General features: G+C 35.5%; 1 pseudogene; it reads left to right on the forward strand.

Annotated features, from left to right (window-relative positions):
- The first annotated feature begins 19482 nt into the window (after positions 1–19482).
- On the forward strand, positions 19483–37944 carry LOC125939111 (glyceraldehyde-3-phosphate dehydrogenase-like; annotated as a pseudogene).
- Positions 37945–72089: the final 34145 nt, after the last annotated feature.

Genomic DNA, 72089 nt, shown 5'->3' on the forward strand with positions numbered 1-72089 from the left:
GAATCCCAAGCAGGCTCTGCAGTCTCAGCACAGAGCCTGATGCAGGGCTCAGTCCCACAAACCTTAAGATCCTGACTTGAGCCAAAATAAGGAGTCAGATGCTTAATTGACTAAGCCACCAAGATGCCCCTGCTATTCACAATCTTGTAAGGAGTCTCCAAAAGCATGTGTGCAGCAGTGTCTCTAGGGTATGTATATACTAAGCACTGGATCGAGGATCTGAACATTTTTAACTCTATTATATAATGTCAAGCCATTTTCAAAATAGTAGATCAATCGTTCATGAGAGTTTGGTTGTTTCATATCTAACTGAAAAGCAATATTAGCAGATACTTTTATTATTGCTAATATGTCTTTAATTTGTATTTTTCATCATCACTAATGAGGCTGAACACATATGTATACTTACTGGCCACTCCTTGTTCCATTTAATTGCTTGTTTTCTTCACACTTTACAGTAGTTCTTTATACATTCTGAATAACAATCCATTGTCAATGCCATTGTCAATGACGATGGCAAATGTTTTTCCAATGTGTGTTCCAAGTATGACTCTTCTTTTCATTCCCTTTAGAGAAGAATGGTTAATTAGTTATGTTATCATGTTCAGTGTAATAAAATTTATTCTTCTTTTCCTTTTATACTTTCTACTTTGTGTTTGTTACTTATATCCTTTCCTATGCCTACTAACCAAATACTTTTAAAGAACATAAAAGCTTTCTGTGTTCTAATTTCACCCATTTGCTTTTACATACTTCATCGATTTATTTGATCAGCACAAATATGTCCAGTATTTAGAATAGAATGTTTCTTGTATATACTTATGACATGAATATGTCACAAAACTAACAGGGTTCTCAAGGGAAATTGGTTCTGCTTGCTAACTGTTATCAGAAAAGATTTCTTAAAATCATTTGCTTAAAATGGACCCAAATAATTTTGGTTTTCTTTCAAAAAAATTAAATATTTCCCAAGGCCATAAAGATAATTTACACTATTTTCTTTTAGCACCTGGTCAGTTTGTCTTTTACACTGGAATTGATTGTTGTATATGGTATAAGGTAGGGAAATTAAATATATATGTATATATTTCCTCATGGAAAAATATCCATTACTCTTTAAAATGATAGTTCATAATATATCAGGATACCTATGCTTTTACTCAAAAATAATATCTAAATAAAGCACTTGAAGTGTTTGTATTCATTTTTTAAGTTCATTTAATGTGTGTGTGTGTGTGTGAGAGAGAGAGAGAGAGAGGGAGGGAGGGAGGGAGGGAGGGGCAGGGAGAGAAAGAGAGAGACAGAGACAAAGACAATCCCAAGCAGGCTCTGCACTACATGGGGCACAACCCTGCATGGGGCTTGAACCCATGAACCACGAGATCATGATCTGAGCCAAAATCAAGAGTCTAGTGCTCAACTGACTGAGCCATCTAGGTGCCCCAAGTTTATATTTATTTTTTATTGTAAATAAAACCTTTCAAACTTTTTTCAAATGAAACTACTGGAATAATTCTCACATAATACCATATATAATTTTTGTCTTTTTCATTTACATATATTTTGAACATTTTCCCACATTTCTACCTAATCTTTCTAAAGACTATCTAGAAATCTTTCATTGTCTTAGTGAAGTCACAAGATTTTTCAATGGAGTGAATGTTTGTGCTTCCTACATTCTCCAAATTCATATATTGAATTCCTAAACCCCATTGTGGCTGTGTTTAGAGATGGGGTTTCTAAGAAAGTAAATACCATTAAATGAGGTTGTAAGGGAGAGTTCTAATATGATAGGATTATGTATTTATTTATAAGTCATGAGAGGTTATTAGCTCTCTGCCATGTGAGGACACAGTGACAAGACAACCAAATACAAGGAAGAGCAAGCTCTCATCAGGACCTGAATTGGCTGGCATCTTAGTCTTGGACTTCCTAGCCTCTAGAATTGTGGGAAATTAATTTTTTATTGTTTAAGCCTCCAAGTCTATAGTATTTGTTGTAACAGTCTGATCAGACTAATCCACACTGTTTTAGGATTATTTTAAACGTAGATAATATATCATTATGCTGACATTGTCAATGTAGCATTAAGATCTCTGAGTTCCTTGGGCGCCTGAGTGGCTGTCGGTTAAGCATCCGACTTTGGCTCAGGTAATGATCTCATGGTCTGTGAGTTCTAGCCCCATGTCGGGCTCTGTGCTGACAGCTCAGAGCCTGGAGCCTGTTTCAGATTCTGTGTCTCCAACCCTCTCTGACCCCCCCCCCCATTCATGCTCTGTCTCTGTCTCAAATATAAATAAGCGTTAAAAAAAATTAGAAAAAAAAAAGATCTCTGAGTTCCTTAAATTTTTTTTCTTTCTCTTTTCTTTTCTTTTCTTTTCTTTTCTTTTCTTTTCTTTTCTTTTCTTTTCTTTCTGTTTGAGAGAGAGAGAGGGTCTGCATGTGCAAGTGCGGTAGTCATAGAGGGAGAGGGTAGGGAGAGAATCTCAAGGAGCCCCCCATGCTCAGTGTGGAGCCCCATGCAGGGCTCTATCTCAGGAACATGAGATCATGACCTAAAAGGAAATCAAGAGGCAGACACTCAACTGACTGAGCTACCCAGGTGACCCTGAATTACTTTGTTATGATAAATTCCTTGGAATAGATTTAGTAAATTGAAGGGCTAAATGTATTTGTAGCTTTTAGAAATATTTTGCTATATTGTTTTCCCAAATGATTATATCATTATACCACATATATCGGTAGTAATAGAGCATATCTGTTGCACATTAAATTCAGAAGCTTTGTTGTAACTCTGTTTTAATATGATAATGAGATAAATATGATGGTGCTTCAAGATCGCTTTGATTTTTAATTTAACATGCATATGCTTAATTTTCAGTTGCTCCTTAACTACATAGAGGCTAATTCTGTGACTCTTAGCAAAGGACTTTCCTTTGATTCACAGAGCTAATCCTGTGTATATACATTTGGGCAATCTTAAGGACATGATAATAATTTCCTTACAAATAAATAATACACTCTTAAATATACAAAAATAAATTCAAAGAAGTGAGTTTATCCCATAACTCAAATGCAATTAGCTCAGAAAAACACATCGACAAAAGACTATGTTCTAAAACACATATACACATGAAAAAATACTTCTAGCGCCTACATATAGCATTGTATACATATATGCATAAATATGAGTTAACTTATAAAACAAATATCTATAGAAAGTGATGGCTTTAGTGTACTATTTTACAAGAGAAACAAACTGAATGCCTTCCATGCAACCACACAATAATTAAAACTAAAAACTAGTTGGTTACTTTAATAGACATTTAGTTTCTTTTCATTATTTAAGAAAAGAGACATTTTCTGAAATATGGCTTTTAAGCTTTCAATTTGTAGGTTTTTGAATCAGGCCAGCATGAATCACAAAGACCCAATTACTACAAGGCAGTGGCTTTCCCGTTTCTTTAATATTTCCACTAACCTTATTTCTCCTGTGAGCAAAATAACTGCTGCTATTTGCTCAGAATTGGCAGCCGCGATCAGATTGGCTGTCAAAGATCCCTGTCTCTTGCACTAATTTCAAGCTCTATTGAACAGTGCTGCTGTGGCAGGACCAGTGTGCCACGTTTAATAGCCACCCTGGCACAACTTGGGGATAATCTTAAGGAAACTTGTGGATATTGCTAATTAAAGGAAAAATGCTAGTTTTTTTTTTTTTTTTTTTTTTTTTTTTCTCTTCCCCTCTCCGTCCTTTTTTTGGTTGGGTTTGATAAGCTATTTCACAGTGGTACAGTTCATTGATACAAATATTATCAATGGCCAGCAGGTAGTATTTAAAAAAAAAATACAGGTGGAATTTTATTCCACAAATAGAAAAAATAAGCTGACAGAGATCATGCACCACTAAGCTTGTGTAAGAGACAACAAATGTAGTTTCCCAGGCTATTTCCATAACCTTCCCTTAGAGGCCTCTGTTTCATGTGCCCATGTATTCTACTACAGAAAGACAATCTAAATGCAATCTCCACTTCACCTGGAACTCCCTCTTTAGTATCCTGTAATCATCTGATCTATGACCCTTACCTCCACTGCATAGTCTTTATGAGTTAACAAATGATCTTCTAGATACAAAATTCAAATGAAGACATTCCAATCACCTTTCCTTTAACTGTTTCCAAAATGTGCATTTTTTACTATGTTTTGCCTGAAATATATGTATACTTTGCCTATTATTACTTTTTGATCATTTTTTTAATGTTCATTTATTTATTTTGAGAGTGAGAAAGAGAAAGAGAGGGAGTAGCAGAGAGGGGGAGAGAGAATCTCAAGCAGGCTCAGCTCTGAGGCTGAGCTCTGACTTGGGACTAAATTTCACAAACAGGTGAGATCATGACCTGAACAGAGATTGAGTCTCTGAGCCACCCAGGTGCCCCTTGATCATCCTCCTCTAATTGTGACTTTTCCATCTCAGATTCTGTGGGTTCCACTTTCTCTGCCCACATGGTAAGTTAAGGATTTCCTAGGTTTCTTCCTTATAGCTTTCTCTTCTTGACAATTATTTTATCCCCCTAGCAGTCTCACTCCATCTTGTGACTTTAACCATCACCCCGATGCTGCTAACTCACACATGTGTCCTCCTATATTGTTCTTCTAGGAGCCTGAGTCAGATATTTACTTGCTGTTTAATCTCTCCACCTGATCATGAACAAACATCTCAAACTGTTTTAGAAATGTTTGGCGGTATATGTTGAACCTGAACAAAGACATACTCTCTGATCCAGAATTCTACAACTTGGTCTACAATCCACAAAAATGTATGCAAATGGGCATCAAAAGAGACATAGGAATGTTAAAAGTATCATTGTTTATAATTGCTCCAACCAAAACAAACAAACAATAGTAGAGTAGATACATCAGTTGGAGTAAATTATAAAATGGAATCCTGTACAGAATTGCAAAAAAAGGAACCACTGCTAGGCATAATAATAATATCAGATAATCTTGCAAACATAATCCTGAGTGACAAATGCCAGGATAAAAATGTGTATAATATATATTTTTATTTATAGACACTTCAAAAATAAAAAAAAAATCTTTGTTAGAAGACAAGATATTCTATTTGAGGAATATGGATTGCTGGGAGAAGTTACAAATGGCTTTTGGTGGGGGTGACCACATTCAATGTTCTGTCTTGATCTGGGTGCTGGTTACATGTATGGCCACTTGGTAAATTGATCAACCTATACATTTATGGACTGTGCCTTCTTCTGACCATCAGTTATGCTCCATAAATTATTTAATACCATCACTTTACAAATGATGATAAATTCCATAGTACCACAAGAATAACTTTATTTTATTTTATTATTTTTGTTTTTAAGTATTTATTTAGTTTTGAGAGAGACAGAGCATGAGCAGGGGAAGGGCAGAGAGAGAGAGGGAGACACAGAATTCGAAGCAGGCTCCAGGCTCTAAGCTGTCAGCACAGAACCTGATGCGGGACTCAAACTCATGAACTGTGAGATCATGATCTGTGCTGAAGTCGGATGCTTAGCCGACTAAGCCACCCAGGCACCCCAAAAATAACTTGAAAAATATATCTAATTATAATGTTATCCTACATAAAGTCCTTCAATGTTTTTCTATTGACTTTAGATTGAAAACCAAAATATCAGAGCATGGAATAAAAGACCCTCCTAGTCTAGCTTCTGCCAAGATCTAGCGTAAACTCTTACCATGTCTTGGCCATGTCAAACCAGTTTTCTTACATTATTTTATTTTTATCAATCTTTCTTTATTAAAGATTTATTTTTCACTTTTATGTTTAAAAACTCAGATATTTCTCCAATGTAGTCCACTTCGACTACAAGAGGTAAACATTTTCTCCATTGCATTTCTATGTCATTCTCTGTGTACCTTTTTTGTAGCTCCTAGCCCAGTAACTGTTTTCTTTAGCAATAATAGGAATTGCATAGGAGCTGGGCAATGGAGGGAGAAATCTTCATATATTAAGGAGTATCCATTAAAAATAAAGGAATGTAATATTTTGCAAGATTTTTATATACTACATTATGATCTATTTTAAAATTAGAAAAACAATAGAGTTAAGAAATTGGTGTAGGTATCAATTTAAGATTTTCAGAAACTGAATTATCTACGAGTAAATTAAGATTTTTATCTACAGTCTGAAGTGTAGTGTTACATTGAGTAACACAAACTAAAACAAAATGTCCTATGAAATGTACCCAAATGATTGCCCACACAGGCATAGAGCATTCTGATAAGCATGTATTCTGAACTATAGCTGGATCTGTCAACACCCGCAACTAAAATATAAATATAGGTTCACAAAATTATTCAACTGTATATTACAGTGTAATTAGTCTAAGTTTGCTTGTATGGAGTTATAAACAAAAGTACAAAATAAAGGGTGGCAGAAGAGGCCACCCCAAAATATGTCTCCAAGAAATAAGAATTATTTTGAGAAAGAGCAGGAAACAGAAGGCCTGAAAATAGTGGAAATTACCTTTTTGTAAATAAAATCTACATATATAAAGAAAATATTTTTAAGGGTATATCTCTATCTACACCAGAAACAGGATGACTCTAAATCACAAAAGAATCAGTGAAGAAGGCAGTGACTTAGTCCCTGTAACATAACTTACCCTTGTTTACCATCCTTTTCCTGGTCACCTCCCCACAATTGGCCTCTCTCACTCAGGCCTTTCTTTTGCTTTTTGTTGAAGATGGTATTCAAGCCTGAGTCCTAAGCTATCTTGGAGAGTTACTTATTTTCCCTTCGTAGCTCCCATGTGTACCTTAATTACATGTGTTAATAAACTTCTGGGTTTTTTTCCCCCTTAATCTGTCTTTTGTTAGAGGGTTCCCAGTTGAGAATTTAGTAGGGCATAGGGGAAATTATCTATTTTGTTCTTCCTCTACAAAAACTAATGAGAAATTTAAAAATTCTCTTCCCTAGAATTAAAGAAAAAATGTTCCGTTAAAATTATTATTTATATTACTATGTAGTAATTATTGGAACAACTTTTTTTTTTAATGAGATTCAGCCAAAATTAATTCTTTAACTGTAGAGTAAGTTAGACTGGTATATTAATTAATTTATATTTGCAAAATATGTTCAGATATTTAAAATTTTCATATAGGTGGGTCAAATCCTTGTTCTGCCACTTATCTGTATGTGTCTTTGAATATTATTTCACCTCATGGAAAAAAATGCATTATCTATAGAATTGGAAAACAAAGCCCATCTTGCAGGACTATTCTGCGATTTTGAGGTGAAATATTTAAAATGCATAGTAGTTTACACAATGGAAAAATCTGTAAATGTTACCTATTATGATTTTTACTACTATGAATGAAATTATGTACTTGAGTACAATATTTAATAAAGCTGCTAAATTTGCAACTCAGTTAAAATGATTTAGCCTCTGATAATTATCATTACTTGTATAGTAGCCTCCAGTCTTCCTTATTGACTAAGCTCTATCTTTTCTCAATTACTGCATTTTTTGTTTATAGTTTTATGTGTGTTTGTAACTTTGTCTAAAACTATGCATGACTTTTATAGTAAGGGAATTGGCTTGTCTTTTGTCCCTGGTTCCTGGAAAAAAAAAAAAAAACCCTTTGACCCCTTGGAATTTCCTCAATGGTTGGAGTGTCTTTGATTTCCATGGTGGGACCCCGGGGTCACACCTGAGTTTATGCTAATTAGCTGACTTATGGTTGGCTCCAAGACCTTTAATGTTAATGAGATGACTCATGATGGGGGACAGACCACACCAGAAATACCAGTCATGTGACTAGTCTATTGGAGCTTTGAGCTATGTGATATCAGCCTGTCCTCTTGGCAGTGGAGGGATGCTGGAGATGGAATACAGCCACTGAGATTTACTAACTCATGCCTACATAATAAAATTCCAATAAAACTCTGGTGACCAAAGGTCAGATGGGGTTCTTGGTTAGTGATAAACAAATGATGTGAAAGTGACAGGTTCTGAGGACATGGAAGCTTCTTATTTGCTCCCAGAGCTTTCTCTTTGGATCTCTTTTGGCTGATTGGTATTTGCCTCCTTTATAATAAAATCCTAAGTATAGCACTTACATGAGTTCTGTGAGTCATTCTAGCAAATTTTGAACCTAAGACATTAGTGGGAAATTGCACATTTGTAACATGTTGGTCAGAGCACAGGTGACCTTGGAATCCAGAGCTTGTGGCTGGTGTCTGATGTGAGAGTAGTCTTGTGGAAAGCTATGCTATTAACTTATGAAATCTAACCTAATTCTGAGAAGTTAGGGTCAGAATTGCATTTCAGTGGCAAACCAAAATGTGTGGGTAGGAGTTTACATAAATAAAATAAATGTTTTTATGCAATGTGATAAATACAATAGCACATACCTGGTCTAAAGGAAGCATCTGCAACTGACTCTGTAGTTTCCATTATAATTGTGAACTCAGTACTGCCAGCATTTCGACTTTTGAAGAGGAAGAGCAATGCTTTACTTTTGTGTGAAATCTCATGGCTATTAAAATGTCAAGTAATTAAAAATATAAGTGTTGGGCCAAAGAAATAAAATCTGGCTATATAAGTCTTGTACAATAAAGTGTATCCTCAGTCTAATAGTTTTACAGAATATGAAGTTTGGAATCAGATGAGAAGGGTTAGAGGAAAGGAAGCAAGTAACCAAGGAAGGAATAATAATAATTAAAAAAAAAACGTGAAAGAGGGGCACCTGGGTGGCTCATCCAGTTACATGTCAGACTCTTGATCTCAGTTCAGGTTGTGAACTTACAGTTCATGAGTTTGAGCCCCACGTGGGGCTCTGTGCTGATGGTGTAGAGCCTACTTACAATTCTTTCTCCCTCTCTCTCTCTGGCTCTACCCCACTCATGCACTCTCTCTCAAAATAAATAAACTTAAAACATTTTTTTAAAAAAAGGGAAATAAAGTATATTCACTTGATTGATTCACAATACCTAGCACTTGAAAAACTGAGAGATTATGTTTTAAAAACGTATTCCAGGACTTCCAGTTTTAGCTCTAACATATAGCAGGATATACATGTAAAAATGTCAAGAGCCTAGAAGTCATCAAACCTGTCCTTAATAGCCAGAAAAGACTGAGTAGACTGAAAATCAACTACTTTTTCTGAAGGCATCTGAGGTCTTGGGGAAAACTGTCACCTGTGAATCTCAAAAGATAGATGAATACATAGTCTCAGTCAAGATCTGCCTTTCTGGATCGGAAGCTGCTGGAGCCATGAAATGGTAGCAATACTCAGATGATAATGTTGGTGAATTACTAGAACCTGAGTATGGGGTTACCATGAGAGTAAGAAACTCCTGGGGCCATAGTCTTATGGGAGTTTACACTTTCATGTGTTTTACTTGCAGGAAGCCCACCAGCTTCACACAGGAAAGTTCTAAATCTAGCCATTGAAGAGGGAGAGTAATCATTGTGAAATATGCCCAGAACATTTTCTATAAAAGCCTACTCTCCAAGTGCAAAGAACCTTACTAAAGCCTTATCTCAACTTGAAGGTCGGTCTTCCCAGTCCACCCTCTTCTAACCTGTCTGTTTTACTTAAGGGGATAAAAAGCTATATCACTGGATCAACATTGTGAAGTTAACAGACCTGGGACATAGGACCACTAAAAGACTGAGATTAAATCATAAGATCATAGAAAGCTTATCCTCCCCCAAATTTTACCACCATACCAACAGGGCTATAGCATAATAAAAATTGGTTAAAACAGAAAGAGTAGCAAGACTCAGATCCTATTTAAGGAGGAGACAAAAACAAGGTCACTAGAGGATTGAAATCTCTGGAACTTACAATTACAGAAAACAATAGACATAGCCAAATTCATAAAATGATTAAGATGAAACCTATCACCCAGTATGATATGCCTTTCAATAAAATTTACAAAGCATACCAAAAAGCAAGAGGGAACACTCTGAAAAGGAAAACATCATAGCCAGACTCATATATGATACTAATATTGGAATTAACAGGGAAATTAAAATAACTATACTATGTTAAGTGCTGTCATGGAAAGAAGTAGTCAACATGCAAGAACAGATGGTTATAGTAAGCAAAGAGATGTAAATTCTAAGAAAGTATCAAAAAGAAATGCTTAATCAGAAACACTAATAAAAATGAAGAGTCAATGGACTCATCAGTTGACTAGCCGTGGTTTAGGAAATAATCAATGAATTTGAAGATATGGCAACATAAACTTCCCAAATTGAAATACAGAGAAAAATAATTAAAAGCTAAAAAGAAAATCCAAGAACTCTTGCAGAATTTCCAAATGTACATCAGACACATAATTGTAGTACCGATATGAGAAAAGCAAATGAAGCTGAATAAATATTTAAAATTAAAATGGCAGATAATTTTCCAAATTAACAATAGACAGCAAAAGACAGATCCAGGAGGTTTTGAGAGTACCAAATAGGTCAAATACTTTGCAAACAAAAATGACAATGAGGCATAACTTATTCAAAATTCAAAATATAGAAGCCAGAGAAAATCTTGAAAGAAGACTGGGGGGGACATTACAATACCTATGGAGGAACAAAGATAAGAATTATATCAGGCATTGATAGAATATAAATAAGAACATAGTGAAGTGAAATATTTAAAGAGCTAAAAGAAAAAAACACCAACCTAGAATTCTATATTCGGTGAAATTGTTCTTCAAAAGTAAAACAGAAGTAAAGACCTTCTCAGACAAACAAAAACTGAGGGAACTCATCACCATGAGACATGCCTACGAGAAATGTTACAATACAGCATTCAAAGAGAAGAAAATGATATAGGTCCGTAACTATGATTTACATAAAGAAGAGCATGGGAGAGGAATATGTGAAGGAAAAATAAAGTCTTTTACTTTTCATATTTTTTAATGTATTAAATATCACTACTTAAAGTAATTATAGTAACAGTGTATATATTTAGTGACCATAATATCTGGACAATTGATGTAATAGCCATATCCCAAGGGACAAGAGGGAGGCAGTATGGAAGACGTATTATAAATGCAGCCTATGTGTAAAATGGTATAGTGTTATTTGAACACTGACTTGAACTAGTTAAAAAAGATATGCTAGAAACTCTTGGGCAACCACTAAATTTTTCTTTAAAATATGACTGATTTTCTCAGAAAAGAAATATCTGAAATATTATGAAATGCCCAATTAAAACTAAAGGAGGTGAAGAAAGAAGGGAAACATAGAATAAATATAACGAAGAGAAACTGTTATAAAATGGTAGATATTAATCCAACTATATAAAAAATCACTTAAAATATGAATGGTCTAAATATACCAATTAAATGACAGATTGTCAGAGTGGAAAACAGAACAAGAGCCAACTATGTTGTCTACAAGGAAGTCATTTTAAGTATAAGGGCTGAGATAGGTTAAAAGTAAAGGGGTGGAAAAAGTATGTCATACTAACACTTATCAGAAGAAAGCTGGAGTAGGTATATTAATTGCAGAGAAAACAGACTTCAGAATAAGAAAAACAGGCATAAAAAAAGAATATAATGATAAAGGACTCAGTTCTCCAGGATCTCACAATCCTAACATGTTTGCATCAAAACAAAGTGTCAAAAGATGTGTGGCAAATACAGATAGCACCAGGAAGAGAAATAGACAGATCCCTCACTATGATTAGATACTTCAACACCACTCTTCTAGTAATTGATAGCTCAATGAGGCAGGAAATCAATACAGATGCACTTAACCTGAAAAATATATTCTCTATATTTAATTACTTGTACACGTACTTCCACCAGCATTTGTCCTGTAACTACATGAATTTAATAGAAAAGTTTAAGTAGAGTGAAAGATATTTTAACCTTGCAAAAGAGCTATTTTATTCTTGCTTTGATTACCAAGACAATAGTTTTTAAAGGGGGTAAGAGTCTGTGGAAGCTGTCCTAATGATAAGGCTGAAGGTTCTATGTCAAAAATAAGGTGGATTATTGTTAAAAATCTAGAAATAATCAGTTCTAGATAGTCTCAGTGACATTTAGGTTTTATAGACATAAACTTAATACTATTGAAAATACCACTATTTAAATTTGTATAAGAAAATAAATTCTTGTAATTTTGAAACACTAGAAATTTTAGCCATTTTTAATTCAATGAAACAACTTTTTTCTAAAACAATTTCTGGTTTTTAGAGATTCTGGGCACCTGGGTAGCTAAGTTGGCTAAGTATCTGACTCTTGATCTGATCAAGACCCATGTGGAGCCTACTTAGAAAAATTATTGTATTATATTGCACCGTAGTATTAAGGCAAGTAATACTGGCTGCCACATTTGGTGATTTTGTGATTTAACACAACAGAAACACAGGTTCCATTCTTATCATTTTATTTATTTATTTATTAAATATTTACTTTGAGAGTGACAGCGCGAATGGGGTAAGGGCAGAGAGAGAATTCCAAGCACAGAGTGAATCCAAGCTCTGTAGGTACAGAGCCCAATGTGGGGCTTGATGCCATGAACTATGAGATAGTGACCTGAGCCAAACTCGAGGCAGACGCTTCACTGACTGAGCCACCCAGGGACCCTGTGCTTCTTACTTTTCTTACCCTGCTTAGGAACTTTGCTTTCCACTGAAAGAATCCCATTTAATGTTTCTTGTAGGGCTCGGTTAGTGGTCATGAACTCCTTTAGTTTTTGTTTATCTGGGAAACTCCTTATCTCTCCTTCTATTCTAAATGATAGCTTTGCTGAATAGCATATTCTTGGTTGCAGGTTTTTTCTTTCAGCATTTTTGAATATATCATGTCACTTCCTTCTGGCCTGCAAAGTTTCTGTTCAGAAATCAGCTGATAGTCTTACGGGTTTTCCCTTATTTTTAAATGTTTTCTTTTTTCTTGCTGCTTTTATTTTTTATTAAAAAATTTTTAATATTTATTTATGAGAGAGAGAGAGAGAGGGAGAGAATGAACATGAATGGGGGAGGGGCAGAGAAAGAGGGAGACACAGAATCTGAAGCAAGCTCCAGGCTCTGAGCTGTCAGCACAGAGCTCGGCACACGTCTGGAACTCATGAACTGAGAGATCATGATCTGAGACAAAGTGGGACACTTAACCAACTGAGCAACCCAGGTGCCCCCTCTTGCTGCTTTAAAATTCTCTCTTTATCACTGCATTTGCCATTTTATTTATTTTTTTTCTATTTATTTAATTAATTAATTATATGAAATTTACTGTCAAATTGGTTTCCATACAACACCCAGTGCTCATCCCAAAAGGTGCCCTCCTCAATACCCATCCCCCACCCTCCCCTCCCTCCCACCCCCCATCAACCCTCAGTTTGTTCTCAGTTTTTAACAGTCTCTTATGCTTTGGCTCTCTCCCACTCTAACCTTGCATTTGCCATTTTAATTACTATGTGTCTTGGTGTGCATATCTAGGTTGATTTTGTTGGGGGCTCTTTGTGAATCCTCGATCTGGATTTCTGTTTCCTTCTCCAGATTGGGGATGTTTTTAGCTACTATTTCTTCAAATAAATGTTCTCTTTTCCTCTTTAATCCCTGTAACGCAAATGCAATCTCTATTGTTATGCTTGATAGTATCGCTGAGTTCCCCAAATATATTTTCATTCTTTATTAGTCTTTGTTTCTCTCTTGTTCAGGTTGATTGCTTTCCATTACTCTGTCCTCCAGATCACTGATCCATTTTTCTGCTACTTCTAGTCTACTACTTATTCCCTCTAGCATATTTTAAAATTTTAGCTGTTGAGTTCTTCATCTCTGACTAGTTCTGTTTTACGTTTTTGTTTTGTTCTTTTTTCCTGTTTGTTGAGTGTCTCACTGAGATCCTCCACTCTTTTCTCAAGTCCAGTGAGTATCTGTATGATCATTACTTTATATTCTGTCAGGCATACTGCTTATCTCCGTTTCATATAGCCTTCTTACTGTGATTTTGTTCTGTTCTTTCATTTGGGACATATTCCTCTCTTCATTTTGCTTAGGTCTCTGTGTCTATTTCTATGTGTTAGGAAAGTCAGCCACATCTCTTCCTCTTGTAAATAGCGGCCTTATGAAGAAGATGCACTATCCTGCCCTGTAGTGCAGTGCCCCCTGTTTACCAGAATGGGGTGCTTCAGGGGTGTCTCCTATGTGTGTTGCGTGCACCCTACTGTTGTGGCTGAGTTGCATTTGCCTTCAATCCAGCCATCTTCAATCGTTCTCTTTGCCTGTGGCAGGCAGGGTTTGGTCCCTGTGTTGTTAGTAAGGCAGTCTGGGGCCCCCTTGGACTTGACTTGTGTCAGATCAGGCATTTGCCAGAACTGTAGTTGTCCCAAATAGCAGGGTGCTCTCTCTGTGTTGTCCCCTGGGAGGTTTAATTGGTGGTTGGGACTTGAAGTCAGACCAGATGCCTTCCCTTAGACCACTACTGGAGCTGCAGTTAGACTAACGTGTGTGGTTGTCTTCCCCTCTCCCTGGGGCAAGAGTCATCTTGGAGTGGTGCTGTCCTTTGTTAAGGCCGCTTGCACACTGCCACACTTGGGGTGCTGCTTTGGATGCACTCCTGCTGAGGCCAGGTTGCAGAGGATGGCACGTGCCATGTTAGCAAGGTTTTCACGTGTCTGCTTTGGGAGGGGAGCTGCAGCAACCCTGGAAAACTCCTGCCACATCCTGAGGCTGGAGTGGGCAGGCCTGCAGAAGACTATGAGGGTGGGGTGCACTGTTGGGAAGCTAGATGGATAGTGTTTGCGCTGCACTTGTTCCTGCAGGTGTCCCTGTATTTAGGCTGGGGGTGGGGGAGGGAAATGGCATCTGCCAGCTCTTTTGTTCTTGGAGAAGTCTCCCTAAGATCCCTGCCCCATGCAATAGAGGCTCTGAGATTAGTAAATAACTCTCTCTTCTATACCCCAGGTATTTTTCATACTGAGACTTCTATGCTGTCTCTCTTTGTTGTGCTGTCTCTTCAAGCACAGATTCAGTTTCCTTCCACCCTCCCGGCTCCCCCAGAGTCAAGCCTGCTGGTTGTTGAAGTTCCAGATGTTAAGTCAAGACGATAAGCCCCTCTAGTTTTCAAAGCCAGTGTTGTGGGGATTTTTCTTCCCAATGCGGGTCCTCCATGGCTGTGGTGCCCTGTGTGGGGTCTGATTTTCTCACTTCTCCATGATCACATTGGCTCTCCCTTCCAGGGACAGTGTGACAGGTCGGCTTGATTTCCCACTGTGCCTCCACCCTTCCTACCATTTTTGATATGGCCTCTTCTCTAAGTTTAGCGATGGAGAGTGTTCTGCCAGTCTGTGTGTGATTTTCTGGATTATTTTCACCGACATGGGTGTTATCTAGTTATATCTATGAAACGAGGTGAGTTTAGGATCCTCCTACTTGGCCATCTTCTCTAGAAGTCCCTGTGATGACTTTTTAGATGCAACACCAAAGGCACTATCCATGAAAGAAAGAACTGATAACCTGGACTTCACTAAAATTGAAAATCTCTGTTCTTCCAAAGACAATGTCAGGAGAATAAAATGGCAAGTTACAGACTGAGAGAAAATATTTGTAAAACATATGTCTGGTAAAGGAGTTATTCAAAACATATTAAAAGCCTCTGAAAACTCAATAAAATCACAAACAATCCAATTTAAAAAATTGGCCAAAGACCTCAATAGACACTTCACTCAAGAAGACACAGATATGGCAAATAAGCATTTGTAAAGATGCAGCTAGTCATGTGTCTTCAAAGAAATGCAAATTAAAACAATGAGATACCACAATGTAACTATTAAAATGGCCCAAATCTGGGACATTGACAACACCAAATGCTGGCAAAGATGTGAAGCACCAAGAGTCCTCATCCATTGCTGGTGGGAACGCAAAATGGTACAGCCACTTTGGAAGACAGTTTGGTGGTTTCTTATAAAAGTACACATACTCTCATAATACAAACCAGAAATTGCACTCCTTGGTGTTTTCTCAGATGAGTTGAAAGTTTGTATCTACACATAAAACCTGCACCCAAATATTTGTAGCAACTTTATTAATGGTTGCCAAAACTTGGAAGCAACCAAGAATTCCGTTAGTAGTGAATGGATATTAAACTACATCCAAAGAATACAACATTTTTCAGCACTAAAAAGAAATGAGATATCAATCCTTGAAAGACATGGATGAAATTGAAATGCATATTTCTAAATGAAAGAAAGCAATCTGAAAAGACTTCATATTGTTTGATTCCAACTATATGATATTCTGGAAGAGATAACACCATGGAGACAGTGAAAAGATTAATGGTTTCCAGGATGAGGAAGACAGGATAGATAGGCAGAGCACAGAGGGTTTTTAGGACAGTGAGAGTACTCTGTATGATACTATAATGGTGGCTACATGTCATTATATATTTGTCCAAATCCTTAGAATGTACAGCACCCAGAGTGAACCCTAATGTGAACTAGGGACTCTGGGTGATAATGATGTGTCAATATAATTTCATCAACTGTAACAAATGTACCACTCTGGTGGAAAATGGTGATAATGAGGGAAGCTATGAGTGTGTAGGGACAGGGGTATATGGGAAATCTCTATACCTTTGTCTCAATTTTTCTGTGAACCTAAAACTGCTCTAAAAATTAATCTATTAGAGAAAAGTTTTTTCAGTCTTATGTTTAAAGTGACAGTGCTTAACTTGTGGGTTGATCCAGAGGCATTTGTAATTTAGATTAGTTTAAAGCTATTAAAAATTCTAGTCACTTATAAATAACCTAAGATTAGATTAAAAAATTGAATACATAATTTAAAGAAATAATTAATCTTGCAAAACTCACCTTAAAAATACTTAAATTTTATTATATAAATTTTGTTGTGTAGTGGATAATGTTTACAAGCGTTTTAAAAATGTAGTAAGCTAAATCAAAGACAGGAATAACTCTATGACTATTACCCCTAAAATTGATTTGAAAACCATAAACAGTGACCATTTCCAAAAGTAGAAGAATCTGTAAATATCAAATTATTTAATTTTTCCTTGGCAGGATTTTTTTAAAAAAATTATTTTTTCTTTGTATGTGGTTTACTTTACAAGTATTTCTAAACAAATATTTTTTGACTCAAAAGACATTTGTGAAGTGATTGATATGTACTGAGTTTGTAATCAAAAGTTAGGATTATGCTATGTTCTAAAATTTTGGGAAGTTTTTTATGTCGCTAGCTCATGTAATAGTTTCCTTCTTCTTGAAAACTAAAATCTGTTTTCACAATCTGTTTATCTCTAATTTAAGTACAAGATTTCTTGCAATTTTTTTTAATTATGACGGCAGTAGAATGAGATGAAAATGTGCCATATCACCACTTACTATAATATTCCCAGGGTATTTACATATAATTACCCAAATTATATTTAGATATTGAAATAAATGTTATTGAAGAAAAAGTGATGCTTTGATGTAATTGGTTTTAAATTTGTACAAACTCATATAATCTTTTTTACCCAGGTTAAATGACTGACAAACCTCTTTAAAAGAGCTGACCTTAAATGAGCTATCCATTATAAAAAATGTGATCATTATTTGAGCACTGCAGCAGGATAATAGATAATAATAAGGGACCAGAATTAGCTTGCTTCATCATAATTTGTATGCCTTCATGAGAATGGCCAACTTACTAGCAATGACATTTAATATAATTTGGTACATTTGATTATCACATTTACATTTAGTAAATAAATATGGATAGTTTTACTGTTGAACATAAAATTTTCATACAAATATTTAAGAATTATGTTCATATCTGCACTGAAGTTCATATTATAGAGCTAATACAAGAAAAAGGCAAAAGAAAAAAAAAGAAGTTTTATAGAGATTAGAATTGGCATGCCCTTCAACTGTTAGAGTTCATTTTTCCTTTAGTTAAAAAGAATCATTTGAATAAAATACATAAATATTAAAAAGGCAATTATGCTTTGTTACCAGGACGACAGAAATGAAGCACATGATAAAATAATGGGAATAATTTACAGCTCAGTGGGACAACCATAGAGACAATAATCTAATGGAAAAGGCACATTTATTTAAAAAGAAAATAAGATCTCTTATCTAAGCTCATCTTTAATTTCAGTATTAGCGCACCAGATGATAGTAAAGAACCCCACATTTCAAATCTTTCAAAGATGTTTTCAGTAATTCATGGGTGATTAGGAAGTAACATAACTACTTTAATGCAAAGAGATTTCCCTGAATAGACTAGCAATTCTATTCTATTTAGGAAGAAAATGCTTTTGCTTCCCCAGAAACCCTTAGGTGTTCTGGAACAAATGCTGGGTCCATACAAAATCCTTTAGACTGCAGGTAGGTCTGACCCCAATGTTAAAATTCCACAGCTATCTTTACCAGGGTGGAGTATGAATCCCCAATTATAATAACCTCCCCAATTAGAGCCTGAGAAGGTGGAAAACACTTTCAGCCTACATAAAAGGGTACATTTAAAATTAGCTTAATCTGCCATCTCTTCGGATGATAGCTGATAAATATTTTGAATAAGAATCTAGTAGTCTGGGAAATGTGATTCACTTGTAATTCAAGACCAGATGAGTATAACATAGAACTAACATCAAGAAAAGAATGTCAAAACCTGACTGGAACTAATAATGGTTCTCTCATTATGAATACTTTATCATTTTAGTCAACAATGTAAATCTAAATTGGACTCTGGTACTTTTGATAAACTTTGACCATAATTATATGAGAAAGACTACTATCTTCATATATCTTAAGTAGCCACGGCAGCCTAAAGGGAACTCGTGCCTTGGAGAATCCATTCAAATCTGAAAATGTGTTTGGGGGTGGGGGTGGGGTGGATTATGAAGAGGCCACTCAACATTCTTCTGTTCCTGAGATCATTGACTGCATTTTAATTGGAGGCTAATGGCTGCTTGTTTTTAAGAGATTATTAATCCATAAAGAAGGAAGTTAGCCAGAGGACAAATGCAGTTAGGGTTCACAAGTATGGACAGACCATTAGGGCTGGCACAAAGGGGGATGTTTATTTGAGTAATGATGCATATCAGATTGTTTTTTTTTTTTTTTTTTTTTTTTTTTTTGCCTATCCCCGGGTTCCTATAGAAAAAAAGAGCTGTAATAAAAATAGGTGAAATGAAGGAACTCTATCACCACATGTCAGTTTAAGAAAATAAGAGAAAAATTCAGTTCTATTTTGCAACCTACAACAACATAATTCTGTGGGGTTGGATTTATGGGGAGAACATGTTCCACATCAGCTCAGAATCTATCTATATAAAAGCACTATCTACAACATTAAAAACATGAGAGAAATTCACCTGAATGGCTAGATTGTTTCAGAGTCTGGAGATCAACCTCAGGAGTGACAGAGGATATCACAGTGGTGATGAAAGGTCACCCAGAAGTGGCAGATAAGACATGGCTGTGATAGAAGAAAATGTAAATTGTGACCTTTGGGGAGGCCATGCAAAACTCTGCTGACCTACCTGAACCTGAATGGAAGGACTTACATGGCACAGGTTTCAGAGACTCAGAGGAGGGGGTCATTCGATATCAGCCTAGTGTGGCCAGGAGTGAGAATAATGTAAGATAGTTTAGACTCTTGAAGAGTACCTCCCTTCTTGAATACTCTGGGGCTTTATGAATTTTGGATAAATTAGTCAAAATAGTTTCCACCACTGTATAAGTGCAAAACTTATCAAGAATAACCACTAAGGACTTTGTTGCACATTGTTACATTTGATCTTCATAACAACTCTTGTAAAATGGATATTAATGTCCTAGTTTCTCAGATGAATCTAAGAGGGTTTAGATAGTTTGTATAGAGAATATCCACTGCACAAATCTATAGCTGATTTCGATGTCTTTGTTTCATTACACCATGGAATCATAGAGAAGGCCAGAAGAAAGTCTTATCACTGTTTGCAAAAATCAATATTTATAATTCCACATGAATGCACAGGTAGTACATAAAGGGAAAGGCTATTTTTGCTTAAGAAATAATTGTATTCCCTCCTCTTCATGTTTTCTCATCAAAAACTTGAAATGTGAGAACAGTTAATACAATCTTGGTTGACCCTAAGATCCTTTAGGATTATTTTGTGATTTGACTTTCATGAACAAAGAGCCAGTGAAAAAATACAAAACAAACCGATGAATGTGTAATGGTGCTGACAAGCATCTTGCCTGGCTCCCTACCCTTAGGAGACTGTCATCCCATTTCATTGTCAGTTTATAAACATCATTGCTAAGTGGAAAGCAGAGATAATTCATTCAGTTCACTTAGGAAAACCTTGAACTTCAGGTCACCTAAACTAAATCTGTTTAAATCTCAGAAGTAATGAGGGAGCAAACATAAAATTATAGAAAATTCTAATGCTATTTTCATTGCAGGGAGTTCAGAATTACATTATGCAAGGGAATGTAATTAACTCTACTGAATTCTACCCTAAGTATCATGTTAGAAGTGTAGGATTTATTATTAGCATAAATGGAGCAAAAGCACAGGCCTGAAGTTAAATACCTAGACATTGCCATCAATGACCAATGGGAGAGGAACAATCTTGCAAAGGAATGACAAGTGGTTAAAAGTCAAAGGAAGTGATGAAAGCTGTAATTAAAACCATAAACTGTAAGTAAAAGAGCATGTAAACTACAGATCCATTTAGTCTATGGGTGAAAGAACTCAGAATAATTATCTCAAGCTAAAAGAAGAGCTCTTGCTTTCTTGTAAAGCTCAGACTACAGCAGATAAGGAAACTTCCCAACAGGAGCCAGGAAACCATTCTCTGTCAAGTCTGGCCTGATTCATTTGATTTCTAGTAAGAACTTAAACTTCCTAAATTTCATTTCCCTGCACATGTTGGATGAGACAAATCCTATATCCTTCACAGATATGTGGAAAAGACCCACAAAATAAAATAGTTGAAAACATATTTGGTAGAGAGGCAATATAGTACAACTACATTTTTAATGGAGTAACAAGGCATGGTGGAAAAATGACAAATCTATGGGAAAAGGGGGGGATGCGGAAACCTGTATTTCCAAATTTGTCAGAAAACTAATGTCCACCATGGTCGGTGTCTCAGTATCTCACCATCTATGAAAATATATATATTTTAAATGTTTATTTGTTTATTTTGAAAGACAGAGAGAGAAGGACAGAGAAAGGGAGAGAGAATCCCAAGCAGGCTCCACACTGTCAGTGCAGAGACTGATGCAGGGCTCAGACTCACAAACTGTGAGATCATGACCTGAGGCGAAATCAAGAGTAAGACAATTAACTGACTGAGCACCCAGGCCATCCCACTATTGAAATATTTTTAAACACAATTTTCTACCTTATTCTAGTCAGCTTTCCACTTTAATAATGCCACCAGTTTCATAAGGGAGAATCAAGTGTTTTAAATTATTAATTTCTTTCTGTTTCAAACAAGACCATTGCTACTGTCCTATTTTGAAAAGATAAAAGGAGAACTGCAAGGAAAGAGCTGCAGACTCTCAAAGGGAGTCAAAGCACAAAAGATTTTTAAATAATAATGAAATTAATACTTCTTGAATTTCTTTCTCAAACTTTCATGCCTAGATATTATAATTTACAAAGTAATCCATTTACTTCCTGATTTATTTGTAAATTCTTCCAAATCATTTTCAGGATGTATGGTTGCTTTGACAGTGATCTGAAAGTCACCGATGTTGCCTGCAGATGTATTTTGTTTGGCCTGGATGGTGAATCTTTTCATAAGACAAAAAGTACATTTCTGGTTCCCATGAATCCTGTGGGATTAGAATTAGGCCCTGTCCACATTTAAATTGCCTGCCTGGATTCTCAATGTACTTGAGTTTGAACCTATGGGTATAACTGGAGCCTGAAACCAAAACAGTCCTAAATCAGTATTAACTGAAAGGACCCCAAGTTATAAAGCCCATTAAATCCACATAATATGTTTGGAACAGATCCTTGCCCAATTTCTTAATCTTGAATGTGTCACAACTTCTATTTTATTCTCCAGTTTATTATTTCCAGTCGATGTAACAGGCATTGGGGTAATTTATCATCCTTTGCAAATTAGTCCTTCTAGGGAGTATAAATTTGAACATGGCTAACCGAGCTCTACCCACCCACCCACCCACACACCCACCCACTGGCATGGCCTCTCACACCCTAGGATCCTTCAGGTCTTAGCCTAATTTAAAAGTACCTCTATTTTAGGGTTATACCTTGGTTTTTTGTTTTTTGTTTGTTTGTTTTGTTGTTGTTGTTTTTACATTTTGGAATAACAGTGATTCAAATCTTTTTTTCTGTGACCTCGGGTTTATAGATTTTAAATCCGTGGTTGTAGTACTATTTTACTGCTAAAGCATCCTCTACATAGTTTTTATAGATTACTAAATAATGGGAATAAATTCCTCCTAAAAGTGATGGTCAAAGCTATTGAGATGTTTTGCCTCTTAGAATAACACTTCTTTTCTCTATCTGCAGTCCTCAGACTAATTCAAATGTTTAGGCCAATGAGTTTGTGCTTTTCCTGGCGTTGATTTATAAAAATCTTGGTCTTTAGAGAAATAGAAATCTGCTGGCATAGGCAAAGCATTTCATAACACATCAAGAGAGAGCTAGATTGTACCTTCTGGCAAAGATTATCATGAATGGAAAACACACATGCTCACACATAAACACACCTTCCCCAATCTAGGCAGAAACAGGAAGGAAAATAGGAGGGGACAAATTAGCACGTAAATATTGGTAGGTCCAGTGTTCTGATTTATTGACAATTCAGAATGCAGAGGAGGGATGAAAGATTTCCAGGCCTGAATAGCGTGAGAGTATTAGGATTTCCATATTCTGCAGTGTGGTAGATGTGTCATAGAATTCCACTAGAACTACGGAGCCATGGGGACAGGAATAAGAAATATCTTGGTAGCTACCCGTGTCGATTGAAGACCAAGCAGCAGATAGTGGACATCTCCCCAGATGCAGAAGAGGAACTAGCCCCTCCCACAAAAGTCTTGGTACTATGGAAGCTCCCTCCCAAAATATTTAGTCCAAACCTAGGAAGAAACAGGTTGCCTTGGCTAAGAATGAGTTTATGTACATCTGAGTTGTTACAAAGTTTCATATCTAGAATATGATTAATAAAGTAAAAATATTTATTATTATGTATGGTTAATCATATTCTAGATGTGAAAATCTCTGTTCCCCCCCACCAAAAAAAATCCAATTCAGATATGCACAGTAGAGTTAAGTAGTTATTTCTGCTTTCTAGTTACAGCTGTATCACTGACTTCCAACATACTATAGAAGCTAATTCACATATGAAAATAGTATTAAACAGGAATATAATACCATTTTCAATATTCTTCAAGTACTGGAGGTAAGGACTGGAAGCTAGCAGTAGGCAATATATAACAGGTTAATGAAGTTAGAATGATCTAAGACCTGTAGGTATTAAATGTAAAGTATAGTATTATTAGGTTTGAACATTTAACCAACACTAAATCTTGAGAGTGCATCTCTCACTATTATCATACACATGGAGTGAAAACATTTGGGTCCACTTATTCTTTGCATATGAGGTGCTTTGCTTCTTGACTTCCAAAATCTTTAAGCAATCTATTTCTTATAACATGAATCAAAGGTTTATTCAATGTCTTCTGAACCATCTGGGTGAGTTAAGGGTAAAAGAATCTAAAATGTACGTATTCATTTCATTTAAAATACACATGGGCTTATAAACCAATTGAAAATTACTTGGCATGAACGTAGAGGAACTTGGCAGAAAATATTTCCCTGAGCCCAACACTTTTGACTAAGTCCAAACGCAATAAAAAAAAAATGTGCACATCTTTGGTCCTGAATTGGCAAAATAGGAAAATAATAATTAAAAGAAAATGCACTGAAATAAATTTGAAATAGGTATCTTTTCAAATGAAATGTAGCTTATTGGATAGGCTTATGTGTCTTTTTTCTATAATAGTGCATCTTAACCTTTCAGGAATAATCTACTGGCATCTGACCATATCTGAATGACTTTCATATGCCTTTGTGAATCAAGTATTTCTTCCTATCATCATTCTATGATTGGGCTGTTGAACCTTAAAGTGGTGCTAGGTGCACTTTTTCTTCCTATGTGCATACATGTGTAAGTGTGCATGAACATATACATTCGTGCACACATATAGACACAAGTGTATATACATGCCTAAAAATGAAAATAGTACTTCTCTCTGATAAATAAAAATGACTCTCTGTATTTGTCCTTTTGAATATTATGATTGCATATATATATATATATATATATATATATATATACACACATATACGCAGTATGCTTCTAGTCTGCTGACAGAGCAGCTAACACAATTTCTAAAAATGTTTCCTTTCAACAAGGGTTGCCAGATAAAATGCAGGATGCACAACTAAATTTGAATTTCAGATAAACAGAAAATAATTTCTTTACATGTAAGTATGTCTCATGCAATATTTGGGGCATGCTTATATACAAAAAAAATTCATTCTTTATCTGAAATTCAAATTTAACTAAAAGGTCCCATCTTTCTTTCTAAATGTGAAAATTCTACTCCCAACACCGCTTAATGAATATAGGCAGGAAAGAACATACTTCAATGAGTAGGTAGTTCCCAAGCTCCTACTGTGTGGTCCCACTGGCTTCAGGGCTACAGGAACGCAAGGATCTCTCCAGGTGACTACATTCCAGTCAGGGGAACATAAGACAAACGTCAAGAATCGAGTGTAGGTTAACTGCTAAATTATGTCAACTATCTATAAGTGATCTGTTTGCAGGTGAACAAATTAATGGGATTTACTGAACTTAAAGAAGTGTTCACGATTGAGAAGCTAGCTCTTTGAAGGAAATGAAGGTACATTTCAGAGAAGAGGAACAAAGTTGAAAGCCTAGAGGAGAGAGGAGCATTGCAGTTGCTCAAAATGGAATTAATATTCAAAGCGGCTTAAATTAAAATCTAAAAAAAATATACATGTATGTATATATGTATGCGATGTCAATACTCTTTCCATTCATTTGTAAAAGGTGTTGCTGTACCTCAAAAACATAGTCACAGTCCTCCAAGCCTTGTCATCCTTGACTTAGCAATACTTACCTAGAACTGGATTTGAGGTAATCAAGAGTATTCTCTATGTATTCCTAGCACTGAGGACAATGCCTGGGCACAGTGTTCAATACGTGTAGAACAAATGAGAAAACAGAGGAGAAAGAGAGGGAGGGTATAAGGGAAGAAGAAATAATTCTTCAAGGCAGGCTGATAATATGAGTTCTAAAATTAAACTATTATTTTAACTGATACATTTATTTATATTTTTAAGGAAGGAAAGGTGGGAATTGAATTGCAAAGATGCCAACGTTACACAAGCAGGAATTCTACCCTTTTTCATTCTTTCGTTTTGGAGAATGTAACTTTAAATAGAAACAATAATGCAGGCATTTCAAAAATAATAAGTTTCCAGGGAGGCAATTCTCTGCAAATAACTCCTCAGAAATCGCTCTTCCACCATAAACAAAAAGTAAAAATTAAATAAATGTGTTTAGAGATTAGAGACTAGTTATTATGAAGTATTTAGAAGCACAATTTCTAGGCATTTCAAAATATAAGCACCATAGGGTAAATGACTGTGCAATTTTCATTGAAGATTCTTGAAATTCACATGGATCTGTGTTTGCCTTCTAAGAGATAGCTTGTTGTGGTGTATTGATGTCAGCCTCAAGTCTAAAGGTCACTGCTGTCGCTGACAAGATACAACGTCTCACTGTCAGTCAGTGAATTTTTCCATTGGGATGAAGGGGATTTGAATATTTTTCCTGCTTTGTGGGTTTTCAATCTCAAAATCATTATTTTACCATATACACATATTTTTAAAGATGAATATTGCTTTCCTTCCTTTTCCTCTTGATTTCTATCAGGTTATTAGCAACTCCCTTCAGTACTGGTACTAGTTAGATATAGCCAGGAGGAGATATCTCTTGCTACTGATCCACCATGTGTATTTTTCATACATATAGAATACTGTTAGGAAATAAGATGCGAGGACTGTACATCTTGCAGTGTCAAAAGGTTTCTGGCTATGGCTTCCAAACATAGAAGTTGACTGCTTTTGCCCTACATTAAAAATTTGAAAAAAGCTCCTTAGTAGGCATTTCTACAGGTATGACTAAATAAAGTAGAATAGCAAATCCGGTGATTTCAGAGCCTAAAAATTCTGTGGGAAACAAAGGACTCTATCTCCTATTACCTAGGCCAATGCCTACTCGTTTCACCATCTGGAGGCACAGAACTAAATCCATGTTACACAAAGATAAGTGTTACATAGATCTCTTTTCATTTTGGGTAATGATTTTATAGGATTTTTTTTTAAGTCAAGCAATACAAAGTGCATAAGAATAGTATTTTAAAAATCCACTGGATCTTGTCCTCAAGAGAGAAAATGAGATAGCAGTATTCGTTTATTGTTATGCGTGTATACTGAAAAATAATTTATAGATCAATAAAATTTATTTACTTAAAATGAGGTCAGATCCATGTACTTTATTAAAAAGTATTGCTTTCAGTGTTTCTGGCATTTTTTAGGATAAAAAGGAATCGGAAAGAAACTGAAGTTTCAGATAAATGTTTCCTTGTTTGAAAAACAAAAAAGACTCTAATACCTAAAATATTCCTTTTAAGTTAAGAAGAAAAGACTATAATGGACAATATAAAGCTGGACTCATTCTATTTTTTCTCTCTAAATTTCAATCTTATGTCATCAAAATGCCTTCCTACCAGAAAGGATGAGAAATCCGCACTCTCAGATTTTTTCTTTCCTTCTACCTTTCTGCTTTAAAACGGTATATTTTTATTGTTTTTATTTATCAAAGTCCATAACACTTGCATTCTTTTTTGTAGGCAAAAGGCTCTCAGTTGTTTGGCTCAGTTTTACATCTGAATGAACATTCAATAATATCAGTTAATTTTTCCAACTCTGTGCTCTATTCCTGATTTTTACATTTTACTCATCTCTTGGTTTGCTAGATTGAGACAGACAGTAGGTTTTCAAGAGGAACTTGAGGGTTTACCTTGGGTCTGGTAATAACTGTCCTCTGCCTTTATGTATATGTATATGACCTTTGAACTTGGATTACCAATTGGTCTTTTTTTGAATATTTTCTCCTTGGAATTTTGTTGATATTGCTTCATTTTTTTCTGATCTTAAATCTCACTGTGGAAAGTCTGAGGCAAACTTGATTTTTCCTTTTTCATTCTCTGGTTTACTTGTCTGTGTGCATGAAAATTTCTTTAGTCATTTTGAAATTCAATGACTAAACTAGAGCATGTCTCAAAGTGCACTACTTTGTATCAATTTTTCATAGAACATGATGTGACCTTTTACATTTCCAAGATCAGTTCTTTATTCCATAGCAAGATTTTTCCTACTGTATCTGTGGACATGTTTTTACTGTTCCATTTGTTGAGTATTTGACTGCAAAAATAGCACTTAGACTTATGATATGAAACATTCTTTCTGTCCTTCTTCCTTTTTCAATAACTTTGTCTTGTTTTTTTTTACCTTCTGCAATCAAAATAATAATCTCATGACTTTCTTCTGTGGCAATTGAGTTTCATCCTCAAGTTTTCTGATCCTGTTTATCCCCCCAATTATTTGTTCACTTATCGGTGTTGATTTGTTCAATTTGCTTCCATGGCTCAAAAGTCTCATTCTTTACTAATGTACATCTCAATTCTTATTCTACTGAATTAAGTCTTTCTTAAATTCTTCTAAGGTGGGAAAAACTCCCAGGGAGGTTTTTTGTTTGTTTTGTTTTGTTTTGTTTTGTTTTTAGTATTTTTTTTCCTTACTTGAGTTTATAAACTTATATGATTATTTCTTTGTCTTTGCCTGCCAGATTTTCCCTCCCTACCTTCCTTCTTTCCCTCCTTCCCTCCCTCCTTCCCTCCTCCTTTACCTCATTCCTTCCTCCATCCCTCCCTCCCTCCCTCCCTCTCTCTCTCCCTTCCTTCCTTCTCTTTCATAATATGTGTTCATAGTGGTCATGCAATTATGAACACACCTAGGGCTGGGAATAATTTATGTTAGAGAACTTGAAATATTTGCTGGCTAGTTACAATTTTAAACTGCATTAAGTTTCACTTCATAGGTGACTGTGCCCAATTCCCAAGGTTGAGCGAATCACTCAAGCTTCACATCACTTCTAATTTTACTGTGGATCTATTAAAAATGCAAAACCTGTTGGGTTTTCCCATTTCTGCTAAGATCTTCAGATTCTATTTTATGTTAAAAGACTTCTGTATTCATTCCCTCTGTCTCTTTCTCTCCTTCATTCTCTCCCTCAATCCTCCTACTCCCTATCTACACATCCATTCTTCCTAAACTGTGGCAGATTAGTAATAATTTATTGGATTATTTTGATGCATCATGTTCCCTCTACTATTTTGGATAGCCAGGTAAGACAGTCCATTAAGGCTTTCCAGAATGGTATGATACTGTCTTTGACTTTCATGTTTCTAGAGTTTACGGCATAAGTTTGAACTCCATACTTGCTGTTGGTGAATTTTTTTGTGCATATCCTAATTACGTGCGTATGTGTATATGTGTGTGTATTTCACTGGATTTTGTTTGAGGACTTCAAGAATACAGTGTCACTCATTCTGCCGTCTTTAAACAAATTATTATTTTAAGATTTCCTGAATAGTATGAAATTATTACATTAATTTCTGAGTCTTCAAAATCCATAAATTAACTTTTTCATACAACTACAGCAAAATTAAAATTTAGAAAAACAGTGTAATGCTATGGATGATTTTTTTCTTCTGAAATGACATTGCTGCTCAAAAATGTGAATGTTACACTGACTGCTTCGTCATAAGTTCTTTGATTTTGATGAGCTGATACTGTCTAGGTTCAGGGGATGGCTTGATGCTCCCACTCCTTTTTTCTGTTTAAACTATGGCTTTTCTTTGATGTGAACATATGTGTTAGGCCCCCTCCCTTATTTGTGCCCTTATTCATTCATTATTTTATAAGTTTGACGTCCCAGAGACTATGAACACTGAACTCAGTTGGCACTCTTTATTGTAATGTGGTCTCAGGTAAGAATTAAGGGAATTATTTTTTTTTAATTTTGTTGAAATGGAAACATGACACTCCAAAAATTATACAGGCTCCTCACATACAACAGAGAAGATGGGTACCAATAACTTTCTTTAGTTCTTTTACCTCTAGAGCTATGTAAGGTAAGGTATCAAGGCAGGTTGGTCAATAGGCAGTTCATCCGAGTTGGGATGCTCCAGTGTCTTCATAACTTCCATTTGGAAATATGTGCTATATAAGTCAAGTGCTGATGATGAAAAGAAAAAAAAAGTAGCTATACATTGACACTCAGCCCACACACAAGTTTAAGACTTTCGTATCCTAAGGCATATTCTAAAGCATTTCAACTTATGTGTATATTTTCTTTTTAAAGTCCTGGATCCTTTAAATTTGTTATCCCAGTGTTTTCATTTTTCAGATCTGTATGATCAGCAACATCTTTGCTCTGTAAGGGGAAAGCGAAATCTCGTTGCACTAGTGTCATTTTTGATATAGTTCTTAAAAATAAGGGGGGGAAAAGGAAAGACAGGAAGAAGGAAGGAAGGAAAGTATCAAGGATGAAATTATGCCCTTGTTGAGCCTCTAATTTTCCTATGAATGAATTGTAAAGTAAGCAAGGGATGAGGGGAAAGTGCCATATGTTCTTTTTCCAGCGGAATGTGTCTTAACAACAGATCAGAAGTCACCTTTAAATGCTGACTGCAAAGAAACCTTCAGTTGCTTATTCTGCAGAGGCAATTTTTGCCTTCTTTTTGCTGAGCTGCCAAAAGGAGAATATCTAAAAATAATTATTTCTGCCAGTTGAGTAATTAATGATGGTCTTACCAAATGACAATTTTATTGAATGGCATTAGACAAGATGGATTAGATTTTTATTAAATGGTATTTCAATGTTTCACGGACTCCATGAATGCCTCATGAAGAGTGTTCATGCTAAATCAGGGAAGGGTGTTTTTACTTTTCATGTTAACAACAAATGTGTGGTAAATACAATTACTTTTCTTTCAAAAGCAACAAGTTAATCTGTATTACCTCACTGTGCTATTATTACTTACATCATGCCTAAAATTATTAGAGAATACAAATTAATGGCTTTTTATTTTTGCCAACAGACCTAAACCAGTAGTTCTTTAGCTTTTTATGTAAACTCTTCTAGGGATCTGTGTCCTTGCCCTTTTCACCACTTCCCTTGCTTCCAACAGACTTGCCCCATGATAAAGAGTATAGGCGTTTTGTTTCTCAGCATACTGATTTGCCTGGCTCCCTTTTTCTACCATATTCACTGCTGAAAACACAAGAAAAGAAACAAACATGGGAAGAATCTGTAAATATCCTTCAAGGAGGCTAAGGGACAGTGGTTAAATAGATCTATGACAATAAACTGATGCTATTTTAGCAAAACATCTGCCACCTTCTAGAAGTCAGCCGTTGCCTTTTTCTCTCTCTGATCTCACATCACCTACCCTGGAAACTCTCTCAACCTAGTAATTTCTCAATGCTGGAGTGCTACAGGGCTCAGTCTTAGGCCCTCGCCTTGTTCTCTTAGTGATCTCACTGAATCCCATGTCTTTAAAATACCATCGATGTGCTGACAATCAAATTGTATACGTACAGTCCAGAGCTCTATCCAAATGCCAGTTTAGTTACATACTCTTCAGGCTACTTAACATCTCTACTTGAATGTCTAATAAACCTTTAAAAACTTACGATCTCTAAAAATGAACTGATTTTTCCTGACACATCTGTGCTATGTGCTGATTTTCATATCCCAGTTAATGGCAAAGATAATAATGATATGTTTAAATAAAAATGTTAATGTCATTTTGTTTCTTTCTCTTACACCACATAGTCTGTGAGTAAGTCATGCCAGCTCTATTGAAAAAATATATACAATCCAACCATTTTTCACCATAGCCATTAATACCACTCTGGTTTGGGTCACCCTCATATTTCACCTGGAATACTGCAATTATTTAATAATTGATTTATTTCTTTCAGCCCATGGCCTTTCTACTACAATCTATACTCAGTACAGAGGCCAGAATGATCCATTTGAAATGTAAGCCAGATAATGTCACTTCTCTACTTAATGCCCTGTGATAGCTCGACATTTTACTCCAAATAAGTCATTAAAGTCCAATTTAATTGACTTTCTTCTGTGACCATCCTGCTTTTTCTCACATTCTCACATGCTCCACATCAGTCACACTGAATTCTTACTTTTTCTTAAACCCAGAAAGAATGTTCCCATCTTGCTGTTTCTTTTATCTGTAACACTAATCTCCTCAATATTCTCTCGGCTCTCTCCCCGCCCCTGTCCTGTTCTTTAAATCCTTCTTTGTCATCTTTTCCATGAAGCCTGCCATGACCTCACAATGCAACATTGCATTCTCTTTCCATTTCCACCTGCAGGACACTGTTCTCTTCTCTGTTTTTCTTTTTATCCATCTTCTAACATACAGCACATTTTACTTCTTATTTTTGGTATCTATTTTCTACATCTCCTATTAGAATGTATGCTCCTTGAAAGCAGTGAAATCTGTTTTGGTTACTGAGCAGTGATAGCCATTTTCACCAATCAGCCTGTTCTCTAGACAGGCATCCTGGCCAGCCAGGGCTCTTCCTTTCACCTGAAAGTGAGCTTATCTGGATATAGATTCAATTGACCCAGTGAATAAGACTATCATATGAGAGCCCTTGCTGGACTGATATTTCTGCTAATCCACTTAGGGATAAATTTCCACATCACAGTGTCACAAAGAGTATTGGGGAAGTTTGGACATCAAGCATGATTAATCATATCATTACATTTCCTAATGTGGGAGGGAATACCCTTTAGTAACAGTGCATGATTCCAGTATGCAGTTATATATTATGCTAATTTTTCACTTAGAATTTATTTTTTTTAATTTTAGAGGCACAGAGAGCACGTGCATGTGAGTAGGGGAGAGAGGCAGGGGGAGAGGATCTTAAGCAGGCTCCATGCTTGGTGCAGATCCTAATGTGGGGCTCAATCCCACAACCTTGGGATGATTACCTGAGCCACAATTGAGAGTCAGATGCTCAACCAACTGGGCCACTCAGGCACCCCTGCACATTTTATAGTGATGTTCATGTGTATGATTCATACACAAAAATGGTGTCATTTGATTTTAACTGTAATCTCTATGTTTTTACTATTACCATAAGTATATTTACTTTTTTGACAAAATATTTTAAAAATTAATGGTGAATTCAGGCTGCTTATACACAGAGATACAGAATGAAATGAGCAGCAGCTGAAAATCCTATCTTATTCAAGACTACACTAATGACATAAGTTTTTTTCTTGAAAACTTGGGATTTCAAAGCATAGCTCACAATATTGCATAATGCTATTTGGCAAGTAGAATTTCTACAGAATTGGAAACTTCAGAAATTCTAACAATGCACTAATTTTAGTTTTTGAGTACTAAAATTTATGCTCACTGTTTACTAGGAAGTAGCCTTAATCTTTCACAAAATGAAAATCTTTGGAATTATATCATTGTAGTGTAAGAACTAAATAAGGAATTGTGTTTGAAATTGGTCTGTAACACATCTGAAAGGGTCTGAAGATATGAAAATCAATGTTTTAAGAAGTTCCAGCTTCTTTCCAGCTGACACAGTCATTGGTTGTCAGTCACAAGTATAAAAAATCCTACCAGCAGTGTTGGTTCACATCAAGCTGGTATGAAGGAAAACTAGTCCGCATGTTTACACATTTTCACTTTCTGTCACCTCACCCCTTCAACTTCTTCCAGAACTCTGGCCCTCTGTGACCACATGATGGTTGAGAACTAGGACTGTAGGATTTTGTGGAAGAAAAGCTTAAAAGTGGGCTGATAAGAGTGGCTTTATATTTCTTATCTACTTTGGGGAAAAATCCCCAATAAGGCAGGATAAGAGTTACTTGTCCCATTCTACAGAAGAGGAAATATATTTGGAAAGAGTAGATGACCCAAAGTTGCTAAGCTGGCAATAAGTAAAGCCATGACACAGAATTGATATCGAGTCTTTCTATTTGTAAAGCCAAGGCACAGAACTTACAACCCAAGGCTTTCTATTCTGCCATAAAATTAGAAAGTTGGACTAGATGATTTCTCAAGTCTCTCTGTGCTAATAAGTCATGGTTCTCTCATTCTAATCATGGAGAGATGAAGGACTGCATGGTGTGAAAAGATGGCTAAATATCGATGGTGTCAAAAATGGAAGGACTTTCACATGTTTATATAACCCATTGACCCAAGTAGTAGTTTCTACTGAGAGTTGATTGGAGTTCTGTATTTGTTACACACATCATTTAATTAATTCCTTTGTATCTACTGACAAACAGATCAAAAGCTTTTATTAATTTTGCTTTTTTTTTTTCCTGGAGATATTAGAGCTAAAGGATAGAGCCTTTCTAAAGGAGAATACAAATTACATTAAATGATTTCTGAATAAAAACCCAGTTGTTTATAGTAGGATATTCAGTCAACAGTAGACTACTTATTACCCTTGTTTGTTTCATAATTTTCATGTTTCACTGATTTTTTCCTCCAATAGACTGCTTTTTTAAAAAATGTTTTATTTATTTTTGAGAGACAGTCGGGTGGGGCAGAGCGAGAGGGGGACAGAGGATCCAAAGCAGGCTCCGCACTGACAGCAGAGAGCCAGATGCGAGGTTCAAACTCACCAACCAGGAGATCATGACTTGAGCTGAAGTCAGACACTTAACCGACTGAGCCACCAGGAACCCTATCTTCCAATAGACTGCCTTAAGTGATCATCCCTAGCTAAAAGGGGAGTAAAAAGAAAAAACAATAAAAACATCAAGGTCAGAATGAATCCATTGTCTCTACTCCCCAAACAGTATTATGGTGCATTTGTAAAAGCAATAAACATCAATATTTAAAGATCATATTTCAAAGATCAGATGGTTTGAACTCATCATGTTTTACATAAAAGAAAACCTCATTGGTCAGTGAAGTTAAATATCAGATCTGGAATCCAGGATTTTCTGAGTCCCAGATGAATTTGCTTTTTAGATTATTATTGTGATTTTTTTCAACAAATGAAGGGAAAATTTAGTATTCACAATATTTTATTTGTTAGGAAATTATAATATATCCCTTTGTGGGAAAGCTTATCAATATTACAAATATTACATCCCCTTTGAACTAATTAAGACATCCACACAGCTTACTCCATTGACTTACAACTAAAGGGATATAAAAAAGAAGATGACAACCAAGGACCATTAATTTTTCCTTTTCCTTCACTGGTAACTGCTCATTTAATGAAAATATTTAGTTTAAAAGCAAGATAAAACAAAAACCTTGTATGGCAGTAAGTTAAATAAGCATGTACTTTCTTTGAACCCAAGCAGAATGTTTTATTCATTGTATCAGAGTTCTAAATACCTGCCAATTATGCTAGGGTAGCACTAGACAATTTCATGGCTATTAGCCAAACTCTGTGCAACTTAATATATACATGGCCTGCTTTATATTTAAAAGCTTGGGTTCAAATAAGGTTGAAATTTTATTTGGATTACAAATTTTCGTATTTTTATTTCTATCAATATTAAGTAGATAGCCTTTCCATTTCATATTTGAAATTTGCAATTGCTTTTAGCATTCCCATATGTTAAGAGAAAGTTAACGTGTATGTATTATTGTTGAATCACTATATTGTACACCAGAAACTAATATAACACTGTGTGTTACTAACTGGAATTAAAATAAAAACTTAAAAACAACAACAATAATAACAAAATTAATATGTATCCTCATGGTATTTTTAGGGTCCTTTATTAAAACTAAATTACACTTTCTTTGGTTAAATAATCTGACAATCATATTTATGATAAAATGAATGGAAAGATATATCTATATTTATGAATAGTGGAAACACAATTATATGTACTCAATAGCATGACATAGGAAATAGATTGCTTATTTAAAATGCACTGATAATTCAAAACTATGATTTTTAGGGAACTGCCTGTCATATAGTGAACACTCAGCAAATTGTTAACTACTCTCTTTATGTGTCAGGATTCCCAACCAGTCAACTTTCCAAACACATTAATTTCTAAGGAATTATACTAGATAAACTTCACTTCCGTTTTCCTCATTTCCTGTGATCACTGTAAAAGAGAGAGCTAAGTAGACATAAAAAGCACAGGGTCATTAAAAGGCTTACACATTCATTACATAGGCAGGTTGACAGATATTGTTTCTTCCCAAACAAGGTTTGACCACTACCCAGTCAGACTGATAGTTTCAGCTTATACCTCAGTTTCCTTGATATTATGGCTAGTAGTAGACTGTAGCTAGTGTGGTTGGATCCGTTTCATTGGTATGGCCTTAAACTTCATCAGAACAATATACATATGTTAAAATTTTGCATATCCCAAAGTGTAGTACAACTCTTGATAGATTTTTTTCTGACATTCAAAATACTTTGTGCACTGAATTTAATGGTTTTTAAATAAAAAGCTGGGGGCAGGGGAGTTCTATAGTTTTTAGTAGCAAGTTGATACAGGTTTGTTTAGGTTAGTTTTGTTTTTCCTTCTTTTAGAGTAGAAAAATATCCTGTAGCACATGCAAATATCAGCAAACAAAGTATTGATTTCTCTTTGGAATAAATAGAGCTTTCTCATGTTTTGAGGAGTTTTCACTTCATCAGCAGCAGCAACCTCCGCTTTATATGTGCCTTCAAAATACAGTGTCTTTCCTCAGTACAGTGGACCAAACTGATAAGAATACACGTTTCCAATTTCTACCACTCATAATGACAAGTATAGATTTCACATAATATTAATACTTAACAAAGGTTTAAAAAACAAAAAAAAAAATTAAATTGCCAAGTAACAAAACAGAGGGAACATCAAGGTAGAACAATTACCATCTATGAGGAACTATGAGCGAACGGTGTTAAATGCAAATCTAGCGGTTGGGACCAGGTCTTTAATGTATATAGGGACAAACGCAGAGCTTTGTATCCAAGAGGTAGCATACTGTACTTGAGCTTCTATACAAAATATAGCTTATTGAAAAGCTACCCAATAAATGAAAAGATGATGAGAAAATCTCCATCTTTCAGCCTACAGAAGCTACCAGGAAGCTTCCTGTCTAGCTGATACTAACAGTGGAGGAATGTGATAAGGATTAAAATTCGCATAACTATATCATGACCTGCGGTCAAGTTCAAATTCACACTCCTCACAAGATGTAGGAACCCAATCAAAAATTATAATTCATGTTTATTTAATATTAAAATACTAATTATGGTTAAATAATACGATTAAAAAAGATATCACTGTGGTCCTATTAGAAGCAAACAACCTAAGACTCAAGGAATCTCACTCTCTCCACTGACAGACATTATATAAACCCAGCTGGAAAAAAAGTCCCCAATAAAAAATTATATACCACTTGAGGAAACACAACTTGCTTATTCAGTTGGATATTTTATCTTTTGAATATTCCCCATTTTGCTTTTCCTAATCAAAACATCTCAAAGATTTTGCATAATGGTGGCCAAATTTAAATATCTACTTTGCTGAATAGAGTTACAAAACAAAATTTACAAAATGCATCCCTGATAAACTACAACAGCTAAAATTTACTTTATAATAACAGTTAAAGGCATGATTAATTTAATTAATTATGCCTGACCTCATTCCCAAAGCAGATATGCAGTAAACATAATGATCTCTAGAGTACTGTTTTTATCTTTTATCAAAAACTTTAAAGAACTTAAAAGGATTTTTACAATTAGCCCATGACTGTATTTAAAATACTATAGTTTGTCACCAAATAAAACATACTTTGAAACTGATCTTTTCTATTGAAATGATCACATTAAGAATATCTGTATTCAGACTCTCTGCTCTTCCTCCATTGGACAGACAGCCGCATATTCTGGTGCAGTGCCCCCCCCCCCCGCCTCCCTGGCATATTCAATGACACAGTCAAGGCTGAGAATCAGAAACTTGTCATCAATGGAAAGCCCATTTCCATTTTCCAAGAGTGGGATCTCTCCAATATTGAATAGGGTAATGCTTGTGCTATGTTGTGGAATCCACTGGGGTCTTCACCACCATGGAGAAGGCTGGGGCTCACATGAAGGGTGACACCAAGAGGGTCATCATCCCTGCCCCTTCTGTTGATGTCTCCATGTTTGTGATGAGTGTGAACCATGAGAAATACGACAACTCCTTCAAGATTGTCAGCAATGCCTCCTGCACCACCAAATGCTTGGCCCCTCTAGTCAAAGTCATCCATGACAACTTTGGCATCATGGAAGAACTCATGACCACAGTCCGTGCTACCATTGCCGTCCAGAAGACCATGGACAGGCCCTCTGGGAAGCTATGGCGTAGGGCCTGAGGAGCTGCTCAGAATATCATCCCTGCTTCTGCTGGCACTGCCTAGGCGATAGGCAAAGTCATCCCTGAGCTAAATGGGAAGCTCACTGGCATGGCCTTCTTTAATCCAACCCACAAAATTTCAGTTGTGAATTTGCTCTGCCACCTAGAGAAGGCTGCCAAATATGATGATGTCAGCAAGGTGGAGAAGCAGGCATCAGAGGGCCCACTCAAGGGCATCCTAGGCTTCACGAGGACCAGGTCGTCTCCTGTGACTTTAACAGTAGTACCATTCCTCCATCTTCAATGCTGAGGCTAGCATTGCCCTCAGTGATCAATTTTTAAAGCTTATTCCCTGGTATGGCAATGAAATTGGCTACAGCAACCAGGTGGTGGAGCTTATTGTCCACATGGCCTCCAAGGAGTAAGAGCCCCCTGAATTACCAGCCCCTGTGAGAACAGGAGGAAGAGAGAGGCCCCCAGCTGCTGGGGAGTCCTTGCCCCAACTCATCTCCTGAACACACTGAAAGTCTCCTAACCTCTACATAGTTTCCATCCCAGAGCCCCTAAAGAAGGAGAGGGTTTGGGGGAACCTGACCTTATTATGTTGTATCAAAAAAGTATATCCTTCCAAAATATGTGTATTTAGATTCTACATATAAATTTCACTTACTATAACATTCTCCAAATTCATCCATGTTGTCATGGATGGCAGGACTTTTTTTTCTCTTTCTCTCTCTCTTTTATAGTTTAATGTATTTTAATAACAAATTGACAGGAACAGCACAGAAGACAGACATTAAAAACCTATATTTGCAAGTAGGACAACATTAGAAATGTATACTGAATGGATAGAATCTACTGTATGATAAAAATGCCACAAACACTATTGTCATCAGTAAGAAATTTACTTGTTTTGAAAAAAGCCAAATGCTGGCATTGTCCAGAAAAACTTAGCAGATTTATTTATAATTGTTATAGAGTTGAACTGCTGAAACATGTTCACTGAACATTTTGACTTGCATTAATGCTTTATGTTCTGCATTTATATTAAAAATTCACACAAAAATGAAATAATATTCAGCTTAAATATGTATTAAAGATGAATATATATGTATAATCATATATATATATAATCATATATTCTTTATTAATCTGTCAATGGATGCTTAGATTATTTCTACAGCTTGGTTATTGTGAATAATGCTGCAATTAACATGGGAGTAAAACTATCTCTATGAGATAATGATTTTGTTTCCCTTGGGTATATACCCAGAAGTGGGAGTTCTTGGTCATATGGTAGTTCTATTTGTAATTTCTTGAGGAGCCTCCACACTGTTTTTCACAATGGTTATATCAGTTTACATTCCCACAAACAGTATATGGGGGTTTGCTTTTCCCAACATCCTTACCAGCATTCATCTCTTATCTTTATGATAATAGACTTCTTAACAGCTGTGAATTGATATCTCATTGTGGTTTTTGATTTGCATTTCCCTAATGATTAGTGATGTGGAGCACCTTTTCAAGTACCTGTTGGAAGTTGGTATATTTTTGGAAAATTACCTGTTTAGGACCTTTGCCATTTTTTAATTGGGTTGCCTTTGTTTTTGTTTTTTTTTTTCTCTTTGAAGCGGAGTTATGTGAGTCCCCATATCTGTATTTATTCTAGCAATGCTAGAATACGTGTTCCATTTATTTTTGGAACCCTTTTTTTATAATGGATTTCAGAAAATGTATTACTTTGCTTTAGAAAATCCATTATATAATAATGGGTCAAAGGCCAAGATTTCCTGTTCAATGCCTTCCCATTTTATTCAGTTTAGTGTTTTTGTTGTTGATGTTTTTGTTTGCTTCCTCTCAACATCTGCTTAGCCACTATTTGTGCCTATTTTAGAGTTGGTTATTTTGATTAAAGCTGCATGGTTCTATGTATCAGAAAGATAAAGTATTTGCTATGATTTTAATTAGGAATCTCCTCCAAATCCATCACGTATTTGACTTAGTTTCATTTATATGTTTCCAGCCTACTCAAGGGCAATATGTGAAGCAAGTCGATATCATGCGTGTAATTGACTGATTGCTGTTAATTTGAAATATGTGAATTTGAGAACTGCCTTTATATATATTCATTAACATGCCATCCTTCACTCGAAATGATCAAGCTCTTGGCACATCACTAATAGGATATTTGTTTTGTGTTGTTTTTTAGTGGTCATGATGAATTTGGGCTGATCCATTCCACACACCGCTGTCTGTTTTCTCCTGTGACTAATGGGCTATATGTGGCATGGCAGGCTTATAGATATCCTCTGCCTTAAAGGAAGACAAAAATGGCAACAAATTATAATGTTGGGTTTATTTACTAGGCCAAAGAATCATCAATGTATTATAAAACTATTACCTAGTAAAAAGTTAGAATTCTAGAATTAGCTAGTCAAAAATTGGGTAACTTTAACCAAACAAAAATTAAATTCACATAAACTTTACTCTCATTCTACATACTATCAGTATTACAGTAAATAACTTGCAATTAATGACACCAACTTAAAATGCCAATAAAATAAGGGCTAATGCAAACACATAACAGTTTGGTAAAATGTAACATTGTAGTGGTTATGAAGCTATTGTCTCTCAGCTTCAACACTCTTTTGTCTCTCCCTCTTCTACACTCTTTTTTTGTAGCTGGAACTTCAATCCTCCTTTATTAAGAGAGATATACGAGGAATAAGGTATGGTAGGAAAAGAGGAGAAAGAACTTTCTCTTGTCCTTTTGCTTGTTGGCTCTCCTAGCACAATAATGTCCCTTTGCCCCTGCAGCTCTTCCTTCCAATCCCCTGCTTCCCTGGGTGTTCCAAAACCAATTGCAGTCTACTCTCTTTGCCAGGTAGAACCTGCTTCCCAGAGGAATAGACACTGATCTGGATCTAAGAGGACCTCCTCCTCTAAGAGTCTAGATCCTAGCATCACCTTTGTTTCTCCGTCTGGATGGGTAACACCTCCTTCCTGTAGTTATTGCTACTTTGTTATTTTAGTATTTTTTTAAAAAAATTTTAATCCTCCAAACATCTGTTCACTCAATCTTCTATCATAACAAATTCTGTCTCTTAAAAGATATAATAATGAGTTTCTGTTTTTCTGATCCTTCTGGTAGACCCACAGAGTGAGTTAATTTTCCTGGATATTAGCTAATTTCAATTGAAAAAATGAATGGAAGTTTTTAATTCATAGTATACCTCTAAAATATCAATCAATAGTTAACTCTATTGTCTACTCAGACCAACTACTTACTTCTTGTGTTACAAGATTTTATAAAAAGAAAAACTTGAGGTCTACATAAAGTCTGAGAATTTAAATGACTATGGTAGGTTCTGACATTGTTTTTGTTTTTGATTTAATCTGTGACCTTTGGGAAAATTATCTCTCCTCACCCCCAATTACACAAAAAGCTACATGATTCTGGTTTGCTAGTCAAAGAACCACATTTCCCCTAATTTCAGAAGTAGACTAGTCAGATTCCCTTTTCTGAAAGGTTAATCATGAGGGCAGACACAGAAATAATTTGAATGGAATCTTCCAATGGCAATGTGTAAGACATCATGCATGCATTTCAGCATTTAATATCCATGGTTATTATTCATACGCCTGATTCTTTGCTTCTTGCTTCTCTCCTGGGAGCTACCAATTTTTTTTGTTTTTTTTTATAGTAAATAATGATTGATTTCTTAATATATACAACAGTTCTGCTTAGATATTGCTTTATAAATGTCTGCTTTTCCATGTACATCTCTCAGTTACCTTCTTTAACTCGACAAAGATTTATTTTCTCAATTTATTTAAAACATGCAATTAGATAGTTATATCTGCTGTAATATCTTTATGAATTTACATAATATTTTTATAAAATATTTTAATATAAACCTTGGGAATATAATTGGCACTCTATAATTGCTTAAGTGTAGTGTAATTCTATTTAGGAAGTTGGCCTGGATAATATTTTTGAAACTTATTTATATCATAATAACAAAATACATTATATAGAACCAAAATTTATTTTTTAAAAGATTCTCTTTTTAAGGAATCTCTACACACAACATGGGCCTCAAACATACAACTCCAAGATTAAGAGTCGCATACTTTAACGACTGAGTTTTAACGACCTAATGAGCTAGGTGCCTTTTAGAACCCAAATTTAAATTCTGGGACACAGAATTTACTGGTGTCCCACTATATTTATTTCTGAATACATTTATTCAACAAATACTTACTGAGTTTTTCACATATGCTAGGGCCTGTGATATGTATTAAGAATGAAGAGTTAAAAAGAACTCTGTTATCAAGGAAATTCCATTTTAGTGGGAGGGATGGACAACTACAGAAGTATTATGCAACATAATAAAATCTAGTAAAATACTAGATATAGGATGGTATAGAGACATAGACTAGTGGCATCTAGTAAGCCTAAGAATAAAGAAAACGCTTATAGGAGAAGATGTGATAAAAGAATAAGAAAAAAAGAAAGGAAAATTAACCCAAAGAAAGAGAACAAAATTTCTCAGATTTTGCTCTTTTAGAACAAAGGTTTTATGAGGGAAATGCAAAAGATCAGGCAATAGCCAGAATTCATTGATCCTTGTATGTCATGCTAAAGTTTTTTCCTGATATCCTTTTGAAGAGTTAAACTATGATTGAGTTAATAAAAAGCCATCTACATCTATTTTTTTTTTCCTATTGTGGTACCAGGTAAATGACTTATAATAACTCTTCCTTTGACTAAAAAATATTCAACAATAAATAATTAGCAGTAATTTACATATTTTAAATGCAGCACTAAATAATCTTTCCCCTAAAATTCCACTAAGATTGTTATCCTTTAATATAAATTTGTTAATTTTGGACATATGAAAATAAACTGATAGCTAATTGAGGGTATATATCACTAGAAAGATGAATAGTGATTTATATTTTAAATGCTACATGATGTGGTGAATAGTCACAACTCAGTTTGTATAGTATGGAATATTTATTTCATTTTATTTTATTGTAGTAATTGCTAACAACATTGTTTTATCGAGTCTCATAAGCATTCGACAGTAGTTAACTTGCCAATAATATCCCAGTTTAGCCCAGTAATCATTGAAACGCTTCTAGTTTAAAACCTAGTGTGAAAGTGAGAAATTTGTAATGTGTGTGTGTGTGTTTGTTTTCCTCATTTGCAAGTTGCTTCCACAAGGATCCATGTCCTATTTACTAAGTATTCTGTGTGGGAGTAGAGACTACTCTCTAACCCAATAGAACATCCTAATTATCATTTACTATGTTTCACCTTTGGTAATAAACAGTATCTTTTTTTTTAGTGATTTTTAAATGTCAATTCTAAGCACACATACACTCTCTCTCTCACTTCTCTATCTTTCTATCTTTATCTCTTATATGCTTCCTTTGCCAGACAAATGTTGGCTTCACCCAATGTTAGTTTTTAACATTAGAGATGAAATGATTCTTTTTTGTTTTCATCAGGTGGGATAGGAATGAGAACTACTTGCTTATTTTTACCAAAATCCTGGAGAATTTTTTTTTCTCTGGTCTCTTACTGGCCCAAAGAGTTTAAAGCCTATCAAACTGGGAATGAATCACTGGTAAAGATGGTGAATTTAGTCTACCATAATTAATTTAGGCTAAGCATATAAGGGGGGGAATGAATAGTGAGTATCAGTCACAATATCCATTATAAACAAAGAACATTTTATTTAAATGAAATGCAAGTTCTCAGAATTAGAGTAATCATAAATCTTGATTTATGGCACACTCTCATTATTAGTCCATGAATTACCCAGTTATGATGCATATACGGATGGATAGATAAACAGAGATAGAGAAATAGAAAGAGATGGAGAGAAGGAAAAGGGAAGAGGAGACAGAGAATATTTTTAGTCTTAGAATTAAAAAAAATATTTTGTGAATTTATAATCATTTAGAACTCAAAAGTTTAGCTCTAGCTTTGGGACTTAGGGCAAGATACTTACAAACTAATAATAGAAGCTAATTCAAGGAGTTCTTGTGAGAATTGAATGAGATAATTTACTGAAAACCATAATCCATTATCTCACCACCCAGACTTAATCATGGTGTAGTATTTGTGGTCTTCTGTTTTCTCTGCTCCCAAACATATATAGTGAAAACTAAGTTTCCTTCTGGTGTTCTAGTTCTCCGAGCACATTCTCAGAAAACGTGCAAAACTGTAATTAGTGATTTGGGTATATGTGAAAACCCAATGTCCATCTCAGTTCTTGGCTAAAATAGCTTCCCCAAATCTGTTTCCTATTGTTGTACAGCATTGCCCTCTACCTTTCTCTTTTGCATTTGTCTTTGCACTCTTCTTATTTCTCTCCTCTTTCAGTCATCAGCAATTCTCTACAATCCAAGGCTCCACTTATCCAGAGTATTCTACTTACAATGAAATGCCCTAATCTTAAGTCATTCCTCTACTCTCTCTCTATTAGCCCTGTAGAAAGAGAGAGAACAAGAATGAATAAGTGTGTGTGTGTGTGTGTGTGTGTGTGTGTGTGTGTGTGTGTGTAGGAGCACAGAGCTACATTTCCAAATGTTGGTTAAGGCACGATTGAAAAGGTACCTTCAAATATTGTTGCTGATAGAATTAACCGATTCAAACTTGTAGAAAGCTATTTGCTAATATGCATCAAAAATCTTAATTAGTTCAATTAATATTTAAAGGACACATCAACCAAGAAATGTCCTAGATGTGATGAAATAGGTAAAAACAAAAGTGACAAAACCCTGGCCTATTCCAAGTGACATTGCATTGGGAGTGAAAAAAAATAAACAATGATTAAAAAACTAATTGGATAGTAATAAGAGCTATAAAGAAAAATCAAAGAGGACAAAGCAAGATCGAATATTAGGATAGAGAGTGCCGTGTTACAAATGGTGGTTATTGAGGGCATCTCAGATAAGTATCAGATGAGCAGAAACCTGAAAGAAGGAAGGGAATGGGACACCTTGTGATGTGGGAGGGAGAGCAATCCAGGTAGATGGAACAGTGTTTAAAAAGAACCTAGGGAAAGGGCATGTTTGACATGTTTGAAGTAAAACAAGGAGGCCAACGCAGGTGACAGTGTGTTGGGGGAGAGAGGAAGATCAGAGATGGGGAATAGCCAGATCAGGTAGGGCATTATGAGACGTGGTAAGGACTTTCATTCAGTGAAACGAACAGTGGTTAGCACACTTTGAACTGGACAGGCATGACATAACCTGAAGTTTAACTGTATCTTTCTGGTTGCCATGTGCATGACGCAAGAGGGGAAGGGTAGAATAATCTATGTAAGATGAGGCTGGTCTAAATATGGTTGCAGTAGCACAAGTATTAAGAATTAGGTGTGTTTTGGACACATTTCACAGAAATAGGATATGCTACTGCAATGAATGTACATTTTCAGGGAAAATGAAAACCCTAAAACGATTCAAATTTTTAAGTTTGCTCAGCAACTGGAAGAACAGAGGTGCCACTGGTTGAAATGAAGATAAAACTCGGAGGACAACTTTTCTTGGGAGGATATTTTTTTCCTTTTCTGCATCTTTAAAGTTTTAGGTACTTATTATGTTTGCAGACATTGTTTAGTTGGACCTATAACTTCGGAGTTTAGGAGAGGTGGCTGGTTAGAGCTCCACAGTCAACAGTCTTCTGTGCATAGTATTTACAACCATAAGGAGAGTGTGAAATTACCTAGGGAATAAATCTAGAGAGAGTCTGAAAACTCTGTCCATGTTCTTTGCATCAGAAATTCCACTTTTGAGGAGGTGTCCTAACGTTATAATCACACGAGCAAACTCTGCTTCCTCTACGAGAATGTCATCACAAGCTGTCTATTTTACTACAAGAGTAAGGAAAATTTTAAACAATTTTTATTTATTGATTTTGGAAAAGCTATAAAATTAAATTAAAAATCTTGTTTACAAACAGTACTTAATGACATGCACACATGTAGATGTATTATGATGCATTACTATTCTTACATTTCTTTGTTTTTAAGTTTATTCATTTTGAGGGAGAGAGGGAGTGAAGGTGGGAGGGAGGGGCAGAGAGAGAGAGAGAGAGAGAGAGAGAGAGAGAGGGAGGTCGGTCACAAACAGACTCCACACTGTTAACATGGAGCCTAACATGGAACCCAGTCTCACAAACCATGAGATCATGACCTGAGCCGAGATCAAGAGTCAGATGCTTAATTGACTGAGCCACCCAGGTGCCCCTATCCTTACATTTCTAAAAGGGAATTGGTAAAATATTACACAGAATTAGTGAGTTTTAAATATTACGTATTAAATAGTTTGTGTTCTTTTACATTGGATAATTACTCCCAAATTCACATTAATATTAAGCTGATTCTTGATACAGATATCCCCAGAGCTGTTCTCAGAAGTACTTAAAATTTTATCTCATATATATCTCTTTTTGCTGCAATACTAATCCTTCACTCCATGGGAGAGAACTCAGATGTTTTCATTGTATAAAACTCTGAATTTTAAATAATGCTAAGTTATCTTGAAACTGAGATACCTTAAGTATTCACAGGAGTGGACAACTTTTCAAACACCTCAGTCTATTTTTTAGATACCATCAGGGAAGAGTGGGCTCATGTGAGGAAGAATCTATTGGTAACATGTAATCTGAATATAAAAGTGAAGCATATTATGTATCTGATCTGTTACTTGTGAAAACTTAAAAGCTAAGCATAAAAATCATCATAGAAGGGGCACAGGAAGCTTGGAGAATAGTATTGGATATTTGGTAACTCTTAATGTTATACATATTGATGTAGATTTGATTTTCTCTATTTCTGGTTGATGGGCCAAATTATGACCTCAGATGTAAGTGAAACATATTTTTTCTGTGATGAAACTGAGGGAAATGGTGACTTTGGATGATTTCTACAAATGAAATGATCTAACACACATGACATATTAATTCTAAAAGAAGTTATCGTGTCAGCAAGCCCCTTATTTTTTGATGCTGAATTTTCCTTAGAAAGCTCAGGGTGCTTTTATGTATAAATTAACTTATGATAGCAAAAATAAATGGTTTTTGTGGATAAAAAAGTGAAGTCCAGATGGATTAAGCAACTAATGCTTTATTATCCAGACCTACACATTTATTCTATACCTCTTTTTTTCTCCCTCATACACAAATTTGGAGCCACTTTTACTCAAATTCCATACTTGATATCTTAGGAAAGTGAGACATTTAAAAAGTTAACAGTTAATTTCTCATTACTTTAAAATGTTGAAAAAAATCCATTCTACCCATGTTCAAATGCTTTCTATAATCTGACAGTTTGGAAAAATGCTTTATAAATTTTTTTTTTTACAATATGCTACTTTCTTTGATAACTTTGTCATTTTCCAAATGTGTTTAGCCTTGCACTCACATTCTAAAGAAGCTGTCGCACAAAGATATCCCTCGTATAAATCTAAATAATGAACAAAGAGTCATATGGGCAACTTCATAAAACTTTCTTGTTAAAGTTGCAAGATTTCTCCACATAATCCCCTTAAATCGGCCCAAACGATTATGGGACTGTTGTCAAATAAGTTACTCTGCAATTAAGAAGAAAGTATTTTTTTAAGTATTCGCATTAATGAAACAATTGATAACATACAGTATTGTTGTAAATCATGGAAATCTATAAGCTTGAGCAATGGTTCACTCTCTAGTGAGTATTTTTATTTTTTCTGCTAAGAGTTTATCAGAAAAATAACAAAGTTGATTGATTTAATTCGTGAGTCCTTATTTCTTCTGTAACACTTGAAGTGATAACATGTATCAACATGTTCACAAGACCAATAAATAAAAGAACTATTATAGTAAGACTCAAAAATATACCAGCTTCTGTTTTATAACAACCAGGCAGGATAAAGAACTGAGCAGGTAAATGGACAGCACAGCAAACCATTTTCATAGACCTTGTGTTCACCACATCAATTCCCTTCATATTCTGATCCATTGAACTTAAAATTAGCAAGTGGAGTATTGAAGAAACTTCCCAGGAAAACGTTGGTATAAAAACATCAAATTGTATACTTTAATTAGACTATAATTTTTCTTTGAGGGGGAATACTGTCATCTTTGCCAAAGAAGGAAGCATTTTTATGCCAAAGTTAATATGACAGTCCTGAAACTTGAACTTATCCATTTAGTGGAAAGCTTGCAGGAAGTGACAGACTTAAACATCTTGCTGCTTAACTTTGGTATGTCTATAATATTTGGGCAAAATTCTCATTATTTCTTTTATGAATTTGAAAAAGCACTTATTTATTTTTATGTTTTGGAAGTTGAAATGTGTTCCTGAATGTGAGAAATCCCTTTTACTTCACCATATGCCATCTTGTCTTTTTGACACTCCAAGCCTGGAAATATCTCAAATGTGCAGACTTCTGATTTCCAAATTATCTACTGCCAAGAAGGGAAGTGGGTATCTGAAACTCAGCCACAGACCTTGGCAAATTTCAAATTCAGAATAAAACTTTACTTTAAAATTGTGCTCAAAAGTTGAAAGGGATTTTTTATGTCTAATTTGTGCTCTATTCCTATTGCAGAAGTGAGTGAAAATTATTATACCCTGGTTTAAAAGGATTCTTTTTCCTCCTTGGGCGGTTTTGAAGGATTAAGAATTGGATTAAACTTTCTATTCTTTTGTATTTAAATTTGACAGTGTAAAGAGTGACAAATTCCTACTAACTGAGTAGAAATGTTGGAGAAGAAAGCACATCATTTGGGATTTTTTTAACAGAGGCTGTCTCTAGATTTTTAAAGGTATCTGAGAAAATGTCTAGTCTCTGGAAAGTGGCTTGTCCAGCAGGACAATGAAATATCTGTGTTTTTGTTTGGTGCACCTCTAAACTGAGAAGTAAATGGTGATTTTGCTAAGTCATTTATTAAATTTGTGTCATTGCTGGAAAAAGTGTGATCTAATTAAAAGCAGAGAAATTCAGTCACTTCAAATATTTCATTACCAGCAAATATAGTTTTGGATCAGTTATAAATAATATTGTACCATAGAATCAGGGAGTTTATAATTGAATGGAAACAATGAGATATTTAGATTGCAGTTTGGGGAAAAAAAGTTTAGATAGCTCCACTCATTCGGGAGATAGGTTAAGTATGATTTACTATGATTTTTTTTTATGCCTTTAAGTTAAGTTTTTAACTTGTTAAGTTAAAAAAAAAAAACTTTGAATTCTAGAAATGACAGAGCATGATAATTTAAATCCCTCTTGATACAATAACATAAAACATGGAGCTGAGCTTACTGAAAAGAAAGAGAAATCTTCATGTGTCAAAAAACAGTGAGAATTCATAGTTGCTTGGGGTGTGAGAGGCTGCTTGTTTCAGCAATTTGGGGACTGGAGAGAAGAAATTCCCACAGGGACCCAAAGAGTGATGCCTTTATACACAATGATGTGGCAGCTGGAATTGAGACTTCATATGTAAAGCTACACCCTGAAAGGATTACTATTTCAGTAGAAATGAAGAAAAGACAAAGTCTGTCTTTAAGCACCAAACAATAATAAGTATTTATGTATGTCTCTGTTGAATTACCAGGGAGAGAAGGAGGGAGAGAGATTTTCTTGGGAATTCATTTTATCTATAACATCAGGAGATTTGTGATAACTAAATTTAGGGAAATTCCTAAAGTAAAAGTTATCCCCCCTCCAAAAAACAAATCTTAAGACCAGTAATATCACTGGAATTCTTGGAAAAAAAGCAAAACAAATATGAAACTACACTGGAAACACATTCATTCAAAATATCATGGATGCGATTAAACATAGCAATAATAAATGTAAATGGGAAAACAACTTGCCAAATAAAAGGCAATGATTATGAGATGGATAGCAAGACAAAATCTGTAAATACTCTAAGTCGTAAAGAAGTACAGATACAGTTAGGTTATAATGGGATATAAATGAATAAATATGAATATAAATTGTGTGTGTGTGTGTGTGTGTGTGTATATATATATATATATATATAAAGAGCTAGTATCTTATAATTTAGCATACAAAATAAACTTTAAGTGAGAATATATTATTAGGAATTAAAATGGTTCCTCTACAATAATAAAAGGAAAAATGAACCAGGGGCTCCTGGGTGGCTCAGTTGGTTAAGTGTTGACTCTTGATTTCAACTCAGGTCATGACCTCATGATTTCATGGTCATGAGACTGACGTCATGAGGGCTCCACATTGAGCCTGGAGCCTGCTTGGGATTCTCTCTTTCTCTCTGCCCCTCCCCTGCTTACACTCCTTCTTCTCTCTCTCTCTCTCTCTCTCTCTCTCTCTCTCTCTCTCTCACACACACACACACACACGCACAATAAGCTGAAAAAAGAAAAAAATTGAGAGAGGGGGAAGATGGTGGAGTGAGAAGATGTAAGCTCAGCATCTTCCCAGGGACACACTGAGGCAGCAACTACATCAATTGAAACTAACTCTGAAAATGACCTGAAGACCGGCAGAACAAGTCTTCCACAGTTATTCCTAGTGGAAAGGCTGCATTGAAAAGGGTAGGAGGGGCAGAGATGTGATTGGGAGCCAGTCTTCCAGTGTGACTAACCACAAACTAAAAGACAACACAAGCGTGGAGAAGCAAGTGGATTAATCCCACATGGGGTACCCTGGCCCTGGGGACCATCACTGAGAACATGAGTCCCTATAATATCTGGCTTAGAAAATCAGGAGAGCTTAATTCCAGGAGTTTAGAAAATCAGTAGGCTTGACTCCAGCAGAGCTGGAGGGTAGTAGGTAACTTAGTCTGTCTCCTTAAAGAGCCAACCTGATAAATAAAGTAGTCTAAGACACAACACAAAAGCAGTAGTTTGAAAGCACTTGGGGGTGCATTGAAGGAGGCTTATTGACTGATCTTAGAACATGTACTGGAGGAAAAGGGAGATATCTCTAGGAATAAAAACAGTGCTGATAGTCACCATTTTCTTGCCTCTCTCCCGTGTAGATAGCTGGATGCTTGCAAAAGCCAGTTCTAACACTCTCCGTCTACCTTGCAAGCACCACATGTCCCAACCTGGTGTTGTTGGGCAAACTCACCATACCCAACCTTCCTGCCTTATTAGGCATCCGTCACAAGCAGCTCCTGCTCCACCACATCTGACAGGTAGCCCTGGGCAGGATTGGTGCCACTCCAAAGTGACACCTGCCCTGGAGAGTGGGGAAGATAATCCCACACACCTGTACACCCATGGTTCCTGCAGCCAGGCCTCTTTGTTGGCTGCACAGGCAGCAAACACTGCCATTAGGTACATCTGCAGCTGTAGCAGAGGCTAATTACAGGCAGCTAGGCTGAGTGCCAGTCCCACCCACCAAATAGGCCACAGCAGCTGCAGCCTGGCCTCTCAATAGCATGGGGAGCAAACCATGCCCAGTGTGTCCACAGTAGGCACAGCAGGTCATTGCAGCTAGCTGGGCTGAAGGCCAGCCCCATCCATCAGTGTGACCACAGCAATTGTGGCTAGCTGCGTGCATACAGCTGACACAGGAGACACACCTGGAACACCTGATTCTAATAACCAGGGGTGATTGTACTCTAAGGCACCACAGGGCCTTTTCTACCCAAGGCCACTACTTTTAAGACCACGAGATATAGCTGGCCTACCTAATACATAGAAAAAAACAGAGTTGGACAAAATAAGTAGAGGGATATATCCCAAATGAAAGAATAAGACAAAACCACAGAAAAAGAGCTAAATGAAATAAGCAATATGCTTGATAAAGAGTTCATAGTAATGGTCGTAAAGATATTCACTGCACTTGAGGAAAGAGTGGATGAACTCACTGGGAACTTCAACAAAGATCCAGTCAAAAATGACAAATACAATGACTGAAACATACTAGAGGGAATTGACAGCAGATAAGAAGATGAAGAGTATTTCAGTGATCTAGAAGACAGGAAATGGAAAACAATGAAGCTGAACAGCAAACAAGAAAAAAAATGAGAATAGGCTAAGGGAACTCTGCAGTATCATCAAGCTTAGTAAATTCCACATTATAGAGATTACCGGAAAGCTTGGGGTGGGGGGTGGGGGAAGAGAAAACAAACATACTTGAAAGATAAAAGCCAAAAACCTCCCTAATCTAAGGAAAGAAATAGGCATCCAGGTATAGGAAATACAGAGAGCCAATAAGAAGATGAATCCAAGGGGGTCCACACCAAGAAATATTATTAAAATGATAAACAATAAAGATAAAGGAATAATCTAAAAAGCAGCAAGACAAAACAGAATAGTTACATACAAAGGAAACCCCATAAGTTTACCAGCTTATTTTTCAACAGAAACTTTGCAGGCAGAAGGTAGAGGCCTTCAGAGTGCTTAAAGGAAAAAAAAAAAATCTACAAGCAAGAACACTCTACCTCGCGAGGTTATCATTCAGAATTGAAAGAAAGAAAGAGTTTCCCAGACAAAAGTTGGAGTTCATTACCAATGTAATGCCTATTTATATGCTGCCTGCAAGAGACTCACAATCCAAAGACACATATGGACTAAAGGTGGAGATAAAAAAATACTTTGAGACAAATGGAAATGAAAACACAACAGCCCAAAATCTTGAGATGGAGAAAAAGCAATTCTAAGAGGGACATTTATAGTGATACAAGTCCGCCCCAAGAAATAAGAAAAATCTCAACTCTTCTAACCTTATATCTAAAGGAACTAGAAAAAGAACAAAGTCCAGTTTAGAAGGAAGGAAATAACAAATATTAGAGCAGAAATAAATGAAATAGAGACTAAAAAACAAAATAGAAAAGATCATGAAAGCAAGAACTAGTTCTTTGAAAGATAAGCAAAATTGATAAATCATAGCCAGATTTATCAAAAAAGAAAAAGAAACTCAGAGATGGAGCAGAGACAACAAACATCATATAAATATAAATAGAAAACTATTAAATAATATGTGCCAACAAATTGGACAACTAGAACAAATGGTTCCAAAATTGAATCAAGAAGAAATAGAAAATTTGAACCAAACTATTATGAGTAAAAAATTGAATTGGTAATAAAAAACCTGTCAACAAACAAAAGTCTAGTATCACATGGCTTCATAAGTAAATTCCACCAAACATTTAGAGAAGAGTTAGTACCCATTCTCAAACTATTCCAAAAAAATTAGAAGATGAAGGAAAACTTCCAAATTCAACCAGGCTAGCATTACACAGATACAAAAGCCAGGCAAAGACACTACAATAAAAATAAAACTATGGGCCAATATGCTTGATGAACATAGATACAAAAAGCCTCAACAAAAATATTAGCAAACCAAGTTCAACAATACGATGAAAAGATCATTTAGTATAGTCAACTGGGATTTATTCCAACGATGCAAAAGTGGTTCAGTATTGACAAATCAACCAACGTGATACATCACATCAAGAAGAGGAAGAATCAAAACTATATAGTCATCTAAATGCAGAAAAAGCATTTGACAAAATACAACACCAATTCATTATAAAAACTCTCAATAAAGTGGTTTTAGGTGGACCATACTTCAACATAATAAAGGCTATATACACAAACCTATAGCTAACATCATGCTCAATGGTAAAACCTGAAAGCTTTTCTCTAGGATTAGGAATAATACAAAAATGCCATCTCACCACTTTTATTCAACATACTACTGGAAGTCCTAGCCACAGTAGTCAGACAAGAAAAATAAATAAAAGGCATCCAAATTGATAGAGAAAAAGTAAAATTGTCATTATTTGCTGATTATATGATCCTATATATAGAAAACCCTAAAGATTTCACCAAAACACTATTAGAACTAATAAATTCACTAAAGTTGCAGGAAACAAAATTAATACACAGAAATCTGTTTGTTACATTTCTATACACCAATAATGAAGTACCAGGAAGAGATATTAAGAAAACAGTCCCATTCACAATTATACCAAAAAGATCAAAATGCCTACAAATAAATTTAATTTAAAGTTATTTAAAATTTAAATAAATTTTACTCAGGAGGCGAAAGACCTGTACTCTGAAAAGCATAGGATATTGGTGAAAGAAATTGAAGACAACACAAATGGAAAAATATCCCATGCTCATGGATTGGAAGAATTAATATTGTTAAAATATCCATACTACCCAAAGTAATCTACAGATTCAGTACAATTCCTATTGAAATACCAATAGCATTGTTCACAGAACTGGAACAAATAATCCTAGAATTTCTATTGAACCACAAAAGACCTCCAGTAGAGAAACCTGAGAAAGAAATACTAAGTGGGAGGTATCACAATCCTAGATTTTAAGATACACCACAAAGTTGTAGTAATCAAAACAGTACGTTACTGGCACAAAAATAGTTACATAAATCAGTAGAGAGCCCAGAAATAAACCCACACTTACATGGTCAATTAATCTACAACAAAGGAGGCAAGAACATACAATGGGGAAGACAGTCTCTTTAATAAATGGTGCTAGGAAAACTGGGCAGGTACACGTAAAAGAGTGAAACTGGATCACTTTCTTACACCATACACATAAATAAACTAAACATATATTGAAGGCCTATAAAGAAACCTGAAACCATAAAAGTTCTGGAAGAAAACCTAGGCAGTAATCTCTAATACCAACCTTAGCAACATTTATGGCTATGTCTCCTTAGGCAAAGGAAACAAAAGCAAATATAAACTATTGGGAATACACCAAAATGAAAAGCTTTTGCACAGCGAAAGGAACCACCAACAAATGAACAGGCAACCTACTGAATATGAGAAGATATTTGCAAGTGATATATCCAATAATGGGTTAATATCCAAAATATATAGATGATTTATACAACTCAACAGCAACAAAACAATCTGATTAAAAAATGGGGAAAGGAGCTGAAAAAACATTTTGCAAAGAAAACATACAAATGGCCAACACACATGAAAAGATAGATGCTCAACATCACTAATCATCAGGGAAGGGCAAATCAAAACCCCAGTGAGATTCATCTCATACCAGTCAGAATGACTAATGTCAAAAAGAGAAGAATTTTTTTTAAAAGGCAAGAAATAACAAGTGTTGGCAAGGATGTGGAGAAAAGAGAACCCTCGTACACTACTGTGGGAATGTAAATTCATGTAACCACTGGGGAAAATAGCACAGACCTTCCTCCATACAATCCAGTAATTCCAATATTAGATATTTACTCAAATAAACAAAAACACTAATCTGAAAAGATAACTATCTATAACAGAACTTGTCAATGCCTTCTGAATGGCACATATTCAAATGTTGGCTTTTTAAAAATTTTATTTAACGTTTATTTATTTTTGAGACAGGGAGAGACAGCATGAATGGGGGAGGGTCAGAGAGAGAGGGAGACACAGAATCTGAAACAGGCTCCAGGCTCTGAGCTGTCAGCACAGAGCCTGACGCGGGGCTCGAACTCACGGACCGCGAGATCATGACCTGAGCCGGAGTCAGATGCTTAACTGACTGAGCCACCCAGGCGCCCCAAATGTTGGCTTTTTCAAGAAGTACATGTGTTTTTATTTAAGAATGTTTACTTGGGGCGCCTGGGTGGCGCAGTCGGTTAAGCGTCCGACTTCAGCCAGGTCACGATCTCGCGGTCCGTGAGTTCGAGCCCCGCGTCAGGCTCTGGGCTGATGGCTCGGAGCCTGGAGCCTGTTTCCGATTCTGTGTCTCCCTCTCTCTCTGCCCCTCCCCCGTTCATGCTCTGTCTCTCTCTGTCCCAAAAATAAAAAAAAAAAAAAAAAAAAAAAAAAAACGTTGGAAAAAAAAAAGAATGTTTACTTATTTGATGGGAGAAATTCTTTTACAACACATATATGTGTCAAGTCATAATGTGCGCTTTAAATATCTTATTAATTTATTTGTCAATTATATCTTAATATCTCAATAAGGCTGAAGAAGTAAAATAAATAAATATTAAAAACTTTTATTTATGCTTGGGAGAAACTAATTGCAATTAACTTAGATAAATAAAAAGGAATATTTCCAAGAAAACAAGCCAGAATTCAACAGGTAGAAGGGCAACCTGGCTGCATCAAGCATAGGACTAAGAACTGGAAAGATACTGAGCACAAAGTTTTTAATTTCTATGTCCCTGTTTTTCCATATATGCTGAGTGTAAAATCAGCTCTTTCTCTTCCTTAATCCAGATAAAGGAATATAGTTTCTGAATTCACTTGTTGTAATTTTAAACACCTATATATTAAATTGCTATCCCAATTCCAAATCCCTGTATGACAGAATTAGAGAATTGGTTTGATCTTCTTCAGGTCAGATATCTGCTGCTGGTCCTCATAAACTCTCAGTGCCTTTATGTTTAACCTCTGGAAATGGAAGGGGCCATCCCAATGAAGTAGGTATCATTATGATTTTGGATCCATCTCAAAAATGCTTAAAAAATTCTTCCTAAACCAGTGCCTATAATAAGTCAGTAAGCTTAAGGAGGAAAGTAAAATTTTTCATTAGCCATCAAGAAATTTGAAAAAAATTATAAGAGAAGTTTTATCACTGACATTTATGTTCCAAATTGAAGGGACATTGAGAACAGGGTTTACATGGTAAAAATACCACACTTTACTCTTTTTAAAAAAAACTTTTTTTAATGTTTATTTATTTCTGAGACAGAGACAGAGCATGAGCATGAGTGGGGGAGGGTCAGAGAGAGAGGGAGACACAGAATCAGAAGCAGGCTCCAGGCTTTGAGCTGTCAGCACAGAGCCCAACATGGGGCTCAAACTCACAAACTGAGATCATGACCTGAGCCGAAGTTGGACGCTCAACTGACTGAGCCACCCAGGTGCCCCAGCATGTTTTACTCTTTTTGTCAGAAAGTCTGTAGAAATAAAGAATTTCAGTGAAGATAATAAAGTTGAGATTTGGTTAAAGATTTGGCAAAAGCAAATGAGTGTAGAGAAAAAAGAGTTAAGGTAGTGCAACAAAGAAACTTGATTCAGTAGGAAAAAATAAATAAGTCTCTGGTTATGTAACGTGTGAAGAAAGACAAATCAAGGGACTGGAGGTTTTAATGATCGAAGTGCAATTGCTGGGGTATATGGGATTGAAAAGCCTGAAAGCTGAGGTACCTGGAGGCTCAGTCCATTAACCATCCAACTCTTGATTTCAATTCAGGTCATTATCTCCAGGTTTGTGAGTTTGAGACCCATGTTGGGCTCTGCAGTGATAGTGCAGAGCCTGCTTGGGATTCTCTCTTTTTTTCTCCCTCTCTCTCTGCTACTTCCACATATGTGCTTGTGTGAGCTCTTTCTCTCCCCCAATAAATAAACTTAACAAAAACTAAAAAAGAAAATCCTGGAAGGACAAGAGGTGATAGTGTTAGCAGTGAAATTTAAGATTTCAAGGTGGAATATTTACCATTGATGTCAAGGTTCATAGTGGCCTTGGCAGGCATTTCTGAAATGCAGTGATTGTCAAGTTCTCAGGAATTGAGAAAATTCCTGTACTTTACTAAACCTTCTGTTTTGATTTTGTTTTTTGTCAATTTTAACACAAGTTTGCTAACAATAGAACCTGCATGTCTGCATTTTAACGTTTTTTATTTTTTTTTTTTATTTTTGGGACAGAGAGAGACAGAGCATGAACGGGGGAGGGGCAGAGAGAGAGAGGGAGACACAGAATCGGAAACAGGCTCCAGGCTCCGAGCCATCAGCCCAGAGCCTGACGCGGGGCTCGAACTCACGGACCGCGAGATCGTGACCTGGCTGAAGTCGGACGCTTAACCGACTGCGCCACCCAGGCGCCCCTGCATTTTAAATGCTAATTGAAGGTAACACTAGTAGTAAAAGATCTGATTCTGGAACCCCATCCTTTAGACTTCAACTCTCTGTCATCTTTCACTTACATCCTTTGACCAGACAAATATAATCAAGCTGGATAGCTACCAGTGGAGCAACTGAATTAATAATTCTTCTAATATTTAGTCTGAAATTCTAAAAATAATGAAGTTTCAAATATTTATGAAGCCAGTGAGAGGGAAATGATTCAGAACAGTGTAAAGCTTTATTCAAGAACGTCTCTAATAAACATTACCAACTTCTTTAAAATCTCTAAAAACCACTTAGTCTCCATCTCTACCTGTGAACTCTGAAATCTTTAGCACACACATCAATTCATACATATCATTTACTTCCACTATGGTCAAATCAAGGACATTACTCTTAACTTTCATTTATAATTTTATTTTACTCAAGTTAAAAATAGCCATAGTTAAAAAAAAAAGTTGCATAAAGTAAGCTCAGCTCTGTGCTTATCTATTAGTGAAAAGGAATATGCTGAAGCTTTGCTACAAGTGGTCCTCTGGGGTCCACTCCGAGGTGCTCTGTTGTTCAGGGAAAAAGAGATAGATTTTTCTGTGTTTCTAGTTAAAACCTCTCTTAGCCTCAAAAGATTTACCAAACTCTTTAACAGCTAGTGTTTTAGTGATAGCTCTTGTATTGGAATATTCTGGTAAACTTTAACCAGCACTTAAATAGCCTTCAAATCCCTGTGGAATAATCATATGCTCTTTAGCAGTATACTTCTTTTTTTTTTTTTTTTTTTTTTTGGTATGTACAAACTGTTGCTTGCTCTAATGGACTTGTTTGTTAACTTTCTCTTTTAAACAAAATATAATTAAACCACCCTCACTGAATATGTCTTTTCCCCTTCATTTAGCCTACACCATCTTATTACAGGTTATCTTGAAAAAATATTTATTCTGCTTCTTTAAAAAATACCCCATTTTGCATATTAAAATGATACGGTCACCCTGGTTATTCATAAATATATCTGAATATATATATACATATATACATATATATATGTATACACACACACACACACACACACACACACGCATTCACTTTCTTGCCCTATCAGATTATCTTACACCCCTACCCAACATCTTCTTACCTACTTTTATCTATGTTTGGTTACTCCTGCCACAAACACTCAAAACAACATCAACAACTGGCCCAAAATATCAACTTCTTGTTATTTTTAAAAATGTTCTATGGGTTGACCGTCTATTCTTTTGCTTCACACAGGTAGTGAGATAAGTAGAGGGCTCAAAATGGCTTTAGTAACATGGATGGCATTTGGTACTGGCTGCTGGGTGAGAGCCCAGCCAAGGCTGTTGCCTGGGCCCTCCATTCTCCTCAGAGTCAAAAACAGGAAAAATACACTTCACTTCTATCAAGGGAAGATCATACGGAGAAAGAGCACATGGTATCGGATATTGTTGTGTTAATCTTGGGGAACAAAATTTACTGAGACCTACTTAATCAGTATGGTAGGCAGAATTCTAAAACCACTCTAAAAATCCCAACTTCCCAGTGTACATGCTCCCTATAATCCCTCTGTCTGAGTATGGGTGGGACTTGTGAACTAGACGGCACAGTCATTTCCCTGATTAGGTTACATTATAAGGCCAAGTTAAGATGATAGTTATTCCTGTGGTTATATTGTATTATATACAATTTTGTTGTATCTGGCTGGAGAGAGATTCCTGTTGACTTTGAAGAAGTAATCTGTTTGCTGGGAGAGGCCACATGGCTAACTCCTGAGGGTAGTCTGTAGCTGCTGAAAGTGGTCCCTGGTTAAGATCCAGCAACAAAATGGGAACCTCAGTCTTACACCTGAAAGTACAGAATTGAATTGCACCAACAACCTAGATGACCTTGGAAAAGTACCCCAAGGCTCAGATAAGATTACAGGCTTGATCAATATTTTAATTTCGGCTAGGTAGGACCCTGAGCAGAGGACTCAATTAATCCACACAAATGTTAGATCAATTGAAACTTCATATTAAATATGAAAATTAAAAATTCATATTGTTTTTACACTGCTGAATTTGTGGCCGTTTGTTACATAGCATAGAAAAGTTATACAATAAATGCCTTGGTCAGCTGGGGCTTCTGAAATAAAATGTCATAGGCTGACTAGTTCAAATGAGAGAAATTTATTTCTCCAAGTTCTGGATCACAAGGCCCTGGCTAGTCTCACAGAGCTCTCTTCCAGGCTTGCAGATGGCCACCTTCTTGCTGCATCCTCACATGGTGGGGAAAAAAGTAAACTCTCTGGAGTCTCTTCTTACGAGGGGAATAATGCCATCATGAAGACCCCGTCTTCAAGACCTCATCTAAACTGAATTATCTCTCAAAGACTCCATTTCCAAACACCATTACATTAGAGGTTAGGGCTTCAATATATGAATTTGGGAGGCACACTTCAGTCCACAGGAGTAAGGGGAAAATTGTTGATGTTCTTAATCTTCAGATTCTGGTGCACATCTTCAAATAACAATCCTTGGTTTCATAAATTCTCATCCTGATCTTTAACATTATCTTTTTCTAAGAGCAATTACCATTTTCTTTTAGCCCGTCAGAGCAAATTTCCATTATTCTAACATTCCACTCTTCACTCATATCCTTCCCCTCCTTCTCATCTTTTGCTCTTAAATCATATCCTCAAATTCTCCTGGCTTGATATTGCAATTTTACTTTCTTCCTCATGGGGGCGGGGGAGGAGGTAGTTTATTTTCAACAGTATATATTTGAGGATATTAGTAGATGGAATGGTTATGTTTTCAGTTCTTCCTTGATATTTTGAAATTGTTGCACATCCAGTCTTTAGTAAAAGCCCCTACTTCTAAGAAATGCTTATATTCTTAGCCAAATAATTTTTTGTTCCTCCACATTGCTGGTATTAATAATTTTATATCACTTCCATTGGTATTTACATTTGGTTCCTATTTCCTTCTAAATCTACCAAATATTCTGTATGATAATTGTGTCTACCCAACACTTTCACCTCATAATTTCTTTACACACTTTGTTCTGGATATTTCCATCCTTTCACAAATTCATGTTCGTGGTCAACCACTAGCTCTGCATACTTTTGAGTTTATTCAAAATACCCAATACCTGTCTTTTGTTTAATACCAACTCCATTTTCCACAGGGCAAGATACTGATGTACTAACATTGCTAAAATGTTGCCTAGGTCTACGTGATCTGAGATGGCTCACTGTAATTTCATTCCATGTAGTGAGAAACAGAAATTGAATAGGGCCAGTCCCCTTCTTGAATGAGCAAAATATCGAAATTGAACTCATTATGTTTTGCCACTTGCCATTGGCTGGAAATGGCTCTAACAGTTGTAGGGGAGTAAGTTCTGTGTGACTGTCTCTCCAGCTAAAATGTCAGGATTCTCTTATTGAGGGAAGAAAGTTTTTTGTGGGGGCATTTTTAGTCTGCTACAGTTGGTAATCAAAGGAATGTTCTTACGACTTACGGGATCTGGAGGCATTATTATCTATTTCCATACAATGTAATTCAGCAGGTAATAAAGAAAGTGAATTGGTAGCATTCGATTTCCATTATATTGTAAACCTAAAATTGAGACTCATGATTTAACAAATAAATATGAAACTAATGGAGGAATGTTATAAGTTAATATTGTTTCAGTGATCCCAGGAGGTGCAGGCAGGATACTGAGTGAATAGACACGTGCTGCCGCCGTTGTCTTCAGCCTCGGCAGGTGTTTGTAATTCTCCAGCTTACTGTTACCAAAGGAACAAATTTTTAGAGTCAGTTAGACCTAACTACTAAAGCTCATCAACTCGATCACATAGTCAGTTATTTAGCGTCTTTAAATTTATTCTCCTCATCTGTAAAATGGAGCTAATTGTCATTTCAAGGTGTTAAGAAGATTAGAGATAGCATGCAGAATGCCCCGCAGTGCCTGGCACAGAGAAGATACTCAGTAAATGGTGAATGTTATTATAGTACTTTATGTGTTACTTCTCTTTTTCAGCATACATTTTTTTACCCAGCGCTTTATATCTACTGAGCTTACTCTTTCCTAAGACTCCCAAAAGTTCAAACAATCTCAAGCTAATACAAAACACTAAACTTTCTGCCTATATTGTGCTCCAGCAAAGAACTAAACCACTTAAAAAATACAAATTTGTTTTTGTCCATATCTTGATACCTTTCTTCAATTAATCTATTACACGTCTCTCACAAGCTAAACACTTGCTTTCATTTCTTCTGTGCATTTCCAAATCATAATCCTATCAATCACAGTAGACCCATTTTCCTCCTACTTTAGGAAGGGCAATATTGAAGTTAAATATGAATATCCACTTAAATGTACACAATAACAACAAATACTTATATAATAACGTTGCATCCTTAACAGCTGGGAACAACATATCTATTCTGGGAAACATGAAGTATTCTGAAGCTTGATCTTATTTAAAAGCATATTATATTGTGAAAGAAAGAAAGAAATAGCAGTATCCAATGCCTAAATATGTGTTTCTTCTTAACAGAGCCTAACTTTAAGAAAAATCAGCCTTGGGGCACCTGGCTGGTTCAGTCAGTAGAGCATCTGACTTTTGATATCTGGGTCATCAGTTCAAACCCCATGTTGGATGTGAAGTCTACTTAAAGGAAAGAGGGAAGGAGGAAAGGAGGGTCAGTCAGCATTTAAATTTTAGTGAAAATGTCTTCTGCTGGGAAGAAATAACAGACATATCAAATACATGAAGGTTGTATACAGTAGGATTCTTAACCACAATAAGATTTTTATAATAAGAAAGAGAAAACAGAAATGAGTTACCACCATTACATAAAAATACAAAACAACAGTGTACAGACCAGACCGAAAATAACTGACAAATCGACTGTCCTTTAATAATAAATTTTCTATGATTTAATTGCATAAAGTAACTACACCCAGAACAAGAGACAAATTGATTTTTAAAGGCCATAATATTTCGCTGTGGCTTTATCTTATAAATACTAGAAAGTGTAAGATTGATGATGTTTGCTAATATTCTATTAATCATAGAGAAATAAAAAATACACATTGTTATTCGTCAAATAACAACAGGAGATTAATCTGAGTAGGTTTATTGGAGCTCTATTTGAGGGAGCAGTTAAGATTTACAGAATCTGAAACATAACTTTAATGATCTTTTTTTTTTACTATGAGAAAGAAGACCAGTGAAAATGGAAAACTTTGGCTAAATTTCATCAAGATTCTATACTGTAAAATATTAGCAAATTCAGTATGTTCAGCAAATTGAAGTCATTTGCATCTGAAGATTTATTTCTTCAATAAGTTTATTAGCATGCAGTCCTTTGAGTATAATGAAAAAATAGTTAGATTTCATTCCTGGTATGGAAACTGAATATCCATGAATATTCTTTCACCTGTTTTCAGATATTAAATACATGTGTTTGAGAATAGAGAAATTGATCAGTCTGCTAAGTTAAAATAATGAAATTATTTTAAGCAAAAGATATTAACAAATATTCTATATGCCACCTAAGTATGAATACACTAGTTTATATATTATGTTTTTACTATAAATTCTAATAATTATCATGACATAATATTAACAGAATAATTTAAATGATTTATTTTTTTTTAGAGCATACACATTTTTTTCTCAGTATATTAGAGTTTTGAGATCAGAGTCGGAAATTTTATATCAAATGATGCTATTATTGAAAGTATTATTTTGGTAGGTATTTGTTTTGTGTATTTTCATGGAATAAATTTATTAGATAAAAGATAGCCTCCATATCAAGGCTCCAAATCATTCACACTTTTGGATTCTGCAATGTGAGGAAAGTCCTTTTTTGTCAAAGCCCAGCTACTCATCAGGAAATTGTTCTGACATTTCCATAAATATCCTACAGCTAAATGTTCTCTACTTTAAAGACAACTTATCTATACGCATATTTTAGGAAAATAATACATATTTGAATTAGAACAAAATTACTAAGTCGCCTAAAATTTTTTAGGAAAAAAATGCGAAAGGTGAAAGCTTGATATGTTTACCAGGTATATTATTTTCTTTTTTCCAAATTTTATTTGTAAAGCATTAAGAAAAGCCCCACAAAAGGAATAATTGATGTCCTATTGTGTGAATGGTGACTAATATGTTTCTGGAAGGATGGATAGATGAGAAAGAGAATATAGATGCACAGATAATTAATCTGTCCAAACTAATTTTTGCTACTCATAATCATAAATTTTGCATTATCTTCTGTATGTTGGTAAGTGCTTAGTGGTAATTATGAAATAAATTGCACTTAGACATTTGCCAGGCCTATGGCTCCATTAACAATGTGTGTGTGTGTGTGTGTGTGTGTATTGTATATGCATATATGCAGTATATGTGTATAATATATATATATATATATATATATATATATATATATATATACCATATGTGTATATGTCTATATACATTTTTTTTAACTCAGCACTTTAGGTAACCAGGCCAAGTACTTTCTATCCTATAGGACACATATTCAATTGCTATCCTGCCCCTTTGACAGTTCTGTGCTCTCTCAGAACAGTGAACATAATTATTTTAATGCCATATGCTGATCATAACAAAATCTCAATGTAACTATATGTTGAATTGTTCCTCTCTTACTAAGGTTATTGTGTTACTCGTATCTGGTTGCCAGAGTCTAGCTCAGTGGTTGGCACAAAGTAGGTTCTCATATATTTTAAAATAATATCCCAACTTTGCTCCAGAACTGAGTATGTCAAGGAAGAGGTTGAGATCAGAACTAAAGGCATGGGCATAAAAAATTGCCCAGATCCAGGGAATACATAGACACCAGATATACACACACACATTTATTTCAAACAGGGCAAAGTCTCAGAAGTAAACGAACATACAGAAGATAGAGGTGAAGAAAGTGCATCAAAATTACAGTGGAAGCGGATGTAATAAACAAGAAACAAGCATAAAAAAGAACATTTTAATACTCTTTCTGCTAAAAAATGCATCCACAAGCTACATCTTAAGAGGGCAGAAAACATAGGTCTCTTCGGTCCAGTAACTTTTCAACTTGGAAGATTTATTATTTGTGCAATTTTATGCCTGATTAGGAGAAATGAGACAGTCCAACATGGGTTGGTCAGTGCATACATGTCATCAAAATAGCAAAAACAACTCAAAGCACAGTACTTATACAGTGACTGACACATGACTTTTGCTTCGATGTGTAATCATGAAATAAGGCACCATCTGGCATGAATAGGGAAGACATCAGAATCCACAATGAAAAGCATACCAGAGAGTTTTTAATGTAGAATATGTGGCCAACTACCTCTCCAGCCTTGTCTTCAGGCCTAAGTTCTGATACCAGAGAAATTATGAGATGAAAGAGAAGTTGAACTTCTCTGGTGTTTGAAACGAGTCTTTTTGGATTAATTTAATGTATATTATCTAATATGTAGAAATGTAGTCCCTTCTCTGAACACTCACCTCAGTTTGCAACTGATCTGGAAGAGCCTTTCCAATAAAAAGTATGCTCCACTTATCTAAAATGAACAAGAAGATATTTAAAAACCTTTTTTTAATGTTTATTTATTCTTGAGAGAGAGAGACAGAGCATGAGTGGGGGAAGGCCAAAAAGAAAGGGAGACACAGAATCCGAAGCAGGCTCCAGGCGCCAGGCTGTCAGCACAGAGCCCGATGCAGGGTTCAAACTCACAAACCATGAGATCATGACCTGAACCAAAGTGGGATGATTAACTGAGCCACCCAGGAACCCCAACAAGCAGATATTCTTAAGGGCAAACTTAATATCTTTACAAAACTCTGTTGTCATACCACATCTAATCTCTGTAACAGTGTGGTGAGAACCAGGGATAACCACTGAGAGTGGAGGCTGCTGAAGGGAGGCAAGAAGAAACTTTTTCCCCCCAAATACTCAGGATGTAATTATTTATGTTTTAGAATACGCTAGGTCATGCTAAGGTAATGAATAATATTAAAAACAATATGGTACAAAATGATAAGGTTTATTTGTACACAGGTCCATCATGGCTTGCCTGGGGATATTTCTCAATTATCCAAGTTGATGATGTATCCAACATTTAGAGCATTACTGGATAGGTGGGGGAATGCACCTTGGCTCTTAATTAAAGACTTCTGCCTAGAAATGAAATCACTTCCATTATCATTTATCAGCCAGAGCCCAGTATGTGACTATACCGAACTTCAAGGGAAGGGGAAGGTGCCATCCTACCAGGTACAGAGACAGAATGGGGGACCTATAAATTTTTGTAAAGTTATCACAGTTTATCATTGTAAGTAATGTTTCTTCAATTTTCTATTTTGGGGAACTAAAAAGCAACTGACATGTTATTTAAATGTTAAGAGACTCAGTCGTTTTCCATGTGCCATGTTATTGAGCAAAGACCATAAGACCTCATCTAAAGTGGAGAACGTAAACTATCCTATTACTGATGATAGATATGTTTAAAAGTTATGATGCTATTGATTCATTGCAGGAATAAAATTTAAAATCCCTTAAGGATAATCTTTTGAAAACTATGATTGTAGCTTAAATGACTAGCTGAATGTTAGAGAACTATTTTTTAAAAGAACAAATGACATTTTTATGTAAGTATTATTTCGTCTTGTTTCGCATTTCTCTGATTAGTGATGTCGACATTTTTTTTTCATATGTCTCTTGGCCATCTGTATGTCTTCTTGAGAAAAATGTCTATTCAGATCTTCTGCCCATTTTTATTTCACTTTTTAAAAATGTTTATGTATTTTGAGAGAGAGAGAAGAGAAGAGAAAAGAGACAGCTAGAGCACAACTAGTGGAGGGGCAGAAAGAGGGAGAGAGAGAATTCCAAGCAAGTACTACACTGTTAGCTCAGAGCCCAGTGTGGGGCTTGAACTCACAAACTGTGATATCGTGACCTGAGCCAAAATCAAGAGTCAGACACTTAACTGAGTAAACCACCTAGGTGCTCCAGGATTTTCTGCCCATTTTAAAATCAGATTATGTGTAGGTTTTTTTTTTTTTTTTTTTTTGGTGTTGTGTAAGTTCTTTATACATCTTGGATATTGACTCCTTACTGAATATATCATTTGAAAGTATCTTCTCCCATTCAGTAGATTGCTTTTCATTTTGTTGATTTTTTTCCCTGTGCAAAACTTTTTTATTTTGCCATAGTCTTGCTACTTTATTTTTGCTTTTGTTTCTCTTGCCTGAGAAGACGTATTCATAAATATGTTGCTAAGGCTGATGTCTAAGAGATTACTGCCTATGTTGTCCTCTAAGAATTTTATGGCTTCAGGTCTGACATTTAAATCTTTAATCCATTTTGAGTTTATTTTTGTGTATGATGTAAGAAAGTGGTTCAGTTTCATTCTTTTACATGTAGCTGTCCAGCTTTCCCAGCACCATTTGTTGAAGAGACTTTCTTTTCCCAATTGTATATTCTTGCCTCCTTTGTCATAGATTAATTGACCATATGAGTGTGGTTTTACATTTGAGTTCTCTTCTGTTTTATTGATCTCTGTGTCTGTTTTTGTGCCAGTACCATACTGTGTTAATTATTATAGACTTTTAGTACATCTTGAAATCAGGAACTGTGATACCTCCAGCTTTGTTCTTTTTGTTGTTTCTTCTTTTTCAAGATAAGTTTGGGATTCCATACAAATTTCGGTTGCACAAAAACTAGATATGGGAGTCCTAGCAAGCCCCAGTTCATGTGAAAAACAACTGAGGTGTTTATCTGATGACAAAATCCATACAACTCAAGAGTGTTATTTGTCTGGTGATGAAGCTTAAGAAATTTTACCCTGGATTCATAGAAGTCTGGTGCCCCATTACGGGCTAGAATGGTACCTCTGGCAGCTGCACTGATGAGTCCAAATAGTAAATGTTATGTTGATTCTATTCCCCCATACATGTATATATTTATAAGCTAGAACTGTGTCTAGAGTATCAGTAACAGTATATGTAAATAATTTTAGGAATGCCCACTTAATAAATTGTTGAAAGAAATGCTTAGAAAGAAAAGGTTAAATGGAGAGTGGCATCTGTCCTAAAATGGATGAAACATTATCAGGAACAAGAAAGGGATTCATCCCTGAGTTGTTTCAGAGATAACTGAAATCAAACTCATATTCTGGGGAGGCAAAATTTATCTCAGGATAAATAATTGTCAGTTGATTTGTACATTGGAACTAATCTTGTGATGAAATCACAAATTCCCCATTCCTGGAGATTTTAAGCACAACTCATGGAAGATTACCTGTCCTTACCTGGACGTGCCTTGTACTAGATGATTTCTAAGCCACTATCTGTTCTAAAGTTCCTATTTTAATCATGTAAATTTGTTTGTGGTTGTTTGCTGCATATTTTTCAAAAAACTTTCAAAGTTCCTATTCAAATTTAATGTGTTGATTTCAAATGACACACTCCCTTATAAACTGCGTATATGTAAAAAGACTGCTGTTATGGCCAAATGAACTCACACAGATAAAGCTAATCTTGTTCCAACATAGCACAGACTCACCACACACATATACATACACACAAACTCACAACACACACACACACACACACACACACCAGTTCACACATTGTTACAGCTAGAAGTGCCTCTGCTAAGTGCTATCTTCAGATGTGGGTCCTTTCTCACTGTCATTTATCAGACTTCTTTCTTGGTTTGAGACACAGTTAGATGCAGAGAATGAGTGAGGACTGCATGGGGGATGGAGGCTCTTTGTCTCTCACTGACCTAACAAGCTGGTGCATTTCATGTTCTTGCAGAACATGCTTGCTTTCACTACAGCCCCCTTCTCTCAGCTTCTTCATTTTGTTTTCATTTTATTTGCACCCCTGGCTGAAGTTTTCCTTAATAAATTCGAGGTAAAAAACAAAAGTTCTTTGCATGATTAGGTTACACTCATTACATTAAGGACCTGAGAATTATCATATATATAATTTTGGAAAACAGGGCACTTTGTGAAGGCCAGCTGTGGGATGCCTGGTAACTTAGAAGACCAGGAAGACATGTGGGATGGTGAGGGGGAGAAGATCAAAGAACAAGGAACAATAATGGTTAAAGACCTTTCTGTGTTATGGAATATTTTGTAAACCTTATGTCACTGAATCCTAACAGCAACCTATAAAATGAGTATTATTAAGCCTTTCTGTAGTTCAGAAAGAGCACTTAAATAACTTGCTTAAGATCACATCACTAATCCATAGCATAGCTAGACTTGAAATCAGAATTTTTGATTCTAAACCATTAGTTTTCATTTATTTAGCAGATGTATGCTAGGGAATTTCCACAATAATCTTATAAGCCTTGTTTGAAGATTAAGGAGATGAAAGCTCTGAGAAGGAAATGAGCATTCCTACAGACAAAGAATTAAGAAATGTTACAGGTGGAATGTCAGTCGATGTTCATGAACAGAGTCTGTTCTCCCTTCACACGTGGATAGAGAGTGACCCTCTGTATTTTGTCTGTTGCTTTCCCTGGATTTGAAGAGCATTCTTAAAATAGGGGGGTAATCAAGATTTCTGGCATTACTTTGGAAAGTTGGGAGTCATCCCCTTCAACTGTTTTTTTCTGTCATTCTTTATTGTCTGCTTAATCATATTTTGTCCCTTCCTTTGCTATCCTGGGATTAGTTTTTCTTTATTCCCTAGAAGTTTTCTTGTGATACAAAAACTTGCTAAAATATTAACATTTATGTAAAGTCAAGACTAATGGGAGAGTAACATATTATAGTAGTTAATGGCCTAATTACTTGGTGTCAGCCAGTGTTCAGTTTGAGTCTAGTTCTGATTGCTTAGCTCTTTGCAAGCTGTGAAACCCAGAGCAAGTTTCTTAGTTTCTAACCCACTTATTCTCATCTGGGTATAAAGATATTAATGCCTCTCTTATAGTAGGGAGCATGGTTAGTAGGACTATGAGAAATTATGAGTATAAAAGAGCTTACTCTGGGACCAGACATGTACTATACATCTCATATATTATCATATAATGCCAGACGTGCTCAATCCATGTAAAATACAGTATAATTTCCCAGATGATTGTGTTAAATTTTGTGTTCTATCAAATGATGCCCGACCACATCAAGAAAAAAGACATTAAAGACATATTTTGAAAGTAATTTTTATTGGTTTCAGAAAAGGAAGTTTAAGGGATTTTGGTGACAACAATCTCACAGTGACATAATGTCAAATCTGGGCATTAAATTCAGAATTCTCAGCCTTTGTTTTGCTTCCAAAATGCATGCATCCAAGAGAAACACAAGAAAGAAATATAGCCCTGTAACCTAATAATGCACTGCTGAACCCTGTACCACTCCTAACACATTTTCAGATTCAGATGGCTTTAAAGCAAATTTCTCAAATGCACTTAAATTTGTTTAGATACAAAGCATAACAATAGCTATGTCGAAAAATCAGAGTTTGTGGGCTTATCAGAATTCTATTTTAGTTATGTGCAAAATGTCTGCTGTACTCACTCATGGCTCTGCTTTAAAGACTTGGCTGTTAGACATTTATACATCCATTAATTAGCAGCTAAGCATGATTTAAAGGATAACGTTCCTGGCGTTCGGTGTACATGAAGCAGTAAACAGCTTTTGTGGAAGATTAAACGCTGTAGCAAATCAGAGACATTTGGTGACCCCCAGCAGCCATTTGTTGCCAGAAAACTGCAATGCTAGGATTTTTGTGCCAGGGGGGGAAAACATAGTCAACTCATAACACAACAAACAGAAGAATGCATTTGAATTTGCCTCTTGCATGTTTAGAAATAGGTCTCCTTTTTTTTTTCTATTTTAATTGAATTTCATTTGGAAAAAAGTTCATATGAGTCATTACATACAATGTATGTAAACATACCATAGATTGTAAGGAGTCAACAGTTCTAGAGATCAATGTATGTTTGTAACTGAGAAGTAAGGGTGATGTACCTTATTTTTATTTCCCGTATTAAAATTGAATTTAAATTTGAAAGAGGTTTACCTATTCCTATTTATTAACTCTCAATAAATACATGGATTTTATACTGATATATATTTCTAAACATAGTATTTTTATTGGTCATTATCAAAATATATTTTGGCTTAAAAAGTAGAGAAATGAATTCTAATTATTGTTTGGAAAAATCTGACTATTAACAGTTTTGTAAATTAATATATTGATTTGGAAATGTATGTTTATATGGACAAAAACTAATTTAAGTTAGGATAATAATATTTTTCTAATGCATTTGTAAGACCACTGGATTTACATGTTCTATCATTAATTTTGCAATTTCTTGATCCATGTAAATCGATTCTAAATGAAATATAATTGAAGTTTAAAACAAGAGGAAAATATTCTGCAAGAATAAAAAAGATGTTTGATAACACAGTAGCCAATGCATAGAGAAAAGTCCTTTTAATACATATACATGTTTATGTTCTAGGCTTACTGGAAAAAATTACATGGTTTAGTAAGCTGGTTTAGCTCTCAATAAGAAAAGAATTTCCACCGTTCTTTCTCCGTAATTGGATTTGGTATGCATTGTAAAAGAAACAGCGCCTTTCACTGAGCAGTGTTAGTAACCCATTTTATAATAATACAAAAGGCTTCTCACACCACGTGTTGATCACCATAAATGCTTGTCTAACTCACTTCTCTCTCTTCCTTCAGGGGCCTTTTTCTCCAGGCCCATGGTTGTGGATGGGGGGCGGGGGTGGTGGGTAGTGAAAACCTTTCACAGGAATCTGGGATCCTCGTTTTCAATGTTCCTGTTTGATTTTTCGGCAGCACAACTTTTAAAGTGCCATCAGAAGTTTCTAAGTCTCAAAATTGCTTTAACGCCAAAGGTGCATTTTGTTTGGCGAAGTGGGATGCTGCACTCCGTGAAATCTCTATCTTTTCAATGACTGTTGGGGAAGAGACATTCCAATAGTTCGAAGCAGGGCTTTAATACCTACAGAAAAGGCTGCGGATACATGGAGGCATCTGCCGGCACTGTGACTAAAATGTTTACTTTAGCAAACACTGCTCTATTAAATTTCAAAGTGGTGCTCTTTGAATTTTAAATTGTAAGGGAAACCTGGCCTCCATTCTTGAAAGCTTTGGTTTAAACATAAAAAGGAGAAAGTAGCTTTGAAGTTTGAATGAGATGCATGAACTCTTCTTTTTTCTGCAGTTTGAAGAACTTACAGGGCGAGTGTGTGTGCTATTTATTATTCTAACGTAGGACTTGAGTGATATTCTTATTTCGTTCACCCTTGACCATTTTTCCTTTTTAAAGAAAATAGGATTTGAATGTCAATGTGAGATTTCATTTATTTTTCTCCAATCAGGGAACGTATCTAACAAGATAATTTTAGGCATTTTTTAAACAAACCCATTTCATTGCTCTTTAATGGACATCTAATTTTTTTCAAATTATATCTAGACTCCATGGGTTTTAATTGGTGCTGTAAATCTATTTCTCTAGAGTTTACAGTATACATACATAGTCAAAATGCAGAAAATTTGTATTTTTGGCATAGATGCTCACCTTAATGAGTATTTATTTTGGCAGATGAGTGCTTGCATAATTGAACAATTCATGGACCAGAGATAATTGAGCATTACAATAAGTTATGTCACCTATTTACAAATGGGAGCCATTAACTCTCTACTTTGCTTGCTGGAATGAACTTTTTAAACCAAATAATTAC

This window comes from Panthera uncia, assembly GCF_023721935.1.
Source record: "Panthera uncia isolate 11264 chromosome B2 unlocalized genomic scaffold, Puncia_PCG_1.0 HiC_scaffold_24, whole genome shotgun sequence".
In the NCBI taxonomy this organism is placed as follows: Eukaryota; Metazoa; Chordata; class Mammalia; order Carnivora; family Felidae; genus Panthera; species Panthera uncia.